Genomic DNA, 72,089 nt, shown 5'->3' with positions numbered 1-72,089 from the left:
GACTGCTGCCAGTACAACACTGGAGTTGATGGAACCCAAGAAAGAGGTGAGTGTGAGAGGCATGGGGGTAACAGGAAAGGAGGGTGCTGGCGAGGTAAGGAAAGTGTCTTTTAGTCGAGCACAGAGTGAAGGATACCCCGCACCAGTAGATGGCCTGCAGGCCCAACAGTTATTGCTGCGCAGTTTAAACTGTTCCTCTCAGCTTGCAGAAACCTGGAGGCCAATTGGAAAATCCCAGATGGCCTCCATTAATTGGTCTTCAAAGGCCCTTATTTACTTTAATCAGCTACCCATCACTTGTGAGCCCTGCTGCCCCCAACCTGCTTCCGGGAAAGTGGCCTGGGTTGAGAAGGAGCCGACCCAGAACGAGAAAACAGTAAAAACTGGGAAATAAGAATACTGGTCCGAACTGGTCTTGTATACCTTAGACTGGAACACCAGTAAAAACTAGGGAATAAGAGAATTGGTCTGAACTGTTTTTTTCCACTTTGTGGGGGGTGGGGGGCGGGTGGAGGGGTGGGAAAGCTGCATGAAGGCCTGCAGCATTAGCCAAGCCTGTGAATCACTCTCCACAATGGTGATCACTGGTCAAGCAGTGAAAACACTCTCTAACAAAGTGCTTCAAACATCAGTCTCTCAATGATAGCTGGAGGTCTTCAGTGTAATTGATCAAAGCCTTCCCAGCTTGTCAATTTCACTAAAGAAATTCTTCCCACTACACACTCCTCAGTGACCCTGACAAGTTGCTGACAGGAGAAGAGGTTTCTTGGCTGCAAAATCCAGGATTCAAGGCTTTACATAACCTGAACAATTATTTTACTTATCCAACAGATCCCGGGGGTTCCCTGCTCACCTACAAAGCCAAACCGAGAAAAGCCAGAAGAGGGAAGGGTCACACTGGGATCCCCACATCAATTGCTGGGGCTTTCCCATCCCATTCTCTGAGGAATTCAGGAGAAACTTCTTTACCCAAACAGTGACAAGAATTTGGAACATGATACCACATGGAGTAAAAAACAAAAAACTGCGGATGCTGGAAATCCAAAACAAAAACAGAATTACCTGGAAAAACTCAGCAGGTCTGGCAGCATTGGCGGAGAAGAAAAGAGTTGACGTTTCGAGTCCAAAAACGTCAACTCTTTTCTTCTCCGCCGATGCTGCCATACCTACTGAGTTTTTCCAGGTAATTCTGTTTTTTGTTTTACCACATGGAGTAGTTGAGGCAAATAGCATAGCTGCATTTAAGAGTAAGTTAGATAAGAAAATAAGGTATGTTGATAGGGTTTGTTGAAGAGGGATGAGGCAGCTCGAGTGAAGCATAAATGCTGCCATAGACCCATTGATGCTGAATGGCCTGTTTCTGTGCTGTTAACTCATTGTGCCCCAATGTATCTTAGGACACTCAATTCTCACATTCCTGTAAATTATTCAAACTTGCGAGCCTTTGGCTTTTCATGCTGATGCTCAATATTTTCTACCTACTACTCACATGTCAATATTTACTGATGAAAATTAGCTCAGGACTCGAACTTCCCACACTGCCATAAAGTTGCCCCAGAACGCTGCTGGGCAAAGATTTTCCATGCAATGGATAGAGAGACTATCTCCCCTCGAACCTCAGTTCAACGTTAAACTAATTTCCTCTTTGTTATTAACATGATTAGTTTCAGAAAAGCTGCAAACTCCCCAAATTCACTCTTTAATCACCTTGAACCTTACAGCTTTGTCCACCTCAGGTTAGTTTCTCTCACAGCTATAATGTAGCAGCTGTTCCTTTACAATGCAATGGCTGCTATGGTTAGCAATGTTTCTTATTGTCCATATTGGCAGTAACGATGGTTGCTGTGTACAGTCTCTGGTCGCTAACAAATTAGTGTCAATACGATTGTAAGATTTCATAGTAGCTGAAGATTGTGTGACCTTGTGGCCTCAATTACACCTTTGTGCAACAGTTAATCACTTTGGTGTGTTTTATTATGTTAAAATTACTACATAAACATTCAATTTTTTGGTTGTAAAATAATCTACGATTTACCAATACTTTTCTGGAGTAATATCTTCCAATAAATACACAGGTCCTATTGTTTTAGAGTATATTTATAAGCACAATAAATGCTGGAGAGGATTCATGCAAACTGTCTGTAGTATAAAGGGTTAACAGATGAGATATGTTAATGCAAGACTTCAATGATGATATATCACTGACATTACTCAGTCATGTGTTAGAGGTTGGAATCATGACTAAGAGCTACGTGCCTACTCTGTAACCTGTTTAGAAGTAGTGCTAACAAACAAATGTTAAGCAGGTACCAGAGTATGTCTATTGTGCGTCAAAGAACCAAGTCCCATACCTAATGCCCAATCTCAGAACACTATCAACACATCATAAGGTCAGAAATGGAGATGTTTGTTGATGATTGCACAAAGTTCAGCATCATTCGCAACTCCTCAAATACTGAAGCAGTCCATTTCCAAATGCAGCAAGACCTGGATAATATCCAGACTTGGGCTGCCAAGTGGCAAGTAACATTCATGCCACATAAGTGCCAGGCACTGACCATCTCCAACAGAATCCAACCATTGCCCCTTGACATTCAATGGCATTACCATCGCTGAATTCCCCACTATCAACATCCTGGGCATTACCATTGACCAGAAATGGAACTAGGCTAGTCATATAAATACTGTGGCTACAAGAGCAGGTCAGAGGCTAGGAATCCTGTGACAAGTAACTCACCTCCTGACTTCCCAAAGCCTGTCCATCATCTACAAGGCACAAGTCAGGAGTGCGATGGAATACTCTTCACTTTCCTGGATGAGTGCAGCTCCAGCAACACTCAAGAAGTTTGACACCACCCAGGACAAAGCTGTCCACTTGATTGACACCCCTTCCACAAACATTCACTCCCTCCATCACCGAGGCACGTAGCAGCAGTGTATACCATCTACAAGATGCACCGCAGAAACTCACCAAGGCTCCTTAGGCAGCACCTTCCAAACCCACAACCACTACCATCTAGAAGGACTAGGGCAGCAGATAGATGGAAACACCATCACCTGGAAGTTCCCCTCTAAGCCACTCACCATCCTAACTTGGAAATATATCGCTGTTCCTTCACTGTCGCTGAGTCAAAATCCTGAAACTCCCTACCTAATAGCACTCTGGCTGTACCTACACCACATGGACTGCAGCAGTTCAAGAAGGCAGCTCCCCATCACCTTCTCAAGGGCAATTAAGGATGGGCAATATATGCTGGCCTAGCTAGCAATGCCCACAGGAATGAATGAAAAAAATATGATGAGTAATGTCCATTCATCAGCTTTTACTGACAAAATTGCAGCCTATGTCCTTCTGCAGCATTTCTTTTTGCATGTTGAATTATCAGCTAACTTGGGGTGGTGTCAGCTTTTTGAAGATTTTTGGTCAGCTTTAGATATTTTCTAGACTAGCGTTGGGTAGTTTGGAGAGTGAACAGGCTCCGTTGGTAATGCTGTCTCTGTCTGTGATGCTGTCTCTGTCTATGACACTGTGTCCCTTTCTGTCTATGACACTATCTCTGTCAGAGTTGTTACCTCTGTTAGTAATGCTGTCTCTGTCTACGATGCTGTCTCTGTCTATAACACTGTCTCTGTCTCTGTCTATGACACTGTCTCTGTCAAAGTTGTTACCTCTGTTGGTAATGCTGTATCTGTCAGAAATATTACCTCTGTTGGTGATGTTGACCCTGTTGATGATGCTGTCTCTGTTGGTGATGCTGACTCTGTTGGTGATGCTGTCTCTGTCGATGAAGCTGTCTCTGTCTGTGACACTGCCTCTGTCAGAAATTTTATCTCTGTTGATGATGCTGTCTCTGTCTGTGACACTGACTCTGTTGGTGATGCTGTCTCTGTCGAGGATGCTGTCTCTGCCTGTGATGTTGTCTCTGTTGATGATGCTGTCTCTGTTTGTGACACTGTCACTGTCAGAAATGTTATCTCTGTTGATGATGCTGTCTGTGTCTGTGATACAGACTCTGTTGGTGATGCTGTCTCTGTTGGTGATGCTGTCTCCGTCGATGATGCTGTCTCTGTCTGTGACACTGTCTCTACTGGTGATGCTGTCTCTATCGATGATGCTGCCTCTGTCTGTGATGCTGTCTCTGTCTGTGACACTGTGTCTGTTGATGATGTTGTCTCTGTTGATGATGCTGCCTCTGTCAAAGATGTTACCTCTGTTGGAGATGTTGTCTCTGTCTGTGAAACTGTCTCTGTCGGTGAGGCTGTCTCTATCTGTCATTCTGCCTTGTTGGTCATACTATCTCCATTGATGATGCTGTATCTATTGGTAATGCTGTCTCTGTTGATGATGCTGTCTCTGTCGGTAATGCTGTCTCTGTTGATGATGCTGTCTCTGTCGGTGATGCTGTTTCTGTTGATGACGCTGTCTCTGTTGATGATGCTGTCTCTGTTGGTGATGCTGTATATATTGGTAATGCTGTCTCTGTTGGTGACACTGTCTCTGTCTGTAATGCTGTCTCTGTTGTTAATTCTGGAATCCATTATTGAGGAGGTAGTAGCAGGACAATTAGAAAATCACAATCAAGCAGAATCAACATGGTTTTATGAAATTGTGTTTGACAAATTTTTAGAGATCTTTGAGAATGTAACAAACAGGGTGGATAAAGGGACACAGTCACATGAATGGACATGTTTAAATAAATTTATAAATTTTTATTTAATAATTTCAGAAGCAAGGAGATGGCTCAGGGAGATTGAAATGCTCTTTTGTGCACATGTGTGAAAAAGCGCTGGCCCCGACTCTTTTTCCTTCCCCCACCTGCACAGGTAGCGCTGAGCGCTACGGGTCCTGTTGAACGCTGGGCAAGCCTTAACTGGCCCACCTGCGTAAAATGGCGGTGTGGAGTCGATCACAGGCGGCGATCAGCTCCATAACCGCCCCACCCCCAGCTCTTGCCAAGCCCGTCCGCCACCTGAAAAATTCAGGCCCATGAATCACAAAACGTTAGCATGCAGGTACAGCAAGTAATTAGAAAGGCAGATGGAATATTGGCCTTTATTGCAAGCGGGGATGGAGTATAAAAATAGGGAAGTCTTGTAACAACTGTGAGACCACACCTAGAGTGCTGCATACCATTTCGGTCTCCTTATTTAAGGAGGGATATATTTGCATTGGAGGCAGTACAATGAATATTGACTAGGTTGATTCCTGGAATGAAGGGGTTGTCTTATGAGGAAAGGTTTGGCCTTCATCACTGAAGTTTAAAAGAATGAGAAGTGATCATATTGAAACATGTAAGAATCTGAGGGGGCTTGACAGGGTTGATGCTGAGATAATGGTTCCCTTCATGGGGGAATCCAGAACTTGAAATAAGGAAACTTCCAGTTAGGTCAGAAGTGAGGAGCAATCTCTTCTCTCAGAGGATTGTTAATCTTTGGAATTCACTATGCCAAAGAGCAGCTGAGGCTGGGTCATTAAATACATGTTGGAGTTAGACAGATGTTTGATCTACATAGGAGTCAAAGGTTAATGGGGCAGGCAGGAGGATGGAGTTAAAGCCACAATCAGGTCAGCTACTCACTGAAGTTTCCTACATTCTCCACTGTGAGATTGAGAGGAAAATTCTATCTTCCCTTAGTATCAACATCAAGCAATCCCAGAAGAACTTAAATTTTTTAGCTGTGCCTTGCAATGAGGATTGATGTGAATATTTCCATTTGTCACACCAACTTTCTGAGTAACTGTGGAAAGTTATTAAACCATAATTTGCCTTCAAAATAATGGCAAGGCTAATGGTACTCACTACTATTTATGCACAAATGGTAGAGCAACTTTAGGCAAAGAGAAGATGAACAGTTAGACTCAAACCTCCAAGTGTTTTTTTGCTGTCCAAATTGTGCCGCACAACCATTATCTTCATGGATATGGCATCTTGCTCCCAAACTCTCAGTTAATCTGCATTGAATGGTTTGAAGTTTTTGCGTTTACGCAGTAGATGTAAACTAAACTTACCACAAAAAGTTACATCCTGTCCATTTCAGTCAAAATACCCCTTTAACAATGTGGTAAGTACTGCTGAAAAAAGAAACATGTCAAAGCTTTCCATCTTGCACTCATCAGGACACTTTGCAAGGATAGCAAATGTAAAGAGAACAACAAATTATACTGTATGAGAAGAGAGTGCTGATTGGTTGACAAGTGGACGCTGAGGCCTTACCATGGAGAATGCACCAATTGATGGTTACTTAGTTAACTGCCAAGCATTGTTTGAAATTTAAACCAGGCATTGGTCAAGGAATTGCCCTAAGGAATGAGTCAGCGAATGGCTGCCACTTATTTTGTTTAGCTGAACCAAGCACAATATGTGTACATGTTCTTTCTGTCTGCAAAGAACAGGGCCCTGTGTATTAATATATGTAGCTTCCAGTACTTGCAAATGTGCCACACTGCGAGCCTGACTGTCAATCCTAAATTGGTTGTCAGAGTAGTTCTTAGCCCACTGAGGAATATGTAACACATGTTGCCTAATTGAAGAACCACTTCTAATGTTGGGCATAGTGTTGATTTTTGAAAGCACAGGCTGGCTGGGTACAGTCTGTAATTTGCCTGTTGCAAACAGCAGCTGGGACATGCTGTTTGTTACAATCGGCCAGTCTTTGGGATATACCACCTACATACCTAGCATCACAATGGTATTGAAATTCATATACCACATGACTCATGTATGATAGATAACATTTCTTTTTGGTTTGATGGCACCATGTTAATGGTAAATGCCTTGACAATCAGGGTCAAGCAGCCTGGATTAAATTTCAAACAATGCTTGCCAGTTGACTGTCAGTAACCATCAATTGGTGCATTCCCCATGGCAATGCCTCAGCGTCCACTTGTCAACCAATCAATCAGTGCTCCCTTCTTATATGGTATAAATTGTTGTTTCCTTTACATTTGGCATTCTTGCGAAATGTCCTGACGAGTGCATGACAAAAAGTTCTGGGTTACCAAATGAGTAAATGTGCTATGTTAATTACTGCCAATTAACTGCTCTATAAATAACAATAATGATTACAAGAATTGAGTCTCTTTCCTTCAGGTGTTCATTGTTATAGGAGATTTTAAATGTAAAATCGTAATTATTACATTTATTCTTTACTTCTCTTTTCTGTCTCTCTATGTTTATCTTAATCCAATCTTTCTTTCCCTCTTTTGTTTCTATTCTTGCACCAGCACCATTCCCTTTGGCCCTTTAAGATGAACTCTTCTGTGATTTAATCTCTCCTGTCTTCCACCCTGTCACAGACCTTCCTTTTGTCCATTTTCCCACTCATCCTTTATTCAAATCCCATTGCTTTTCTAAATTTTCTCGGTTTTGATGAAAGGTCATCGACCTACAAAGTTAAGTCTGTTTCTCTATCCACAGATACTGCCAGACCTGCCAAGTATTTCCAGCATTTTCCACAATAACATTTTTTTGGTGAGAGCTTACTCTGCAATATTGGTTTCCACATTTCCTACATTGTAACAGTCACGATATTTCAAAGGTTCTTCATTGCCTGTAAAATGCTTTGGGATATCCTAAGCTCATGAAAGGTGCTATGGAAACACACATCTTTCTTTTTATAATCACGGAATCATCACATCCGACGCTCATCTTATTTTCATATGATGCTTTAGCATATGCACTCTACAGTAGTAGGTCCTGAAAATTCTCATCAAGAACTGGTTTGTCACAGAGCCAATTTTAGTGACCCACCTGCCATTCTGGATGTGGATCAACACGATCGCACTGTAAAAACATAAAAAGGTCTTGTAATTTGCTCAATTGAATCACTATTTTAAGAGTGATGCATTTACCATGGAAAGGTCAAAGGCAGAAATGTGTGATAATTTACCAAACTGAGACAGTGAAATTGGAACAGCAAATGAAAATGAGTATTTTGATAGCTAGCAATAAATAGAAGCTGATGCTGTCATTCCTTTGCTAATGATGCCATCTAGTGGTGCTGCAGAAAATACAATTAACTGTACTTAATATATCATTTTCGGAAAGGTCGATTTGCTTTAGTATTGGTGTAACACAGATCCTTTCATTTAGCTTTTGCAGTATGTTCAATGTGAAGACAGGTAAACAAAATCTGCTGATAACCATGTTGGTGCTGAGATATGGGTGAGGCAAGCAACCAAACTATTACTGAATTACATCGGTACAGTACAAGCCAAATATAGTGCAGTGGTAGATTTTGAGTGGGCAAGATTTTCCATATTTTATGTTCAGTTTCACTTTGCAACAATACTGTGCTAAATAGGTATAGAAAAGACAGTGGCACAGAAATTGTTCACATCAATTTTTAAGTGGCAAGTATGGTCAGATACTGATTTCTGCATCAGAAAATGGACACTTAATGCTCAGGCCTCATCTAAATAATAACAACAATAAGATAAAAACAAAAAAACTCCGGATGCTGGAAATCAAAAACAAAAACAGAAATACCTGGAAAAATTCAGCAGTCTGGCAGCATCGGCGGAGAAGAGCAAAGTTGACGTTTCAAGTCCTCATGACCCTTCAACAGAACTAAGTGAAAATAGGAGAGGGGTGAAATATAAGCTGGTTTGGCTGGGGGCGGGGAGGGGGGTGGTGTTGGTGGTGGTTGTTGGGACAAGCAAGCAGTGATATGAGGAGATAACCAAAAGCCACCTTCAACACCTCTTTATTCTTTTGTCTGTGACATCTTTCGGTTATCTCTTCGCTGCTTGCATGTTCCAACAACCACCGCACCCTCCCCCCTCCTTAAACCAGCTTATATTTCACCCCTCTCCTATTTTTACTTAGTTCTGTTGAAGGGTCATGAGGACTCGAAACATCAACTTTGCTCTTCTCCGCCGATGCTTCCAGACCTGCTGAGTTTTTCCAGGTATTTCTGTTTTTGTTTTTCTCATCTAAATAATGACAGCGAGCTGCTGATGCTTGCCTTGTCTACACAGGTAGCTCGTCCAGCTGAGGGAGTGAATTTTGGGACAGCTGCTTCTCTGGCAGCGGCCCTTAACTGAGTTCTGGGAAGTGTAGGATATAGGCAGAGGAAGCAGAACAGCAGATGGGGCCGATCGTGGACAGCAGAAGTACTGTGGATCTGGGACTTGTACTGGTGTTGAACGCAGTTCCATATAAATTTTTTTTAAAATGAAACCTGTCATTTTGGCAATAGCCACATGTGTTGACAGCCTCCATTTCCATAAAACCTAAGTGGAGCTGGTTTGAACGCCTGCCCTGCTCAGGGTGGATACATTTCCCTGAGGAGTCCTAACAGAATCACAGAATGTTACGGCGCACAAGGAGGCCATTCGGCCCATCGTGTCTGCACCGGCTGTTTTGAGTGAAAAGCAAAATACTGTGGTTGCTGGAGATCTGAAATAAAGACAGAAAGTGCTGGGAAAAATTCAGAATGTCTGGCAGCACCTACGGGGAGACAAACAGAGTTAGCGTCATATTGGACTCAAAACATTATCTGTTTTAAGTGGCTGTTCCGAACTGCTGAAAAATTACCTGACCTCAGTTTATGGTCAGACGTTTCTCAGGCATCCTTGGGGATCAGGAATTTGACTCCTTTTCTACCTCTATCTTATTTCCTAGAGGCATTGCACCAATATTAGGTTTTGTTCTTCAAAAAACCCAAAATTGTACTAAAATGATGAAAGCATAATATTGATGCAGAACTTGTTGTCTACCAAACCAGTGCATGACATAGTGAATATGTGTGTTTTCAAAGTAAGCTTAACTTATTAACTTTAATTGATATAGTGGATTTAATGTAGAAGAATTTCCCAAAGTACTTCATGGAAGCATAATCAGTGAGACTAAAGGAAACATTAGAAGCATGACTAAACATTTGGCCAAAGTGGTGGGTTTTAATGAGGATCTGACAGGAGAGGAAGGGGGTGGAGAGGCAGAGAAATTTAGGGCTGGATTTTCGTCAAGGAATTTTCCCGACCCCACAATTCCATCTCCATCTGGGAGGTGCCCATCTGCCCCATTTTTGTGTCGGAAAGAGGAGCAGGAGCAGGAAATAGATTTGGCGCATCCAAAGGCAGGCCTGAGGTGGCAACAGAGGCAGGCAGATGGCGAGGCTGGCAGGCTAGAAGGCCCATCTCCATTTATTGGGACATCGGCCCAGTTGTAATCATGGCTGTTAGGCTATCAAAAGCTCACCGCTCAGCCCCCTCACCCTCTCCATGCATGTCATGGCCCCATACCCCGTACACTCTCTTCCTACCCCTCATATCCCCTCCATACGCCATGCCCTCTCCACTTCCTATGCCCTTCCCTACTTCTTCCATTTCCCCATGCCCCTTTCATGCCCCCTCCATGCATCCTCCATACCCATTCTTCCTCAGCCACAGGAAGTAAAAACTGAAATCAAGCTAATTTGATAAAACACATAAACTAAGAACTCATCATAATTTATATATTGTGTGTTGCATAATTTATCATGCTACAATCAGTGTTTAATTAATAGATCCACGTTGATACAGCTAAAATTAAATTAAGAGGTATTTTTGGCTCCTATTTCTTCATTAAATTAAAACCTGAGATATATAGTTAATAAAAATCATTTAAGTTTACTTAGGGATAAAGTAACGTAAGCACAAGGAAAGTTGAATGATCTGTAGCTGGTGAGTGTTTATTTCAGTTTTAAGATTATTTCTTTCAATTTATGTATTTTTTGAAATACATATCACCCCAGTCCAAGGCATGAATTACAATGCAAGTAGTGACATTACCGTTTATATCCTGTCCCATTCATTTTTAACAACAGTGCTATCAAGAAGCAATTGCTTAGCAATAACCTGCTCATTGACGCTCAGTTTGGGTTCAGCCAGGGCCATTCAGCTCCTGACCTCATTACAGCCTTGGTTCAAACATGGACAAAAGAGCTGAACTCCTGAAGTGAAGTGGGAATGACTGCTCTTGACATCAAGGCCGCATTTGAGCGAGCTTTTTCTTTGTTTGTGGGATGTGGGCATCGCTGATTAGGCCAGCATTTATTAATAGTCTAAAATGAGGTATGGCAGAGCATCTCAGCCTTATGGAATGCACATCCTGTTCCAGGTGGAAATTCCAGGATGTTTCTTGTATCCTGGACAACCAGTTATTTCCAGCTTTCTATATCTGATTTTAGGAGGGTGAAGACTCGGATTCAACCCAAATTTCAATCTATAGCGTGAAGTGGCTTGGGGTGTTTTACGATGTTAAAAGAACTACATGACTTGGCCAAAACCCCCAGACTCGTGAGTGGCAGCACCTGCCCAGAACCCCCAGACTCGTGAGTGGCAGCACCTGCCCAGAACCCCCAGACTCGTGAGTGGCAGCACCTGCCCAGAACCCCCAGACTCGTGAGTGGCAGCACCTGCCCAGAACCCCCAGACTTGAATTCTGAATATTCAGTTCAGTTTTGCCTGCTGTTGTCTGATTTAACTGGAATTATAATAATTCCTCACTACAGTTTTAAGTTCTAACTTTCAAGAACTTTTTGTTAGAGTTAACTCCGGTACGTCTGAATTAACTGAATTCGTAATAATTCTTTGTTATACTTTTTAACCTCTCCATGACTTTTTAGTGCATTTTAACTTGACCCTAATAAGGTCAAATTGTCTGAATTCAAAAATTCTTCATTGTAACTTCTTAACTTCTCCAGGACTTTTAATGCATATTAATTTCATTAAGCAAATGTGTTAATATTGAATCATTATTGATCCAACTCTTGGTGTTCTTATGTAGGTCTGGAATCACATGTACACCAGGGCAGGTAAGGACAGCAGATTTCCTTCCCTAAAGGACATTAGTGAACCAGGTGGGTTTTTTACGACAATCAACAATGGTTTCATGGTCATCATTAGGCTTTTAATTCCAGATATTTATTGAATTCAAATTCCACCACCTTCTGTGGTGGGATTCAAACCTGTGTCCCCAGAGCATTACCCTGGGTCTCTCAATTATCAGTTCGATGACAATACCACTATGCCACCAGATTCCAAAGAGAATAGCATCAAGGAGCCCTAGCAAACCTGAAGTCAATGGGAATCAGGGGAAACTCTCTCCGCTGGTTGGAGTCATACCTAGCACAATGGAAGATGGTTGTGGCTGTTGGAGGTCAATCATCTCAGTTCCAGGACATCATTGCAGGAGTGCATGAAGATGCACTGCAGGAATTCACCAAGGCTTCTTCGACAGCACATTCCAAACCCACAATCATTACCTTCTAAAAGGACAAGGGCTACAGGTAGATGGGAACACCACCTGGGAATTCCCCTCCAAGTCACTCACCAACCTGACTTGGAAATATATCGCCGTTCATTCACCGTCGCTGGGTCAAAATCCTGGAACTCTCTTCCTAACAGCACTGTGGGTGTACATACACCACATTGACTGCAGCAGTTCAAGAAAGCAGCTCACCACCACCTTCTCAAGTGCAACTAGAGATGGGCAATAAATGCTGGCCCAGCCAGCAAAGCCCAAATTCCATGAATGAATGTTTTTTAAAAATCATAGTTCCTTCACTGTCGCCAGGACAAAATTCTGGGACTCCCTCCCTAACAGCACTGTAGTTGTACCTACACCAGGTGTACTTCAAAGGCTCAAGAAGGCAGCTCACCACCACCTTCCCAAGGGCAATTAGGGATAGGCAACAAATGCTGGCCTAGCCCACACCCCATGAATGAACAAAAAAAGTACTAGATCAAGGCCAAAAGCACAGCTCGGCCCCAACTGTGGGCCACATTTGTGGTAAATTGCCTCTCTTTGTCCTAGCTATCTTGCTAACTGGGGACATTAATGTTAATCCCAGGTCAATTTAAATTACATGTAGAGGCATTAAATGATGGGGTCGCAAAGTTAAGTGGTCTTGTGGACTCTGTAATTATGCTGTAAAACAAACTGTATTGTGTGCTCCAGTTGCTCGAGGTGGTATCATAACAGTTGTTCTGGAACATTGGATGAACCATTATCACATCATATTGCCTGCAAAGATGTTGTACGGCTATGTGATGATTGTGATAGTTTAAATACATGGACTGTGAAATTCAACTCAGATACCAGGAATAGATTTGATTACCTATCACCATTGTACAAGCCAAATGTACCACCAGCCAAGGGGTATACAAGGAAAATTACACCAGTGAAATTAAACTTAACAGAAGATAGGTGTGCGAATGCAAGTCAGTCCAGAGTGAAGCAACAGAGGCAGCAGAAAACGCTCATTAAGACTCAATGGACAGGATCAGAAGATCACATATAACCAGACTTGCCGAGGCCAGCATTTTCCAATACCAACGAAGACAAAAACCAAAACACAGGAAATACCAAAGCTACTCTTCAAAATTGTTCTAAGTTAAACTCTATCAAGATTGCAAATATAAATTATAATGGTATTTGAGGGAATGTAGCTTAATTGAAGTTACTCATCAGCCAACAAAACTTGATGTCATTACAGAAACTGAATCCAAGTGTGATAGAATCATAGAAAGTTTCCAGCACAAAAAGAGGCCTTTTGGCCCACAATGTCTGTGCTGACCTATAAACAAGCCACTCAGCCGGATCCCACTTTCTAGCATTTGGTCTGAAGCCTTGCACATTGTGATGCTGGAGGTGCATATCCAGCCACCTCTTAAACGAGTTGAGGGTTTCTGCCTCTATTAGCCTTTTAGGCTGTGAGTTCCAGACCCCCGCAACCCTCTGGGTGAAAAAATGTTTTCTCATCACCCCTCCATTTTTTCTACCAATCACTTTAAACCTATGCCCCTAGTCACTCACCTCTCTACTAAAATAAATAGGCCCTTCCTATCCACTCTACCTAAGCCCCTCACAATTTTGTACATCTCATTCAAATTTCCCTTCAGCCTCCTCTGTTCGAAGGAGAACACCCCCAGCCTATTCAATCTTTCCTCATAGCTGTAATTTTCCCATCCTGTAATTTTCCCATCTTTGTAAATCTCCTCTGTGCCCTCTCTAAATCCTTTCTGTAATGAGGTGACCAGAACTGAACACTGTGCTCAAGTTGTGGCCTAACTAATGTTCCATATAGTTCCAGCATAACCTCCCTGCTCTTATATTCCATGCCTCGGCTAATAAATGAAAGGATTCCATACGCCTTCTTAACCACCTTATCAACCGGTTCTGCTGGAATGAAACAATGATACAAAATATCCAATGTACGTTTTGAGTTTTTCCATGGCTTGGCCATGAAGTTTAAATTGATAAAGAAAAGCCATATTCCCAGCGAAACTAGGGAGTGTGAGATGTAATAAAAGTAAAACTAATAAAAAAAATTGTTGCTGCAGAATTCACGAAAACAGAGGACTGAATTTGGGAGCTGGATAATAAACCATTTGAATTAGCAAACTAGGTGAAGTTCCCTCACCATATGATACGTGGTAATAAAAGGAAAAACAAATAAATACTAAAATGAAATCAACTTAAAATGTAAAAGATAAGATAAAACAATTAAGGCCTTGAAAGAGAAAAAGACTAATAAAATGGATAAGCAAGCGATTTTAATTGTCTGTCAAAATCTGTAAAATTTATCATGTCAAAAACATTGTTAATCTTGTAGCTTGACAGACAAAGATTTTCAAATGGTCTATATGCAAAAATCTCATAAGAGAATCATTCTGTTTGAACAATTTCTAGCTCCTAGCACAAAGCCGAAGAATTTAATGTTGCAGTCACTGCTTAAAGTTTTAATCTCATTGGTTAAATATTGATATTTGATTACCTTCTGGTCCCAGACATCTTCCAGTGAGTTACTGTTGTCCTCATATCTAACTGTGACATTGGCGACAACCACATAATCGCCTTTCTGAAAAATTATGTCAAGTTTAAATAAAGATCCATCATCTGTTCAAATATAAGGTTCTAGGTGAATTGCATAACTATGTTTTAATATTACCTTATAGTCACATTTAATGTATTACATCTTGTACAAGGGAAACTCGGAGATGAGTGCACGCAACCTTGCACAGCGCTCGCGAGCATCGCCTGGAGGGCATCCAGGAAGAGGCATCGGACATTTGTAGGGGGCACAGGCAAGTGACTCTTTCCCGGCTGGCTTTCAGTGTGGTGCTGGGGCAAGGGCTGAAGTGTGGTTCAGGCAGGGGCGGTTGGGGGGCAAGGCAGTACAGACAGACAGAGAAAAATACTCAAGCATATGCTGGGGGTGGAGGGAGCAGGGATGAAGGAAGCAGCCACATACTTGGAAAACCTTTTCAAAAGTGAGCATTCTTCCGCAGCTGAGACTGTCCAGCTGCAGCTCCATTGACATGCTTGGAGTTGGGCCTCTGAAGCTTTTTTGCCCACACAAGCAACATAAAAGCATGAAAATACCACCAAATGCTCCAGAACTTTTCACCTCTTGAGCACAGACTGCAAATTAATGTGCATTTTAGGGGGCAGCTGAACAATCAGCTAACTGGGCAAGTTGTAGAAACTCCTTGTGAAAGGAGGGCATGGCTCAGTTACTGGTGGAGGCCCTTGCAATGTCCTTATTAAGGTTTGGACCAGTATCCATCATGGTTCAAGCTAACAGTGCAGCCTTGCAGTGTGGGTTAGGAGAATGCCACACCTGAGCTAAGAGCGCAGCATGCAGTCCAATGGGCAAAGCTGCCACCAATTGGTCAAGTGGAGTGGGACGGAGGGGGGTGGAGTTTCGGCCAACCAATGAGCGCACTACACACTAACCATCCAAGTGGTGGCCAGCGCTTTCCTGCATGTGTGAAGGGGCCTCCAGACTTAACCAAGAGAGGTTCTTAGTGCACTCATGCCAACCCACATGTCTCTCTCTTTGATCATGCAGGAGAAGAACATCAGAATCATGGAATCTGATGATCTAGCGGTTTGCTTCATGGCTTACAGGGAGCAGAGAAGAAGAGAGCGGTGGAGGTGCCTGGCTCGGTAAAGGGAGGAGCACCTCCTTCAAGATGAAGGGGCAGCAGGGCCTGCTGCGCATCAGCTGAAATCCACAGAGATCCGTCACTCATTGGTGCCTCACAAGACCCAGGGTCCATAGGTGGTGCATGTCATTCCTGCATATGACGGAAAACCAGTATCACCAAAGACTGCGCGTGTCTAGGGAACTGGTCGGCTACATATGCCACCTGCTGCAGGATTTGGGGTCACGGGGTCATGGAGGGCATCCACTACTACTGCCGTGGAAGTGACTGTGGTGCTCAATTTTTATGCTAATGGCTCCTTCATGGCTCCACATGACCTGTGCAGGATCTTGCAAGCCTCCACGCACAAGTGTATCCAGGAGGTCATGGACGGCATCTTCACAAAGGCACAGAACTTTGTGCATTTTGCCCAGGATCAGGAAAGCCAGGAAGCAAGAGCACTGGAATTTTCACAGATCTCAGCTTTCCCACAGGTACAGGGTGCCATCAATTGTACTCACGTGGTGCTTAGATCTCCGTGGCAACAAGCAGTCAACTACATCAAATGCAAGGGCTTCCACTCGCTGAATGTTCAGCTGCCGTGTGACCACCACAAATGCATCCTACAGGTCTGTGCACGATTCCCAAGGAGCATCCATAACTTCTACAACCTTAGCAGGTCTCAGATCCCTGACATCTTCCACGGTCTACGGAGGCTGCAGGGTTGGCTCCTCGGGGACAGAGAATGCGGCTAATGACGCCAATGCAGCAGCCTCAGACTACAGCAGAGCGGTGGGACAATGAGGCTCATGCTGCAACCTGGACTTCGGAGTAGCAAACTATAGACATTTTGAAAATGATGTTCTAGTGCCTCTACACGTCTGGTGGAACACTGTAATAATCTCCAGAGGGTGCCGTGCATCATCGTCACTTGCTGCGCGCTCCACAGCCTTGCACTGCAAAAGGGGGAGGACCTGGCTATGGAGGAGATGGAGGATCTGTACGTCTCCTCCAATGAGGAAGATGACAAAGGAGATGAGGGTGAGGAGGTCCTTGAAGGCAAGGATGCTGGCAATAAGGCCATTGCGCTGGTCAGACGAGGCAGGTATGCTTGGGAGATCCTCATAGCCACAAGTTTCATGGAGGATGATGACAAGATGCAGTGAGGCCAGTCCTAACATCCTCACCTTGCATCTGTGAACGTCTGACCCCTGTGTGGCTGATAGCAGTGCAAATACCCTTAGTGCTCAGGCTCATGTCATGGAGATGCAGCAGAGGCCCTAATAGTCGCTAGATTTCAGGAGGATGATGACAACATACAGTGAGGGCACTCCATAGACCTTTGTAAATATCTGACTCTTGTCTGGCTGAGGGCAGCTCGCTTGTGCTCTGTGATCAGGGTCATTTTGTGGAGACGCAGCCATGAAACTTTAAATGCACCTGATCCATTATCAGCTTTCAGCACTGGACCCCTTCAGGAGCACAGTGTTACCACTCACTGCTGAAGAGATGAGGGCCAGCCCCACCTCAAAGGTGCTGAGAGCCCACAGAGAGAATGACAGAACTCTGTGACACCTAACCATGACATTCTGGCAGTAATGACAAGCACCATCGAGGTGCAGGCATCACTGATGTGCCCAGGGCGTGTGAAGCCAGACCATCACTTTGGTCTGAGGTTTACAAACTGAACAGGGAAGAAGCCCTGGACTGAAACACCTGGCTTTAACTTGTGCAGGAACCAGGGTTTCACATCTGAGTGACATGAACACTGCTCGTCATAACAAGGAGAAATAGGCAAGGAGACATTCTTGGGAGTTTATTGACAACAGTGAACATTAAGTACAAGTGATTAACACCCATGCCCAAGCTGTGCAACTAGGGGGGGTCGGGAAGGAGGAGGACCTCCTTGTGAACCTGCTCCTGGGCCTGGCCAAGTTGGCCATTAACAGGTCCAGGCAGTGGGCGATCGACGGGGGAGTCCCGCCCAATTGTTTCTCCCTCTTCAGTGGCTACGTTCGCGGCCGGGTGTCCCTGGAGAGGGAGCACGCGGTGTCTGCCGGCACTCTCGAGGCCTTCCATGCTCGGTGGGCACCATGGGGACTGGGGTGTTTTATTGACCCCCTTAATCACAATTTGGTTTAAAGTTTGTAAGTTTCCTTTAAACTTTGTCCTTAGTTTTACAGCTGACCTGAATTAGGGGCTGTGCTTGATTTATCCTAATTTTGTTAATTTAGTTTAATTGTTTTAACTCACAAGAGTTACACCTTCTTAACTTTCCTAACACTGCCACAACATCTTGGTGCTCCTCCAACATCCACAGCGGAGGCAGAGGCAGTCTGCTGACTGCTATGGTCTGTCTATGATGACCTTGGTGAGCGTCTTTCAGAGGGCTGAGACCTGGAGTTCCCCAGCCTGCATTTAGGCTCCTGCTTTGTAGCAGTGGCACCTTCCTAGGCCTGTGGAGCTGGAACTGCAGGGGTCACAGGAAGAGGGGATACTCCTGGAGTCATCTGGGTGGATGGCCGTGAGGTGCGCACCTGCTGTTCCTCTTCCCTATGGGTGCCCAAGGGCCGCTGACTGACTCCTTGAGGAGAAGGAGAAACTGGAGTGAGATCGAGCTGCCCCACACCCCGTGTTAGCAATGGAATTCAGCCATGCCCTGGACCAAGGTCTCCATGGCAGCCATATCCTACCAGTGTTGACCTCGGTGTGTTGGCATGCTGGTGCTATCACCTCAGACTGAAGGCCGACGAACTCCTCCATCGTACCTTGAATCTGAGGAGTGCACAGACATCCCTTCCTAATGTTCCTGTGCTTGCCTTTGCAGCTCCAGCAACTGAGGTATGACTGAGTCCAGATGCTCCCCTTTTGATTCAGAGGACTCAACAGATTTTTGGCCTCCAGCAGTCCTCCAAGTGCCGGAAACCTGGAAAGTCCCTGCCGCCATCTGCTGTGGATCGGATAATGATGTGCTCACCAGATTGTGACTCAAAGGCTATTCCAGAACTAGGTCCCACCGAGGTGTGTGTCTCTGTGCTGGTGGAGGGTGTGGGTGAGTGCCGTGATGGGTCTTCAATTAGGGTGTCATCAGATTCTTCTTCTGAGGTGTCTTTGGGACTTGAGTCGAGGGCCTGGCTCATGGACCACTCGCTGCTTCCCTCCTATGCCTGCAAAAGCAAGGAGAGATAATTAGTGCATGGCAGGGCACTGCGAAACAGGGAAACTACCTCTCAGCATGGTTTTCTGACGGATGTTGCACTGCTGGGTCCTCATGTGGTTGAGCACCACCGACCTCACCATCAGCACAAGAATGGTCCAGATCATCACCGGCCAGCTGGCTGAGTATATTTTCAAAGTCGGCAAGGACCTTGATGTTAGACATTCCTCCACCAGTCTGTGACTCTCCCTTTTGTTGTGTGCCAGCTTGTCCTGCATGAAGACAGATAGAGAGAGTGTAGGTAGAACACCTGCCTGGCCAGATTATAATGCTGGGCATGTGCAGGTGGTAAGTGATGCTATGGATGGGAAAAGACACCATCTGTAGGGCAGATGAAAGTGTGTGTGAGAGGGTGAATGGTGATGTCCCTTGAACTGGCAATGAGTGAGATCCTTGTAGATGTGTGATGGGTTTTTGAGTGTGAGTTTAGAGTGTTGAGAACAGTGACTTGCCCTGGTGGAATGGATGAGATCATTCATCCTTTTTCAGCACTGGGTAGCTGTCCTCTTTTGCAGGGCATTGGTGCTGACCACCGCTGCCACCACCTCCCATGCAGGATTTGTCACCTTGCTTGCTGGTCTTCACCCAGAGCTGGGGGTAGAGGACTTCACGGGGGCCTCAACTGCATCCAATAGGCATCCAAGGGAGGCATTGCTAAATTTGGGGGGCAGTATGTTTCATCCCTTTGGCAGCCACGACTTTGCAGCAGTGTCCAATGCCTTAGAGAGTGCTAGCTCTGTGCAGGGGCTCCCTTTAAATATGGCGCCCGGATTACTGAAGGCTTGAGGTGACAGCAGGGTGGAAAAATCAGAGGCTGCCCTGCCAGCGATCCAGTGTGTTTCCTGCGAATGCATTATCAATGAGGTGGGACGCATCAGGAGTGGGACAATACGGCGCAAAAACTTGCCATTGCAGCCAGCAGGTATAAAGCCCTTGTTCCCACTCACTAGATTAGAACACCTTCACAAAGATGCAGAAATGTCTAATTATATTAAGATTGTCAATCTGGCCAATTTTGTGAACCAAGTCGATACCGCTGTTTAAAAAGGAAGCTTTATTATTTATTCTCTCAATGATATCAATGATTTAGTCTTCCTATATAATGCAACTGGGATTTGTATTTTCAATTATGGAGACCCAGACCACAGTCTCTAGCTCAAATATAAAATACCTTTGGAAATATCTTTCTATAAATGTAAAATATTCTTAGCTTTTTTTTTAAATAACACTATCCAATCCCAACAAAGAATTCTGGGAAGCCTTCATTAAAACTAAATGATGGTATAAACGGGAAATAAAGTTTGTTTTATTATGTCATAATGCTGTGAAGGCTTGAGGGGAGTCAACATGAAATTGTCAATCCATGATTGATGTTTAACACCCCAAGCATCTTCCCTGGGCCCCACCCATGGGTCAACCCTTCCCCAAGGTACTTCTCAAAGTCACCTGGATTAATATAATTGAGATCATTGCCCTTTTGTTTCCATGGACTTTTGTTATTAAAATAAAATGTTTTGTTCTTAGATATCATAAAGAAGCCAGCTGTTTTTATTATATTAATTTCCAGTCCAATTTTCTCACAAAATTTCTCAAGGATTGACAAGTTCTTACTCATTCCAACATACAAGTCACTCAACAGAACGATGTCATCGGTGAAGGTGAATGAGGTCACAGAAAGTGCCTTGGAGTCGCTACTTAATTGCAAACCCACAGTTTTGTTCCAGAGTATTTATAAGAGTATCCATAGTAATGTTAAAAAGGATCAGAGACAAAGAATCACCTTGTCCGACTCCCTTCATAAGTAAAACTGGGTTTGTTTCTCCTTTGTCCATCTCAAATAAGTTGATAGTTCTCTATATAAATTACCAATAATATTAATAATTTTGCTATTTTAACCTAGCCGCTGTAGGCTTTCAAGGATAAATCAAGGACTGATTGAGTCAAAGGCTTTGAATAGGTCAATGAACAGTACTGCCAAGTCACCTTTTCACATCCTTAAGGCAATTTTGCAAGATTGTTATATTTTCATTACATCCTGACGAGCCTATTATGAATCTTTTTTTAAATCAATTTTTTAAATTGAACTAGCCAATCTTTTTGTGATAATTTTAGTAAACAATCTTAAAATTATAGAATTGATTGTAATTGGTGTCCAATTTTCTATATTCTTGAGTGCCTTTGAATCCTCTGATTTTGGTATTAAGCTGTTCTACATAATTTGATATTTTGTGGTATTATTCTAGATCGCAACCAAATTGTGAACATTTTTCGAAGTAGGGCAGGATTTTCAGTATTTGAACATTTCAATTTTTTAACAGTAATTTTATTAGGCCCAGTGGAGTGTCCTTTTTAAATTGATCGATTATTGTCTTAATTTCTTCTTCATCAATTGCATTAAATAATTGGGAATTGTCTGTCTTTTTGGTGCTTTTAGCAACTTTATCTAGATGCGCCATATCATTAATCATTGATAATCGTTGACAATCTTAAGGGGCACTTAGTTTGACTAGGACTACCCATTAATCACCTAGCCAGACCTTTCTTATTTGTTTTATAAACAGTTTGAATTTCTTTAATTTATGTATCTTTGCAGCGAATCTTTTCCTAGCTCCAGTATTTTTGAAGAGCAGATTCTTATTAATAAGATCTATTGTATTTGATTGTTTATTATTTACTTTACCTATTTTTAAACCTGAAAAGACAACCTTATCAAGATGATTGTGTCTTATTAACTTAATAGGATTTTTTGAGGAAGTAAAAAGGAGGATTGACGAGGGTAGTGGATTGGATGGTGTCTACATGGATTTCAGTATGGCATTTGATAAGGTCCCACATGACAGACTAGTCAGAACATTGAGATTCCACTGGATACAGGGGAAGGTGGAGAGTTGGATCCAAAATTGGCTCAGCAACAGGAAACAAAGGGTAATAGTCAATGGATTATTTGCGAATGGAAGGTGGTTTTCAGTGGTGTTCCACAGGGCTCAGTGTCGGGGCCCTTGTTGTTTGTTGTGTATATTATTGTTTTGGACTTGAGTGTGGGAGACATGATCGGGAAATATGCAGATGACACAAAATTGGCTGTGTAGTTGGTAGAGAAAAGGATAGCTGTTGACTCCAAAATGATATCAATGGCTTGGTTGAGTGGGTGGAAATGTGGCAAATGGAATTCAATTCAGAAAAGTGTGAGGTAATGCATTTGGGGAGGGCAAAAAAGGTAAGGAAATACTCAATAAATGAAAGGATACTGAGAGGGGTTGAAGAAGTGACCTTGGGAGTGCATTTCCATAGGAACCTGAAGGTGGCAAGACAGGTGGATAAGATGATAAAGAAAGCATATGGAATGCTCTCCTTTACTGGACAAGGTATCAAATGCAAAAACTGGAAATATATAAAACGCTGGTTAGGGTTGGGGGGGGGGGGCACAGGTTTAAGGTGATTGGTAGAAGGATTAGAGGGGTGATGAGGAAAAACTTGTTCATCCAGAGGATGGTGAGTGTCTGGAATTATTTGCCTGAATTGGCAGTTGAGGCTGAAATGCTCAACTCATTTTAAAGGTACCTGGGTCTGCACCTGAAGTGTTGTAACCTGCAAGGCTACAGACCAGGTGCTGGAAAGTGGTATTAAAATGAGTGGCTAGTTTCTTTTCTGTTCTCTTTTTTGGCCGGTACAGACGCAATGGGCATCTTTCTGTGGCATAACTTTTCTATGGTTCTAAATATCTGTTCCATCATATATCTAATTTGTTCGTTATTAATACCCTTTTTATCACTATCAGTTAGCATGTCAGTTATACTCACAAATGTTAGAACATCAACTTTGTTGTTGTCTTGTCTTTGTACCCTATTTAAATTCAATTCATCATCTGTTCTTCGAGGGACCATTGTATCCATTCCATCTCCAGATGAAGAAGTGATAACTTCTGATAAATTAGCATTGACTTCTAAATTCTCAGACAAATTAAAGTTATTCCTAAACATATTCATTTCAGCTCTACGCCATTTATTGGAAACATGGTTGTTGGTTTTAGTTGCTAATATTTTGGATATCTACATTAATATTCTTATAGAGGTGAAGCGATTACATAGTGGTAGTGGACAAGTAATCCAAAGATCCAGAGTAATAATCAAATGCCACCATGGCAGATGGTGGAATTTGCATTCAATAAAAATCTGGAATCAAAAGTCTAATGATGACCAAGAAATCATCGTCGAGTGTTGTAAAAACCCATCTGGTTCACTAACGTCCTTTAGGGAAGCAAATTTACTGATGCCTGGTTGGGCCAACAAGTGACTCCAGACACACAGCAATGTGGTTGGCTCTTAGATGCCCTCTGAAATGGCCTAGCAAGCCCCTCAGTTGTATCAAACTGCTACAAAATCTCAAAAAAGGAATTAAACTGGACCGACCACCTGGCATTGGCCTAGGCACTGGAAACAACAAAAGCAATCTCAGCCCTGTTGACCCTGCAAAGTCCTCCTTACTAACACCTGGGGGCTAGTACCAAAATTGAGAGAGCTGTCTCACACACTAGTAAAGTAACAGCCTGACATTGTCATCCTCACGGAAACATATTTTACAGATCATGTCCCAGGTACCACCATCAGCATCCTTGGATATGTCCTATTCCATCGACAGGAAAGACCCAGCAGAGGTGGCGGGACAGTGGTATACAGTCAGGAGGGAGTTGCTGTGGGATTCCTCAACATCAACTCCGGACCCCATAAAGTCTCATGCTGTCAGGTCAAACATGGGCAAGGAAACCTCCTGATGATTACCACATACCACCCTCCCTCAGCAGATGAATCAGTGATCCTCCATGTTGAACACATCTGGAGGAAGCACTGAGGGTGGCAAAGATGCAGAATGTACTCTGGTTGGAAGACTTCAAAGTCCATCACCAAGAGTGGCTAGGTAGCACCACTACTGACCGAGCTGGTCAAGTCCTAAATGACATAGCTGCTGGACTGGTCTGTGGCAGGTGGTGAGGGAATCAACAAGACGGAAAAACATATTTGACCTTGTCCTCACCAACCTGCCTGCAGCAGTTGCATCTGTCCATGACAGTATCAGTAGGAGTGACCACCGCACAGTCCTTGTGGGGATGAAGTCCCACCTTCACATTGAGGATACCCTCCATCGTGTTGTGTGGGACTACCACCGTGCTAAATGGGACAGATTTCGAACAGATCTAGCAACTCAAGACTTGTCATCCATGAGGCTCTGTAGGCCATCAGCAATAGCAGAATTGTAATCAACCACAATCTGTAACATCATGACCCAGCATATCACCCACTCTACCGTTAGCACAAAGCCAATGGATCAGCACTGTTTCAATGAAAAGTGCAGGAGGGCATGCCAGGAGCAGCACCAGGCATATCTAAAAATAAGGTGTCAACCTGGTGAAGCTACAACACAGGACTACTTGCATGCCAAACTGCAAAGCAGCAAGTGATAGACAGGGCCAAACAATCCCACAACTCATGAATCAGGTCTAAGTTCTGCAGTTCTACCACATCCTGTTGTGAATGGTGGTTGGCAATTAAACAACTCACTGGAGGAGGAAGCTCCATCCTCAATGATGAAGGAGCCCAGCACATCAGCGCAAAAATAAGGCTGAAGCATTTGCTAAAATTTTCAGCCAGAAATGCCAAGTGGATGATCCATTCCGGCCTCCTCCGGAGGTCCCCAGCATCACAGGTGCCAGCCTTCAGCCAATTCGATCTACTCCACATGATATCAAGAAACAGCTGAAGGCACTGGACACTGCAAAGCCTATGGACCCTGGCAATATTTCAGCAATAGTACTGAAGACTTATGCTCCAGAACTTGCCATGCCCCTAGCTAATCTGTTTCAGTTCAGCTACAACACTGGCATCTAACTGGCAATGTGGAAAATTGCACGGGTATGTCCTGTATACAAGAATCAGGACAAATCCAACCCCACCAATTACCGCCCCATCAGTCTACTCTCGATCATCAGTAAAGTGATGTAAGGGGTCATCAACAAAACTATCAAGCAGCACTTGCTTTACAATAACCTGCTCCCTGATGCCCAGTTTGGGTTCCGCCAGGGCCATTTAGCTACTGACCTCATTATAGCCTTGGCTCAAACATGGACAAAAGAGTTGAACTCCCGAGGTGAGGTGAGAGTGACTGCCCTTGACATGAAGGCCACATTTGAACGAGTCACAAGCCCTAGCAAAACTGGAGTCAATGGGAATCAGTGGGAAAATTCTCCGCTGGCTGGAATCATACCTAGCACAAAGGAAGATGATTGTGGTTGTTGGAGGTCAGTCTTTTCAGCTCTAGGACATCACTGCAGGAGTTCCTCAGGATAGTGTCCTCGGCCCAATCATCTTCAGCTGCTTCGTCAATGACCTTCCTTACATCATAAGGTCAGAGTGAGGATGTTCACTGATGATTTCACTACGTTCAGCACCATTCGTGACTCCTCAGATACCAAAGAGTCCATTTCCAAGTGCAGCAAGACCTGAACAATATCCAGGCTTGGGCTGACAAGTGGCAAGTAACATTCACATCAGACATGTGCCAGGCAATGACCATCTACCACCAGACAGAATCTAACCATCGCCCCTTGATGTTCAATGGCCTTAACATCACTGAATCCCTAATATCAACATCCTGGGGGTTACCATTGACAAGAAACTGAACGGGACTAGCCGTATAAATACTGTGGCTAGAAGGGCAGGTCAGAGGCTAGGAATCCTGTGGCAAGTAACTCACCTCCTGACTCCCCAAAGCCTGTCCACCATCTACAAGTCACAAGTCAGGCGTGTGATGGAATACTCCCCACATGCCTGGATAAATGCAACTCTAACAACACTCAAGAAGCTTGACAACATCCAGGACAAAGCAGCCTGCTTGATTGGCACCTCATCCACAAACATTCACTCCCTCCTCCACCGACGCACAGTAGCATCAGTGTGTACCATCTACAAGGTGCACTGCAGGAATTCACCAAGGCTCCTTCGACAGCACCTTTCAAACCAAATGACCATTACCATCTAGAAGAAAAGAGCAGCAAATAGATGGGAACACCACCACTTCAAGTTCCCCTCGAAGTCACGCACCATCCTGACTTGGAAATATAGTGTTGCTCCTTCACTGTCGCTGTGTCAAAATCCTGGGCCTGAATCTTCTGGTTGAAATGCAGGGGGTGGGCCCTGTTCACTGACACGTAAAATGACATGCGGTGACGTCAGGCATGTGTCCCGATGTCTCCGCGTGTCTTTCCAATCTTCAGTTCGGCGGGCATGCACTGGAATCGGCTACACGCCTGCTGAACTGTCAAAGGCCTATTTAGGCCATTTAACAGACAGTTAAACTATTTTTTCTGGACTGCCCATCCAACCTTAAGGTTGATGTGCAGGCAAAGAGCCAAGGCAGCCTTTGAATTTATCATGAAACTTCATCCGTGGGCGGGATGAGGTTTCATGAAGGGTTTATAAATCAAATAACATTTTTTATTAAAATTCTTTGACATGTCCCAGCTCATGTGACACTGTCATGAGGGGGACATGTCTGAAACATTTTTTTTCTTCACTTAAATTTTTCATAATCAAACTAATCTCTCTGAAGCACAGGGAGTGCTCAGCACTTCCGGTTGTGCATCACATTGGGTGGGCCTTAATTGGCCCACCCAAGTAAAAAGGCAGCATGCAGCCAATCGTGGGCAGTGATCAGCTGCATGCCCACCTGTGCCTTCTCCTGCTCAGCGCCCCCGATGGGGAGAAAATTCTTCCCCGGAACTCCTTTCCTAACAGCACTGTGAGTGTACCTACACCACATGGACTGCAGCAGTTCAAGAAGGCAGCTCACCACCACCTTCTCAAGGGCAACTAGAGATGGGCAATAAATGCTGGCCCAGCCAGCAAAGCCCACATCCTGTGAACAAATTTTAAAAAACATCTAGAATATTCTTTTTCTAAATAAAGAAGCTGCAACACATCTTCCTTAGACCAAATTGAACTTTCATTTGTGACTGACTGAGGTCAATCCAGCGCAGCTATTCTTTTCAGATTTTGTAATCTGAGGTGCACATATGGACTCTATACTGACTTAGTCCCCGTTGGTTATTAAAGCTCATCTCACACCTGGAACAATTAAAGACCATGATGGCTCTGTCCTCTACTATGCTCCCATTATATATCACATAGTGTCATGTGATAGGATGGTATTCACCAGTCTTTTCACACTTGCTGCAGATAACCAAAATCTTAGAAATTCTATGTTTGTTATTAAAATGTCTCCTAAATTTATAGAATTTAAAACTTCATCACAAATTTGACATTTAATTTGATTGCAGGGATAGTAAATCTTAATAGTGTTATTAAAATTATTAGTATATAAGGCAATAGCACGTTGATCCTGAATGATCTTAACATTAACATTGACAGCTTCTTGATTAACAGGGGCATCGATAGGAATGCCATTGACATTGTTGGAATTAAAATGGCAAAGTGATTTAAAATTTGTATTATAAAATATCAAATTAACAACATTTGATAAAATCTTTGCTTTGGGTAAAAGCCTAGTCTTAAAGGGAGTCCACAGATGTATCTCATTTTCACAATCTTGAGCAACTTCTGCATTCATCTCATTAGGTAACAAATAAATATTATCTTCCATAGACAAAACCCCATTTATTAACAAAATAGAATCAGTAAGTGATCTTATAAAGCCTCATCAGTTTGTGTATGTGTGGATTAGCTGATGTTGCAGTATTGATGGGTATGACAACCGGGCCCTGATTTAAACAATAGGAACATTTGACATAATTAGTCATCGGGAGTATCACACCAATATGGGGATGTTCTTCCACTGGTTATCATCCCAGCTGGAACAGATGAGTCGAACAGAACTATCCATAATTAAAATTTATCAAACCCTTCCACCTGTGAAGCAATGGCTTTCGTTAACCAGCCAACCAGGATGATTTCACCTATCAAGCCGTATTCACCATCATGCCGGGATCCAACCAGCTGAAACAGAAACAGGGCCAATCCTATATTAGCCATGACCTGTTAACCATTCGTAGATTGTGACACAACGTTTCCAGAGGTACCACGTGGAGGTACAACCCACTATGGGTAAGAAATCATAACACCCATAATGATTAGCCCCTCAGGATTTCTTCAGGGATGTGTGGACATTCACTTCAAGGTCCCTCACTTCCTCTACATCTCTCAGTGTCCTCCCATTTATTGTGTAATCCTTTGGCTTGCTTGACCTCCCCAAATGCATCACCTCATTCTCTGGGTTGAATTCCATTTGCCACCTTTCTGCCCACCTGACCAGTCCATTAATATCTCCTTGCACTCAACAGCAATCCTCCTCGCTATCAACTGAGCGGTCAATTTTTGTATCATTTGCTAACTTCTTGATCATTCCCCTTACGTTTACATCCAAATCATTAATACATACCACAAAAAGCAACAGACCTAGTACTGAGTCCTACTGAACTCCATTGGAAAGAGCCTTCCAGTCACAAAAACATTCATCAACAATTATCTTTTGTTTCCTGCCACTGAGCCAATTTTGTATCCAGCTTGCTACATTCCCCTGGAGCCCATGGGCTTTTTTTTTAACTAGCCTGCCATATGGGACCTTGTCAAAAGCCTTGCTAAAATTCACGTAGACCACATCATTTGCACTAGCCTCATCAATCCTCCTTATTACTGCCTCAAAAAATTCAAATTGTCAGACATGACCGTCCCTTAACAAATCCATGCTAACTGTCCTCGATTAATCCATGCCTTTCTAAGTGACAGTTTATCCTGTCCCTCAGAATTGATTCCAATAATTTGCCCACTACCGAGGTCAGACTGACTAGCCTGTAATTATTCATCTATCCCTCGCTCCTTTTTTAAACAAAGGTACAACGTTAGCAGACCACTAATGCTCCGGCACCTTACCTGTATCCAGTGAAGATTGGAAAATGATTTCCTCCCTGGCTTCTTTTAATGCCTGGGGTATATTTCATCCAGCCCTGGTGACTTATTCACTTTGACAAACACAGAAGAAATATTTCCAGAAGATTTCACAGTATGTCATAAAGATAGATCTACTAAAGGTGGAGGAGTCTTTATAGCAGTCAGGAACTCAATTCCCAGTCTCACAAGACATGATTTGTCCTCAACAGATGAGGAGTTAATATGATGCCAATTGGCCCCCCACAACGGGGAGATGTTTTTGTTGGAGCTTACTATCAAAAACCCAGCAGCCTCAAGGATTCATTCAATGACCGAGATGCTAGCCTAAAAATATTTTATAATACAACATTGTCACCCTTCATCATATTAAATGAAGATTTTAACGTTCCATATCTTCCTTGGAATCAAGACAACCCCCAATGTGCAATAAACACTTCAGGAAAACTGCAGCATTTAAGTTTTCACCAATATTACATTGCATTGTTCAACAATCTATAACATAGAAACATAGAAAATAGAAGCAGGAGTAGGTCATTCAGCCCTTTGATCCTGCTCCACCATTCAATATGATAATGGCTGATTCTCTGTCTCAGCGCCATATTCCCGCTCTTTTCCCATACCCCTTGATGTCTTTACAGTCCAGAAATCTATTTATTTCCTTCTTAAATATATTCAGTGACTTGGCCTCTACAGACTTCTGTGGCAGAGAATTCCACAGGTTCACCATCAGCTGAGTGAAGAAGTTTCTCCTCATCTCAGTCCTAAATGGTCTACCCCATATCCTGAGACTGTGGCCCCCACACCCCCCAGTCGGAGGAAACATCATCCTTGCATCCAGTCTGTCCAGCCCTGTCGGATTTTTATACATTACCATAAGATCTCCTCTCATTCTTATGAACTCTAGTGAATACAGGCCTAGTCGACTCAATCTCTCCTCATGTGACACTCCTGCCATCCCAGGAATCAGTCTGTTGAACCTTTGCTGCACTCCCTCTATAGCAAGTTTATGTTTTTTTAGGTACTGCACATAATACTCCAGATGTGGTCTCACCAAGGCCCTATACGGCTGCAGTAAGCCATCCTTACTTCTGTACTCAAGTCCTCTCACGATGAAGGCCAACATACCATTTGCCTTCTTAACTGCTTGCTGCACCTGCATGCTTGTTTTCAGTGACTGGTGTACAAGGACACATAGGTCCCTTTGTACATCACCATTTCCCAATCTATCGTCATTTAAATAATACCCTGCCATTCTGTTTTTCCTACCAAAGTGGATAACTTCACACTTACCCACATTATACTGCATCTACCATGTATTTGCCCACTCACTCAACTGTCTAAATCACCTTGAAATCTCTTAACAGCCTCCTCACCACTCACATTCCCACCAAGTTTCGGTCATCAGCTAACTTGGAAATATTACATTTGGTTTCCTCATCCAAATCATTGATATATATTGTGAATAGCTGGGGCCCAAGCACTGATCAGTGCAAAAATGCAGGAGGACTACCTGTCGATTAGCTACGAGCTAACATGTCTCCAATTTACAAGAACCCTCTACCAATCCAGCAAACTACCGACCTATTTCACTTACTAGTGTTTGCTGTAAATTATTAGAACACACCATTGGTAGTCAGCCAATGAGACATCTTGAAGGGCAGAATACCCTTATTGACACACTTTTTACTTTTTACTTATACTTTGTAATTTTCGTAAAGCCAAATCAATAGAATCACAGCTCATCCTTGACAATGGCATCACCACAATTATTTTAGATTTTTCCAATGCTTTCATTCCTGTACCTCATGCAAAGCTACTGGACAAACTGGATCATTATGGACTCGGAGGAAATTAAGTAATAGAGAAGAACATTTCTTACCAAATAGCACCGTGAATGGAGAAGGGTCAAACTGGAAACCAGTCTTAAGCGGCGTGCCCAACATTTGTTATCCCTGTGTTTATAAATGACATGCAGGATGGATTAAAGCCAGATTAGACTCTTTGCAGGTGACTGCCTAGTCTACAGGATGATTACTGAAGCAGCAGATGAGGCTAGCCTTCAAGCAGATCTGGCTTGGCCTAAATAGCCAAGTGGTTATGGTACTGGGTTTACAACCCTAAGATCAAGAGTTCAAATCTCACAATGGTAAACTATGAAACAATGGAACTTCATCTGAATAGGAACAGATGGAAACATGTTTGTACTCAAAAGAGATTTCAAGCAGATCTGAATAATCTCATTACATGGGCTAATGTGTGGGGAATGAAATTCAACATAGAGAAATGTAACAACATGTGAATCAGCAATATTCAACATTCATCAGTACCCAACTACACACTGCATGAGTCCCACCTTGAAGTTAAAGAATTCCTTTACTTAGGAAGCCACATCTGAAATAATTTAAAGTGGATACAATGTAAATAAGCAGCCTCCAAAATATTTGTGTTCATGAAATGGAACATACATCACTCTTTAACTACATTTAAGGTAATGCTGTACCACACAGTGTAGCTGCTTGGGATTCATTGACTGCTAAAAACATTACCCTCCTTGAGAAAGTTCAATTTTGGGCAGCTTGTTTCGTTACAAATAATTATTTGCGAGATTCTAGTGCCTTCCAGTTGGTCACATTGCCAGGCTGGTACAGTCTCCAGAACTGAAGAGAAGCCCAAATGTTGACATGCCTCTATAAAATTTTGCATGAACAATTAAATATTTCTAAGCAGTACATTAAGCCCGAAAGTGACCGAGCTTGACAGGTTCATAACCAAACACTTCCACATCCCAACGTGCTTCATAACAAAAACAAAAATACCTGGAAAAACTCAGCAGGTCTGACAGCATCTGCGGAGAGAAATGCAGTTAACGTTTCAAATCCAAATGAATCTTCATCAGAAGAGGAGTCATAAGGACTCGAAACATTAACTGTATTCCTCTCCGCAAATGCTGTCAGACCTGCTGAATTTTTCCAGGTATTTTTGTTTTTGTTCTAGATTTCCAGCATCCACAGTATTTTGCTTTTATCTTAATGCTTTATAACCCTTTTCCCCCAAGAGCAATAACGACAGGAACAATCTTCCACAAGCTTTAATCTCCATGTCCTCTAAGGATTATGAACATACAAACAAGGAGCATGAATGGCCACTCAGTCCCCTGAGCTTGCTCCGTCATTTAATGAGATCATGGCTAATCTGATAGTAACCTGAAATCTGCGTCCTGCCTACCCCCGATAACCTATCGCCCCCTTGCTTCCCAAAAATCTATCCACCTCTACCTTAAAGATATTCAAAGGCTCTGCTTCCACCATCTTTTCAGGAAGAGAGTCCCAAAGACTCGCGAACCTCAGTGAAAAAATTTCACCTCATCTCCATTTTAAATGGGCAACTCCTTATTCTGAAACAGTGACCCCTAGTTCTAGATTCTCCCACAACAGGAAACATCCTCTCCACAACCTGTCAAAACCCCTCAGGAACTTACATTTCAATCAAGTTGCCTCTTACTCTTCTAAACTCCGGCAGATACAAGCCTAGTCTGTCCAAACTTTCCTCATAAGACAACACACACATTCCAGGTATTTGTCTGGTAAACCTTCTCTGAACTGCTTCCAATACATTTACATCATGTTATCTGGGAACTGGGCTGACCGATCCTTTGCCCCCTTCACCACCAGGGCTAACTGCCTGAAGGTGCTGGGGATATGGTTTGGAGGGACCGGGGCATGCGTTAGAAACTGGAATGAGTGAGTGTCTATAGTGCAAAGAAAACTGGGCATGTGGGAGCGACGCTCCCTGTCCATTGCGGGTAAGAACCTGGTCATCAGGTGTGAGGCACTCTTGCTGTTGCAGTATATGGCAGGTCTGGCCCATTCCAGACTCCTGTGCGATGGTGATCACCCAAGCCATCATTCGCTTTATCTGGAGATCGAAAATGGATCATGTCCGCAGGCCTCTAGATAAAGGGGGAGAAAAACGTGCCCAACATTGCCCTCATACTGATGGCCACCTTTGCGTGCAGCTGCATCAAGCTGTGCGTAGACCCTCGGTACGCAAACACCAAGTGTCACTACGTGATGAGGTTCTACCTGTCCCCTGTGTTGCGAAGGATGGGTCTGGCCACCCTACCGCGGAACGCTCCAAGTAGTTGGACCGTGCCATACCACCTGTCCCTCGTGGAAAAATTTATGCAGAGAAACACCTTTGACCACAAGTCCATCAGGCAGTGGTTGGCACGTAATGTCTTAGAGGCCCTGCGGGAAAAGGGGAGGGTGGATCCTGTGGGATGGTCCCCAAGCAGACTGTCAAAGTGATTTGGCAGAATGCCTCATCGCCAGAACTTTCCAACAAGCACCAAGATGTAGCTTGGCTGCTGGTGAGAAAGGCTCTCTCCGTCAGATCCTTCCAACATGCCAGATGTCTCACCCCCTCTTCACGTTACCTTCGAGATGGCTGTGGTGGGGACGAGACTGTTGTTCACCTCCTTATGGATTGTGCCTTTGCAAAGAAGGTCTGGAGAGAGATGCAGTGGTTTCTGTCGAGGTTTATCCCGAGCAATTCTGTGACACAGGACTCTGTGCTCTACGGGTCACACACCGAGAAAAACATGAACTGCAGCTGGAGGATCATCAACTCGGTGAAAGATGCTCTTTGGTCTGCCCAAAACTTGTTGGTCTTTCAGCACAAAGAGTTGTCTCCGACCGTGTTGCAGACCGACACATTCCAAAGTCCAGAACTACATGCTGAGGGACGTATTAAAGCTTGGGGCAGCCGCCGCAAAGGCGCAATGAGGAAAGGTCGCTGTCTAAGACCTTTCTACCAATGTGCACCGAAGGGTTGGGAACTGTTGAGAGCCCCTCAGTCTGTACCGCTCAAAATGAATGTACGCATTGAATACTAATTGTATTATAATTGTATTGAAGCACCTCAGAGTGCAACATGTTGTCTGTTGATAACTCCAATACCGTTGTCTGATTGCCTGTAATGACCATATTGAAATGATTGTAATATTCATTGATTGTATTGGTGCACCTTGCGATCCATGTGTAAAAGTTGAATCTGATTGTACTTTTTATGATGGTAATTTTGAAATGTTTTGTAATGTTCTTCCAGATATTTTATGAATAAAGTATATTTTAAAAAAAAGGCTCTGACATTTAGTAAATCATGTTGTGATTTAAGGATTTGGTCTGGATCAAAATCCATCTGGTTTAAATATTGCAATGAAATAATTAATCTTGTAGCCTGAACTCTTGGTAGAATAATGCAATGTGAATTGCAATTATACACTGTATAATGTTTCTGACATTATAAAATTGGTTGGCTCCGTGTTCGTTTTACTGTTAACCAGGCCACGGAACACCTGAAATAAAGCAGAAAGTGCTGGAAAAACTCAGCAGTTGTGACAGCATCCGTGGAGAGAGAAACAGAGTTAACACTTCGAGTCCAATATGACGTCTTTGTTTTTGTTCAAAAGTGGATGAATGCATTTTTTTTAAAAGTACATATATATATAGATTCGTTTCATTTTGACATTTATCGCATTCTTTGTTGATCAGCATCTTAATCCCAACATTTCCAGCCTCAAATGGTAGGGGATGAAAACTTGCAAAATGCTAATGATGCTCTGCAAATGTGCAAAATGTTTCCTCCTCCACGATTAATCGCGACCGCGCATGCTCAGTAGTTCGCCAGCGCGTGGCCCGGAATCACGTGCACTAGGCATCACGTGCTCCTTAAACTGAGGCTGCGCCCCTTGCGCGGCCGCCATGTTGACTGGCCTCGGCCGCTTAATGGTGCGGTTCGCTGGCAGCAGGGTGTCAAGTGTCTGTGTGAAGTGGCGGCGGCAGCAGCACGGCGGGCCCGGAGCTACCTCACCAGGAGGAGGACCGCCCGGGAGAGGAGACTGTCTACAGCGGGAAAAGGTGACCGAGCGCGGCGCTGGAGGCCCTTGAAATGGGCACAAGCCAGCGAAGAGAGGTCCGGAGTGGAGTGGCCGGGGAATGGGCCATAGAGGCCGGGCGGTGTCGTGCCCCCCGCCCCCCAACCATGGGCAGCAGTTGAATCGCTCACTGACGGCTCGTCCTCACTCTAATAAAAATCAAATCACTCTTCAGCGTACATTCCCCCCCCCGCCCCGGCCACTGTTTAAGCTGCTGTTGATTTTGACAACTTTACCAAACTGTCTCACACAACAGTTACTGCAGGAACAAAAACAAAAATAGGTGGAAAAACTCAGCAGGTCTGACAGCATCTGCGGAGAGGAACACAGTTAACGTTTCGAATCCCTATGACACCTCATCAGAACTAAGGAAATATAGAAATGAGGAAATATAAGCTGGTTGGGGGGGGGTGGGGTGTGGTGTGGGACAGGTAGAGCTGGATTCTACACAGTTCACCTCAAGTTACTGCAGGAACATGGCACAGGATGATCAAACTGCAGACTGACCCCTTTTGCAGGAAACCTGCATGCCGTGTATTCATTCTCATAAAGCATACATTTTATGTAAAAATAAGCAATTGTTGCTCTGTGCTGCTGCTGCTCTGCAGGCTTAAGATGTGGTACTATCTGTTGTGATTAATCATCCATCCCTGTTTAAATGATAAAAAATGTAAGCTATTCTATAACAACATATGGACTCATTGAGTCATATGGACTCAAAACGTTAACTCTGTCTTTCTCTCCACAGATGCTGTCAGACCTGCTGAGTTTTTCCACCATTTTTTTGTTTTTAAGCTATTCTATACATGCTCCTAATGATAAAATCAGCCTCTTCCGTTATTCCTCTTCGACATAGGTGATACAATGGAATTGGACTGTAGTGTATTTATCCTGCAGAGTAGCAAAATGGTGGTATTGCAGCAATAAAATTAAATAGTTTAAGACAAATTATGTATGTAATTATACATGCTGAATTAAAGGATCAGAATAGTGGGAATTTTAGCAGCACCAAATAAGTTAATTTGCCGATAAATAAAGTATTGGAAGTATGCAACAGATCCATAGCAAAGAAAAAAAGGCAGGTTAATCCTTTGGGCAAAGTCAGAACTAGTAGTTCTTCATTAACTAGTTCAGCTTCATCGTCACTGCCAAGTGCCTTTACAGGTGCTATAGCATTTTTTACTAAACTCATTTTCTTCATAAGTGTAAAAGACTATCACAAAATCTGAAAAGACCCATCAAGGTAATATCCATTCTGTGGTAACAAAATTATCATTAAATATACCCTGTACTATTATACTTTTTACATGTAAAACTAGGAGCCAATTAGTTTGCAGAAGACAAAAACAAGATGCTGGAAAAACTCAACAGGTCTAACAGCATCTGTGGAGAGAAAGATAGAGTTAACGTTCTGAGTCCACATGACTTCTTTATATGGACTCGAAACGTTAACTCTGTCTTTCTCTCCACAGATGCTGTTAGACCTGCTGAGTTTTTCCAGCATTTTCTGTTTTTGTTTCAGATTTCCAGCATCTGCAGTATTTTGCTTTTATCTTAGTTTGCAGGAGAGATTGGCTCTGTCTTTTAAGATAACTTTTCCCCCTCCCTTTCATACACATAACCAAAGTTGTGATCATCTTTTGCAGGATAAATATGACCTGTCTGAATTTCCTGTAGAAAATATTAGGAATTTCAGCATCATAGCGCATGTAGACCATGGGAAAAGTACACTAGCAGATAGACTCCTGGAGATAACAGGTAAATATTTGCACAACAAATAGATGTTTACTCTTTAATCTTGAAATTTGTTACATAACCTTTTTAAAAAGAATTCAACTTTGCAACTATGAAAATGAATTAGACAGTTTACAGTATGTGGCATTTCAGTTGTTGCTATTTCTCCTTTTATTTTAAATAGTTTGCTTTAGTCACTAAAGTTTAGTGTATTGCTTCCTGGTGTATTGCAGCCAGTTACAATTATGTCTCCTAAGTGAAGAACAGTGATGCATAATTGCATGAGCGATGTCTGATTTCATTGCAGAGGCAGATTTTGTACCAAGAATATCATGGCTCAAATCAGAGCAGTTGTATGTTGGGGCTAACTATCCCTGTGCTGACGAATATAAAATAATAGAACAGGGCTAAAATTGGAGCACCAGATTTGGAAGGAAATGTAAAGGAAACAAACATCTTTCGAGATCAGATTGAAAGAAATGAGCGTCACTTTGAGGGCTTGTTACTTTGTTTAAATGTTTGCTTTTTTAATGTTTAGTACTACACTAAATGTGTATAGCATTTTACATACACCTGATTGAAAAAATATATCTTAAATATTTTAAGTAATACATTTTCAGGGGCAATTGTCAAAACTGAACGCAACAAGCAAGTACTAGATAAACTTCAAGTGGAGCGAGAACGAGGTATCACTGTGAAAGCACAGACAGCAACTCTCTTTTACCATCATGCAGGAAGGACTTATCTATTAAACCTCATTGATACACCAGTAAGTTCAAAATATTTCTCTTTAATGTTATCAATGCTTTTTTGAGGGCAACAGGTTCAGTAACAGCTCAAGCAAGCCCATCTGGAGTCACCTTTGTGACTGTGATTGCCCTGGGCATTGCAGGTTTCCAGAAATCCCCATTTACCCTGTCAGAATAAATAGACCTGGAAACATGCAAGAGTAAATGGACCTGGGGACCTGCAAGAGTAAGTGGACCTGGTAACTTGCAGCTGAAAGTAGCTTCAAGCCAATGATGCTCCACTGCCAAACCCAGTTTTAGGGCAACGTATTTGACTGAGCTGTCATTGGGTGGCTCTTTGTATTTTGGCTGTTATTTGACATACCTCATATTGTTATAAAAATACATTTACAGTTACATACTGGGTTGTGTTTACTATATCTAGAAAAATACATTTTGCCGTTGTATTTAAATTATTAAATTTCTTCTTTGTAAAATATATCTTTACACATTCGGAAGACTTTCAACTCTGCCTTTCCTTACAGGGTCATGTGGATTTCAGCTATGAAGTTTCTCGATCATTGTCTGCTTGTCAGGGTGTACTGCTGATAGTGGATGCCAATGAGGTAAATTGGTCACATTGCGCTTGTATATTTTGTCTGGTTTTGGTCATCACTATTGCACTCTTTTTGGTACAGTGTAAACACAAGATATCTGCTACATTAGCATTTTAGACTGAAATGTGACTGTTAGTTTTCTCTGTTCTGGGTATTGATTAAAAAGCATTAAAGCAAATGAGTTTGTAGAATCTGTGACTTTGTTCAGATGTGTTATTCTGTGAAATACTTGTTGTTCGGTTCATATTTTGTCTGTCGGTACTTCTGTCAGGTTTGTAGAATGTATTGTTCAATAAATTTTCTGTTTCATCTGTCCTCCCTGTCCCCCCCCCCCCCCCCCCCCACCCCCCCCCCCACCCCCTCCCCCCCCAGGGTATTCAAGCCCAGACTGTGGCAAACTTCTTTCTTGCCTTTGAATCCCAGCTAATGATAATTCCAGTGATAAACAAGGTAAGTAGACACTCTCATTTATTTATTTCTGGCTGTTTCTAGATATTTTCTTTAAGTTGAATGCTTTTCTCTTTTTAAGAGGAATACACTGGAAAGATGCAAACAATGGTCTTTCTTTTAACCTCGGCTCAAAGAACTGAATAAAAGAACAACAACTAATCTACATAGCATCTTTAATGTAATGAAATGTTCCAAGGCGCTTCATGGGAACATTATAAAACAGTGTGACACCGAACCACATAAGGAAATATTTGGCCAGATGGCCAAAGGCTTAGTTAAAGACATAGGTTTTAAATAATGCTTTAAAGGTGGAAAGTGAAGTGGAGAGGTGTAGGGAGGGAATACTTGAGCTTAGGTCCTAGGCAACTGAATGCATGGCCACCAATGGTGGAGCAATTAAGATCAGGAATTCTCAAGTGGCCAGAATTAGATGAGCCCAGATATCTTGGAGGGTTCTGGGCTGGTGGAGATTATAGCGAGGGACAAATTTACAGAGGTATTTGAAAACCAGGATTTAAAATCAAGACTAAAACGAAACAAAATAATTCATATACAAATCATTCACTTTAATAAAAAACTTGTGAATTTATCTCTGTAGATTGACCTCAAGCATGCTGAACCTGACAGAGTTGCAAAACAGATTGAAAAGATCTTTGATATTCCTACAGAGGAATGCATTCAGGTATGAAACTTTTCAGTTGTCAAGTTGGCCAATGATTTCCCCTAGTGAGTGACTGCAGATACTATCCACAACGTTAAATTACCATGCTTAATGTTCATAATAATAGCCACTGTAAACTTGTTAATTGTACTATTAAAACAGTAGTTTGCTTAGTATACCAAAATTTCGTTTTATTAACCCTGCAGTTTAACACAGCTGTGACATATACTCAGTAGCAATGTAGAGGTTAACCTACAACACTGAAAGATCAGGATTTGTTTGCTCAGAAAACTTTGTCTTGATCCAGTTTGTAAGAAAACTAACAAAACTGGTATTATTTTACATCTTGATCCAATTAACTGTATTTAAAGAAAAGTTGATTATTATCACGATGTGGAGCATGTAGCTTCGAATTTACACTTAGTGCTTTCTTCTATATTTGCTAGATTTCAGCCAAACTAGGAACAAACGTAGACCAAGTTTTGGAAAAAGTTGTTGAAAAAATTCCTCCGTAAGTATCTTTGACTTAAATGTTTCTGAGCACTTTTCTTGTACTAAGGGTTTAAATTGAAAACAAGATTCTATTATAAGCAGCAGGATTATTTTCAAAATGGCTGCTTCCAAGTATCGTCAGTAAGTCAGGATTAATTTTAATTCCATGATTATAATAAAAGCAAAATACTATGGAAATCTGAAATAAAAACAGGAAATGCTGGAAAATCTCCACAGGTCTGGCAACATCTGTGGAAAGAGAAATAGAATTAACGTTTCGAGTCTGTATGATCTGTCTTCAGAGCCAAAACATACAACTCTCAAACTTTGGTCATTAAACAACCTTTCAAATTAATTAAAATGATTGTCTAATCACCTTCCTTTGACATTCAACAGCATAGTCTTGGTTGAAACCCCCCACTGTTAACGTTCTGAGGTGTGACCATTGACCAGAAACTTAACTGGACCAGCCACATAAATACTGTGGCTACAAGAGCAGGTCAGAGGCTGCGAATTCTGTAATGAATGACTTGCCTGCCGACTCTCTTAAGCCTTTTCCTCATCTACAAGGCACAAGGCAGGAGTGTGATGGAAATACTCCCTACCTACCTAGATGAGTGTAGCTCCAACAACACCCAAGAAGCTTGACACCATCCAGGACAAAACAACCTGCTTGATTAGCATCCCATCCACCATACTGTTAACTTGTATTTAACAGCACCTTCAATGTGATAAAACATCCCAAGGTACTTCAGAGAGGCATTATAAAAAAAATTACGACACCAAGCTACGCAAGGGGATATTAGGGCAGATGTTCAGAGAGTTGCCAGTGAGAAGAATGGAGTCGATGGTGAGGGAACGGTGTTTCTGGCGGGGACCAAAGACAATGACTTCAGTCTTCCCAACATTTAATTGGAATAAAATTCTGTTCCTCTGATATCAGAGAAGCAATCTAACACTTTAGAGATAGTGGTGAGATTGATTGAGAGAGAGAAAGCTACTGAGATAAAGCTGGGTGTTGTCAGTGCACATGTGGAAACTGACATTGTGGCTATGGATGATGCTGCTGAGGAACAGCATGTAAAGGAGAGGGACCAAGAAACAAACCTTAGGGGATACCAAAGGTAACTGAGTGGGAATGGGAAACAAAGCCATTGATCCACTGGCTCCATGTGGCTGCAGTAAACTTACCAAGGCTTCTTCAACAGCACCTCCCAAACTCACGACCTCTACCACCTAGAAGGTCAAGGGCAGCAGATGCACAGGAAACACCACCACCTGCAAGTTCACTTCCAAGTCACACACCATCCTAATTTGGTAACATATCACCATTCCTTCAGTTTCTTCAGCTGGGTCAAAATCCTGGAACTCCCTACCTAACACTCTGGGAGTACCTTCACCACATGGGCTGCAGCAGTTCAAGAAATTGGCTCATCACTTCTCAAGGGTAGTTAGTGATGGGCAATAAGTGCTGGCCTTGGTAGACCACACACCCCATGAATGTATAAATAAAATAACTGACATAACGGATGCAGTGTGATAGGACATTGTCCCCCTACCTCCGGGACCTGGCTTTAGCAAGACTGCTTTAACTTTTTTTTATTCATTCATGGGATGTGGGCATCGCTGGATAGGCCAGCATTTATTGCCCATCCCTAACTGCCTTTGAGAAGCTGAGCTCCTCCTTGAACCACTGCAGTCCATGTAATAGAAGTTCTCTGCTGATTGGAAAGCGCAATATTAAATGTTAACCAAATAAAACAAATCTTGACCTTAATTATTCAGTTTTAATATTTGTAATATTAAAATATCCAGTTGATTGAGCATCAGCAATACATTACAACAGTGACTATTTGCTAATATGGTTACAGTATTGTCTATCTGTTTTCCAAATATGAAACTGAAGTACCTGTTCTTAGCTTCATTATATTATAGCTAAGTAGATGTCTGCAAGACTGTACACCTATATGTGGCTACCATTGACCTCCACTCCTACTGATGTATTTTGACTTCAGTATGTACTGTAGCAACTTACTTTGTTTACTTCAACAGCAGTAGATTTTCTCTGTATTCTTCCAATTGGATATAAAATTCTCTTTCCTGCTAAATATTTGATTCCCCTGTTCACCACCACCCTACCACAGCCTTTGGCAACTTTTGCAATCAAAAAGAAAAGATATTGTGGGTACACCATCAACCCCAAATTCTGTTCCTCCACGCACAATCAACTTATCATTGCAAGGAGGTGAATGTCTTACAATTCCCTACCTAATATCCTTAGACTATCATGCAAGACTGCTGTAATTCAAGAAGGCCAATTTCTCTGGATTAATCGAGAAAGCAATAAATGCAGCCTCACAACCAATAAAGGAGTTCTTTTAAAAATTAAGTATGCAGAGATCCACTTCTAGCCACTAAACTTTAAATGTTTTTGAGAGTGAATTTGAAGGCCTTTGGCTCATTGCTGATGTGCAGTTTTCTTGGCAGTCTTTATCAATGGTGCTTTTCCATTGCCTTCCACTCACAGAGGCAGAGTGAGGAGTGGGTTCCAAGACTACCTCAGGCCGAAAGGGAATTGTGCTTTTGGAGTTATTCTGAACCACACACTAGCCAACTGAGCTAACTGGAGCAATATGCAATTATATATCAAGCTTATTTGGTCTGAGGTGGCCCACTGCAAGGGAACCTGACATTGTAGTGTTCCAGGGTCTGATTGGGATCTGAATGTGCAGTTATACTATCAGTTTTGTGTCTCTGCAAAGTAAAGTGCTACTTTGTAAAGACGACTTTTATTTTTCTCTCTATTCTTTCACGGCATGTGGGCATCGGTGGCAAGGCCAGCATTTGTTGCCCATCCCTAATTGCACTTGAACTGACCTTGCTTGGTCATTTCAGAGGGTGGTTAAGAGTCAACCAGATTGATGTGGGTCTGGAGTCACTTGTAGGCCAAACCATGTAAAGATGGCAGATTTCCTTCCCTAAAGGGGCATTAGTGAACCAGATGGGTTTTTACAACAATCGATGATAGTTTCATGGTCCCTATCACTGAGACTAGCTTTATATTCCAGATTTATTAACTGAATTCAAATTCCGCCAGCTGCCATGGTAGGATTTGAACCCATGTCCCCAGAGAATCCTATCTGTCATTTGAAGACTCAGGCAAATTCTCTGGTCTTGTAACAATAAGTAATAGCTGGCTGCTAGTTTCAGGCAGATGTTTTGGGTTACAAATATCAGAACTGTTTCCACATCGTATTTCAATTTTATTTTGACTACATAAATTCTGATATTAACAACTGAATTAGAATTAACTAAATGATAGCATTGCAATGTATTTTTATTTCAGGCCACGTGCACACCTTTCAGATCCACTGCGAGCTTTGGTATTCGACTCCACTTATGACCACTACAGAGGAGTCATAGCCAGTATTGCACTTTTTGATGGATGGGTGCAAAAGGGGGACAAAATAATGTCCTCATATACAAAGAAGATGTATGAAGTTAATGAAGTTGGAATCCTGAGGCCTGACCAATATCCAGTGGAAAAACTGTAAGGAGTCACTGCTGTGTCTCAGTGTCATGTTCACAAATATTAGAGCAATAATGGTTTGCGTAGATGCTACTCAGCCGAATCAAAATTCAGTTCATAAGGAAAACGCAACAATTCGGACTCAACTTCTATACAAGTTAACCAAATTCTGCATTTCACTGTCTCCCATTGAGTAATCTGTTGAGCTGTAGAGTATGTCCCAATTTTAGATGGTGGTTCATTACTCCTCAGGGACTTTTTTTCCCTCTTTTATAACTGAGCATATTGAAAATGTCCTAGCGGATTTTAAGAGTTAGATTCGTTGGACTACTTTGGTACAGAATAGAATTTGAATGCTTTTGAAAAGACAGACATTTCAGTATGGGAGAAAAGGGTCCTATGGTATAAATTGTTGTGATCGTTTGAAATTTGTCATTCTTGGGTTAGTCCTGAGTTGAAGACGAAAAGCTTTGACAACATGTCTCTCTTTTCAGCAATATTCAAGTTCTATACTACTAAGCAAACTACTACTTAAATCTAAAATAAATTTGCCATGAAAAGCAAGTCCCTGCTATAAATAGATTATGCACCACCCTGACTGAGTCACTTGGCAGTGCTAAGTTTTTGGGATCTGCATGGTTTACAAAACAGCTGCAAAATTAAGCCTCACTTTTATAAATTTCTTTAGCTTTTCATACTTTCTCTTCAAGAACGAGAATGGTTATTAGTGGCTTCTAAACTACATTTTTAATTGTCACCGAAGGCTGTGGAGGCCAGGTCATTGAGTGTATTTAAGACCAAGATAGATAGGTTCTTGATTGGTAAGGGGATCAAAGGTTACGGGGAGAAGGTGGGAGAATGCGGTTGAAAAACTTATCAGCCATGATTGAATGGCAGAGCAGACTTGATGGGCCAAATGGCCTAATTTCTGCTCCTCTGTCTTATGGTCTTAATAAATAAATAGGCTAAGGTGTGTTACAGTCCAATTACAAATTGCATTATAATCATATAATTTGATAGTCAAATGATACAAACCTGTTAGTGCAATAGTTCAGTTTTGTTTTAGTTTGTTGATTACTTGGAATGGAGAGGTTCCAGAATACCAATTGTACATTTTGACTGTAACCGCATTTTATTGTGTAGATATGCTGGACAAGTGGGTTATCTAGTGGCTGGAATGAAGGAAGTGAAGGAGGCACAGATTGGAGACACTTTTCATTTACAGAAACAGTCTGTGGAACCACTAGCAGGGTTCAAACCTGCTAAACCAATGGTCTTTGCAGGTAAGGAAACTTTGATGGGATGGTAAGAAGTCCGTTTCCAGATCACAAAGTATGTTTTACAGCACTGACATCTTTCAAAGACGTAGTGTTGTCAGCTGAAGTGACATTTATTATAAAAATTAACTGATCATCTGTCAGTTTTATTTTCTGTTAAATTATCCAAGTTGTTTGAGTGCAGTGTTCTGTTCTGTGTCCTCACTGACATAATGGTTTGATATCAAAGGAATGTACCCTGTTGACCAATCTGAATATACCAACTTAAGGAAAGCAGTGGAGAAGCTAACGCTGAATGACTCCAGTGTGACAGTTCATCGGGACAGCAGCCCAGCCCTGGGAGCTGGCTGGAGGTGAGCGACAAGATTATGCATTGTGATAACTGTTGGCATTCATGTTTTTTAATACAATATCTTTCTCCTCTTAGTTTTATCTTTCCTCATTAAAGGCGCAAATGCTTTTCTGATCTCCAGTATTTATTTTGGCAGCATTGCATTTTAGGAAATGAGTAATTAACTTTGAAACATCAAAACTAAGCGATATTGTTGCGCTATAATCCAATAATTCTTTTTAGGAATAGTGTTGATTTTTACCCCTCCATCTCCCACTGATTGGACGGCCATTTTATTTCTTCTGAAGTTGTGACAGTTCATTTATGATTACCAATCAGTGATATTCCTCTTGATAAATGATAAAGTGAGCATGCGCCCAGCAAACATCATCTATTGTATCAAAGAAGACTTTGTATTAAATTTCATTAAGGTTACATATATTAAATAGAGATTATTAAATTTTGAAACACTTTCTAAAATTTACGTACATACAGAATCCTATTCCTATCTTAGATATTGGAATTTAAGAACCCACCTTGAAACCCACATCATTGGTAAAGCTTCTGACCTTCCTAGTTACTATCCTTTTAGGCTTGGTGTCAACATTTCTGTGAAGCGCCTTGGGATGTTTATTCCAAGTTAGATGTGCTTTACGAAATGTACATTGCTGTTATCCTGGTAATACAGAGATTACAAGCCAGTTTTTCTCTACTGAGGCAGGTAGCTTGTGTCGTGGAATTTCCCAACCCAGCATAAAGTGCCCCTTTATGTGCTATTTTCACTCCAGAGAAGGGGTGGGGGGGGGGGGGGGGGCAGCATAGAGGCTGGCCCACAGTCCCCAGAAGCACATTGGAAGGGGACATGGGAGGTGGCTGACTGCTGAGGCAGGCTGATTAAAAAGCCCACCTCTATTCTCTGGGACAAAAACAAAAATACCTGGAAAAACTCAGCAGGTCTGACAGCATCTGCGGAGAGGAATACAGATAACGTTTCGAGTCCGAATGACTCTACATCAGAACTAAGGAAAAATAGAAAAGAGGTAAACTATAAGCTGGTTTAAGGGGATGTTGGGACAGGTAGAGCTGGATAGAGGGCCAGTAATAGGTGGAGATTGCCAAAAGATGTCAAAGACAAAAGGACAAAGAGGTGTTTATGATGGTGATATTAGCTAAAAAATGTGCTAATGGTGTTATTAAGGGTAGAAAGCAGGACGAGCAAGAAAAATATTTATAAATTATTGGAAAAGGGGGTGGGGATGGAGGAGAGGTCAAGATCTAAAGTTGTTGAACTCAGTATTCAGTCCGGAAGGCTGTAAAGTGCCTAGTTAGAAGATGAAGTGCTGTTCCTCCAGTTTGCGTTGAGCTTCACTGGAACGTTGCAGCAGGCCAAGGACAGACATGTGGACATGAGAGCAGGATGGTGTGTTGAAATGGCAAGCGACAGGGAGGTCTGGGTCATGCTTGTGGACAAACCGAAGGTGTTCCGCAAAGTGGTCACCCAGTCTGCGTTTGGTTTCTCCAATGTAGAGGAAACCGCATTGAGAGCAGCGAATGCAGTAGACTAAATTGAGGGAAGCAGAAGTGAAATGCTGCTTCACTTGAAAGGAGTGTTTAGGCCCTTAGACAGTGAGGAGTGGGGAAGTAAAGGGGCAGTGTTACACCTTCTGCGGTTGCATGGGAGGGTGCTGTGGGAAGGGGTTGAGGTGTAGGGGGTGATGGAGGAGTGGACAAGGGTGTCCAGGAGGGAACGATCATACGGAATGCTGCCGGTGGGGGTGAAGGGCAGATGTGTTTGGTGGTGGCATCATGTTGGAGTTGGCAGAAATGGCAGAGGATGATCCTTTGAATGCGGAGGCTGGTGGGGTGATAAGTGAGGACAAGGGGGACCCTATCATGATTTTGGGAGGGAGATGAAGTTGTGAGGGCGGATGCGCGGGAGATGAGCCAGACATTGTTGAGGGCCCTGTCAACCACCGTGAGTGAAAAACCTCAGTTAAGGAAGAAGGAAGACATGTCAGAGGAACTGTTTTTGAAGGTGGCATCATCAGAACAGATGCGACGGAGGCGAAGGAACAGAGAGAATGGTATGGAGTCCTTATTTATTTTGCTTTTATCTATTCTCTGGGACTTCATCCCAGCTGTTTGGTTACATTTTAGGCCCTCACCCTTCATACCTCCTCACCCCTACTAATGTCATTTCCATGCCCCACCAGCGCCCCAATGATCTCTCATACCCTCCATGCCAACTCATAGCCCTTCCATGCCTATTTACCCTCTATATACCATGTATAGAACCAATGAACCATATGGTAACAATGGTATGTGTGAAACTGCTTAGGAAAAAACACCCATTCATAATTCTTAGAAAAAAATGGTGTTCTTACAACCCTTTAAAAGTGTTAATAAAATAGAATATTAAAGTATCAATAATGGAAGCTCCTATGATGGTGGAAGCAGAGTCTTTGAATATTTTTAAGGCAGAGGTGGATCAATTCTTGGTAAGGTTATTGGGGATAGGTGGGATATAGGTTTCAGGTTACTATCAGATCAGCCATGACCTTATTAAATGGCAGAACAAGCTGGAGGGGCTGAATGGTCTACTCCTGCTCTATGTATGTAACCTTCTTCAAATAAACATTGAAACATTGACAAAAGATATCACAAAATAAAAACTTACTATAACCTCATAGAGCTGTCAGTCAAACAAAGTCAACACTTCTCTGCAAACATGCTCACTCTCATAATCCTCTTACGAGAGTCTGGGTTCTCAGCCAAGCCTCAATATGCTGAGTATTTGTAGAATTTTCTCTTATTTCCAATTTCCAGCATCCACAGTATTTTTTATATCAATATATTTCTATTTTTCTTGTATCTTTTTTTGTGTTTTTCTATTCTTGTCAATTATCTCAATATAAAACGTGGTAGCTATAATAGAACAACTTATGTCACACACAAGTGCAGCATGAATGAAATTGGATAGATACTAAATTAACAGTGAGGAGCTCTCAAATGTTTGCCTTTTAGGGAGACAATACCAGAAAGAATTATGGGCAAATGTACTTAGATCTCATCTACATAGAATCCTGCCATTTCAGTTGTGTATGTAGCTAAAATTTACACTGAAAAAATACAGGGATTCATAGGTATGCTTTTTTGTATTTAATCATCTCCACTTTAAGAGAAACCTTAATGCATGCATTCTGTAAACACATTTTCATAGAATTTCAAATAGTTTTATGTTACGTCACAGAGTTGTATTGTTTGTAAGAGAAAATCAATTTTACAACAACTTTGAGGATAAGCGAATGTTTCTTATTGCCAGGTTGGGTTTTCTAGGACTTCTGCACATGGAAGTATTTAATCAGCGCTTGGAACAAGAGTATAATGCATCAGTCATTCTTACTGCTCCTACTGTTCCATACAAGGCGATTCTGTCATCCAGCAAGTTAATCAAGGTGAAGTACTTAATTTTCAGACCTAATATTTTGAAATCTGATTCCATTGAACAGCTTTCTATGAATAGATCACTTTTTAATGCAATTTTAGAGTTGAAATCAGTCTGTACAATATACTTACTTTGATTATTTTAGGAATACGGAGAAGAAGAAATTACAATTTTAAATCCATGCCATTTTCCTGATAGATTACAAGTTAAAGAGTATTTGGAGCCAGTAGTCACTGGCACTATCCTCAGCCCTGATGATTACATTGGAAAAATAATATCTCTGTGTCAGGTACATTTAATCTATAAGAAAGCAATTGTCTACTGGTAATATTTTTACTTAATCATATATTGCAAAGGGACCACATTTTTCAGAACTATGAATCGCTACAATAGATCCTCAAAAACCCTGACTTGAACAGACAAGCTGTGATGAGATTCATCAATACAAAATAAAAGAATTGAGCTTGTTTGACCATTGGTGAGACCCCGGCCTCTCTGATCTATTTGTTCTATGACAAACTGATCACCATTTGTATGGTCAATCCCTAATAATGTTGTCAGCTCTGAGATCAGCAGTGTGATTAACCGGTTCCTATCTCTGCTCACATTCCTGGTTGACCTTCCTGCTCTTTTGCTGCTGTCCCAAGCTTGACTCCCTCTTAGATAAGCCTACAGTTTTCCTCTGTGCCTCTCTTGGCATCCTCCAAAGGGTTGGATCAAGGCACTTAGCACTGGCTCATTACAAGCAGCATTACCATTATCCCATCTTACTCTCTCACCAAACTTTCCACTCACCGTGTTCACTAGGGGCTAATCTTGCCGATCTCCTTCCCAACCATCAAACCTCTCCTCTGCTGACCCTGTGGATTCGGGCAACATGTCTGTTCACTTGTGAACAAGGCCCTTGCCAGCCATAAACTAATTGTGACTGATTGCGTTCACACTATGACCTTCCAGAATTACCAAGCTCTCTACCAATGTCAAATAGATGAGCGAGACTTTGTCTTTGGCCTTCATAGCCCCAGCACAGTGTAATCCTGGGGGAGAGGTGTTGGTTTAGAAGAAAAACATGGGACAAGGCACTTCAACCTTTGCTACTTAATCTATGTTTTTTACCTAAAGTATATCCCAGATATCACCAGTTTATAATGTGTTACAATAGTATTTATTACAGTTTATATTTCAATGACAGAAGTTGCTGTAAAACAACAAGTACAAATTAAGTCAGATAATATGTTAACTGTTGGTGACTCAGCATTCCATAACTATAGGCTCGACTGGAGCGTTAATGCTAACATATACTGGTTGAGCTGAATGGCTTGATTCTGTACTGTATCTTCTAAGTAATAATCCTGTTATGGTATTGCAGCTCCCAGAGGAAATATTCCCCTGTAATCTACTACACAAAATATAATGTTTCTGGCACTCTTTTCATATAATACTTCTGTATTTGAAACCCAAATTAATTTGCTGCTTTGACCTGCATTGTAATGTTGCATGTACTAAGAATAAACCGTTGCTTTATTTTTATTCCCATTGTTCCCATCCACTTGAACTTTTCTTTATCCTTTCCTCCTGACTTTGTACGTGATGTTTTATGGTTTAAAATCTGTTGCTCAGTAGTTTTAATTAATGAGCAAAATTAAGTTGCTGCTGCTTAAAATAAATGTTATTTGGAGGTATTTCTAATTCATACCTATTAACTGAGTTTCAAACTTTAGGGATTCCTTATTGAGTACTGATTTGTCTTAGAGTCGGAGAGGAGTTCAGAGGAATATGGTTTACATCGATGATCACAGGCTTATGATGCAATACCTTTTTCCATTAAATGAAATTGTGGTGGACTTCTACGACAGTCTAAAATCTCTTTCTTCAGGATATGCCAGGTAGGAACATCTAGATTTAACTTGATAACAAAACTGAATTTTTAAAAATTCCTTCCCAACCATCACACCTCTCCTCTGCTGACCCTGTGGATTCGGGCAACATGTCTGTTCACTTGTGAACAAGGCCCTTGCCAGCCATAAACTAATTGTGACTGATTGCATTCACACTATAATAAACAAGTAAATTCTGAGTAGCATGAAAAGTCATGTCACAAAGCAGATGGGCAGCATTAAAGGATAAGTAGATTGGAGGAAGGACCATAAATGATCTGGAGTTAGGAATCACAAGCACAGTGGCTAAACTTGTAGTTGATAAAAAGTTGATGAAGATGATAAGAGTCCAAAGCTGATCAAGATTAACAACAGTTGGATTTGAATATACTTGGGAATTGGACAGAGAGGTTTGGCAGATGAAAGTCAGAAAGCACTTGACATGGAAATAAAAAATGCAGGAAGAGTTTATTAGCTAAATGGAAAAAAAATAATGTACATGGAAAATTAAAGAAATTTGGGGTCATGATTGACGGTCAGTTGAAGCCATTATAACAATTCTCAGCAGCAGTGAGTAAAGTAAATAAATTGTTGGGATGTTTCATACTAGCAGAATTCAGCCCAAATCATGAGGTAATCAGGACACTTTATAAATTATTGGTGCAACCACACTTGGAATCTATGTACAATTCTGTTCTCTATAGTGTGAAAAAAATATTATAGCTAGGCAAAGAATAAAGTAATCAGAATAATTGAGGGGATGGGGGGGATTAGGACATAAGTAGGCCTGTAGACCCTCTAACCAATAACACGTTCAGTTAGATAAGGGCTGATCTATATTTTAACTTCACCTACCTACCTTGGTTCTGTAATCCTTAACACCTAACAAAAATCGATGAATCTCAGTTTTGAAATTTTCAATTTGCCTAGCCTGATTAATTTTAAAAGGGCTAGAGTTCCAGATTTCTACCACCTTCTGTATAAGGAAGTGCTTCCTGATAACCTAGCTCTAATTTTAACTTTATGACCATTGTCCTGAACTCTCCCTTACCAGACGATATGGTTTCTCTCTGTATACCCTATCAACTCCTTTGATCATCTTAAACAACTCACTTAGATCACCAGTCACTCTTATATGCAAAGAAGTATAATCCTAGCCTGTCCTCATTATTTAACCCTTTTACCTCCATATACTTTTAGTGAAACTGTTGCATTCACTGCAACAGCAATATATCTTTCCTGTGGCCCAGTGCCCAGAACTGAATGCAATACTTCACATGAGGTCAAGTCAGACCTCTGTACAGCTCTTTTTTTAAATAATTCATGGGATGTGGACACCACTGGCCAGGCCAGCATTTACTCCTGCAGCGATGTCCTGGAACTCAGATGATTGATCTCCAACAACCACTACCATCTTCCTTTGTAGGTATGACTCCAACCATTGGAGAGTGTTCCCCCGATTCCCATTGACTCTAGTTTTGCTGGGGCCCCTTGATGCCTCACTCGGTCAAATTGCTGCCTTGATGTCAAGGGCAGTCACTCTCACCTCACCTCTGGAGTTCAGCTCTTTAATCCATGTTTGAACCAAAGCTGTAATGAGGCCAGGAGCTGAGTGGCTGTGGCGGAAGCCAATTGGAGGTTCAGTGAGCAGGTTATTGCTAAGCAAGTGCCACTTGCTTGCAATGTTGATGACCCTTCCTACATTTTACTGATGATTGAGAGTAAACTGATGGGGCAGTAATAGGCTAGGATGGATTTGTCCTTTTTGTGTACAGGACATACCTGGGTAATTTTTCACATAGCTGGGTAGGTGCCAGTGTAGTAGCTGTATTCAACTAGCTTGGCTAGAGTTGTGTGACAAGTTCTGGCACACAGGTCTTCAGTACTATTGCCAGAATATTGTGAGGGCCGATAGCCTTTGCAGTTTCCAGTGCCTTCAACTGTTTCTTGATATCACGTGGAGTGAATTGAATTCGCTGAAGACTAGAATCTGTGGTGCTGGGGACCTCCAGAGGAGGCCAAGATAGATCATCCACTTGGCACCTCTGGCTGAAGATTGTTGCAAATGCTTCAGCCATATCTTTTGCACTGATGTGCTGGACTCCTTCATCATTGAGAATGGGGATATTTGTGTAGCCTCCTCCTCCAGTGAGTTGTTTAATTGTCCACCACCATTCATGACAAGATGTGGCAGGACTATAGAACTTAGATCTGATCTGTTGGATGTGGAATTGCTTAGCTCTGTCAATCATTTGCTGCTTCTGCAGTTTGATATGCAAGTAGTCCTGTGTTGTAGCTTCACTAAGTTGACACCTCGTTTTTAGGTATGCCTGGTGCTGCTCCTGTCATGCCCTCCTGCACTCTTCATTGGAGCAGGGTTGATCCCCTGGCTTGACGGTAATGGTTGAGTGGGGGATATGCCGGGCCATGAGGTTACAGATTACGGTTGAGTACAGTTCTGCTGCTGCTGATGGCCCACAGCGCCTCATGGATGCCCAGTCTTGAACTGCTAGACCTGTTTGAAATGTATCCGATTTAGCACGGTGGTAGTGCCAGACAACGTGCTGGAGGGTATCCTCAATGCGAAGGCGGACTTGTCTCCACAAGGACTGTGCTGTGACCACTTCTACTGGTAGTTTTGTGCACACATGCATCTGCGCAGGCACGATGGTGAGGATGAGGTCAAGTATTTCCCTCTTGTTGGTTCCTTCATCATCTGTCGCTTACCCAATCTAGCAGCTATGCCTTTTAAGTCTTGGCAAGCTCGGTCTTTAGTGGTGCTACTGAGCCATTATTGGTGGTGGTCATTGAAGTCCCCTGCCCAAAGTACATTCTGTGCCCTTCAGTGCTTCCTCCAAGTGGTTTTCAACATGGAGGAGCACTGATTCATCAGCTGAGGTTGGGGGGCTACATGGTAATCAGCAGGAGATTTCCTTGCCCATGTTTGACCTGGTGCCACGAGACTTCCAGAGTCAATGTTGAGGACTCCTAGGGCAATTCCCTCCCGACCTTAGGGATGGTGATGGTGGTGTCAAGGACATTGTCTGTAAAGTATGATTCTGTGAGAATGTCTATGTCAGGATATTGCTGGACTAATTGCTGGAGCTGTGAGACAGCTCTCCCAATTTTAGCATTAGCCCCCAGATGTTAGTAAGAAGGACTTTGCAGCATTGACAGGGCTGAGTTTGCCGTTTTCCTTTGTGGTGCCTTGATCAATGCCACGTGGTCCATTGGTTTCATTCCTTTTAGAGTTTTTAGCAGTTTAATACAAATGAGTGGCTTGCTGGGCCATTTCGGAGGGCATTAAGTGTCAACCATATTGCTGTGGATCTGAAGTCACATGTAGGCCAGACCAGGTAAGCACAGCAGATTTCCTTCTCATTAGTGAACCAGATGGGTTTTTACAACAGTGGTTTTATAGTCATTATCAAAATCGTGAGATTCAAACCTGGGTCCTCAGAGCATTACCCTGGGTCTCTAGATTACTAGTCCAGTGACAATACCACTCTGCCACCACCTCCCTTAAGATAACTTTCATCCATTTGTATTCCTCTTGAGATAAAGGGCAACATTGAATTAACTTTTTAAATTATCATTTGTATATATTCACCAGCTTTTACCGATTTCTGTACTTGGACTCAAAATCTTTCTCCTCATCCACAGTTCTTAACATTTTTCCATTTATCCTGTATTTTGATCTGTTTTTCTTGGGTCCACAGTCCTGCACACTTTTTGACATTAAATACAATCTGCCACAGTTTTGCCCACTGACTTAATTTATCAGTGCCCCTTTACAACTTTCTGCTCCCATCTATGTTATTTATTGTGCCACCTAATTTAATGTTGTCAGCAAATAACTGCTTCTTATGTGGGATCTTGTTGAATACCTTCTGGTAATCCATATCGATTGCATCCACAGGCACTGCCTTACTTAACACATTGTTACCTCCTCAAAAGATGTAACTAGTTTGTTAGATATGACTCAACCATTACAAATCCATGGTGATCCTCTCTTACATTTTGGACAAATATAAATTGATCAAAAGAATCAGATTATAAGGATCAATTATGTTAATTGGGCATATTCTCACTGGAAAAGAGAATGTTGAGATGTGATATGATTACAGTTTTTAGGATTCTAAAGAGGTGAGAGAATGTAGACCATGACAAGCTATTGCATCTTTTTCAGCGCAGCAGAGGTTACAGCCTGCCGTTGAAAGGCAATAAATTCAAAATTTATAGAAATAATCTCCCAGTGAATGAGGTGGTCAATATATGGAACAGACTCACAAGGGAAAAAAAATGGAGGCAATTAGTATTAATTCATTCAAATGCAAATTAGATGTATTTCAGAAAATAGCATCTCGGGATGCAATTTGGGGCACGGTACATGTAGCACGCTTGGAAAAAGGTGTCTTTGGACCCGTACCCAAAGCTCTTCAGCACTGGGGTTTTCCTCATGATTTCTGTGTCTGTTATAGAATAATTGATCGAGTTTGATTGCTATGATTAGTGAACAACTCATTGCATCATATGAGTACCATGTTAATAGCAGGCAGACAAATGTAAAGTAGCATTTACAATAAATTTGACCTCACTTTAACTTAAGCAATGTACTGTGGATGCTAGAAATCCAAAAGAAAAATGAAAGGGACAGTCAGCTACCTTCAGTAAAATGTGTCTGCACCCCACTTACGGTTTGTATAAAATTGATGTATGTCTCAAATATTTATTTTCAAACTGGACATAAATATGATTAAATTGATCCCAGGATTTATTTAAGTAATTTTCTTGCATGTTATTTGTTCCTGTAGTTTTGACTATGAAGATGCAGGATACCAAGTGGCTGACCTGATTAAAATGGATATTTACCTCAATGGAAAGTTAGTGGAGGAACTTGCAACAATTGTGCACAGGTTAGTCATCAATTTGATGCAGTACTTTTCATGTTTTTCTGCAGACCTACTATTTGCTTCTATGTGTTTTTCCCAATTATTACTGGTCTGAATGTTTTACTGATTCAGATGGCGATGAAATGGACCAAGTACCTTTCAAAAAACTTGAAATTATGATGCACTCTTTCAAAACCTTCCCCTTAGTAAAACTAATAAATTGCATTGGCATTCAACTTGAGTGTTAATTTGTTGAGTATTTTATAAACCTCTTGCATCAGCAGAAGTATCTTTGAGAGTTTAAAACTTCTGAACTTAAACCTAAACCCTGATTTTACTATAATTGCAGAAGTGTGATCAAGCTGGCACCTGACACAGAGTAATTTATATTGGCAGCTCAGAGGGTAGACTCCAAATTTTCTGATAGGCATCTTTCCCCACTAATTTGAATAAACCTTAATGGCAAATGCAAAGCTTGCCTACAGATTTTGGTCTGTAGCATGCATGTAAAATTGATGCTGCCACAGCTCTTAAATTTAAAGCTCATGATTATCAGGTAAGTTATGGCTGTCACAGAGGAGTGAACCAAATGTTCAGAGTGAGACAGCAGACACCTGTCAGTAACATTGTCCTCTTAAATGCAGAATAGTTGGAGGTGTACTGCAGAAGGTACACCTTAAGAGGTAAACCAATTACGGTTTAAGCCCAATCTCCAGTAAAAGCACAGGCACAAAAAGTGGCTTTACTGAAAGGTGACCTTCAGTCCAAAATAGGGAGAGTGGTTGTCGGGTTTATACAATTACCCAGAATGTGTTGGACTTTGCGGCACATAAAAACAAAGTTGCTAGTATTAGGAGGAAATCAAAAGCATGTTTGCTTCTTACTTTTGTACACACTTATGAGGTGCATACAGGATGGATCAAGTTCCACACACCCACACCTCTCCACAAGGTACCATTTCAAAATTGCAACTACTGCCCATTTGCACTTATTCTTTCATTGTGCAAATGTTGGACAGCATACCTATAGGTTGAGATGCTGGCCTTATAACAGCACACAGTGGCTCAGGCTTCCATGCTGAGGCAACCTCTTGTTATGGGGTCAACAGCCCTGGAGTTATCTCAAAAGTTTAGTCATCTTTCAAAAATGTGGGCACTGTGGATAGCTGCCTAATGAAGAATTCATGGTTGCTTTCTGGAGAAAGGCCACTGATGTGTATGAAAAAATGTTTCCGTGGTCAGATACTACCTCAACATTAATTTAGTGCAAACCCTTTGTTAACTAAGCCATGGATTGTTATGGATGCCATCTTGGAAACCTTTTGCTCCAGGAATCTAGACCCCTGTGAAAGCTCTGTGCCCTGTTCAACAAATGCCTGTATTCGTTCAGTCATAATTTTTTCTGGGAAGAGCTACCCCTGTTTCATTTCTTGACTGGAGATTATTGTGACAGCCTGTCTTGTAAAGTGCGGCAGATGAAGACAAGATATCCTTTGACATGTCTTGGTATATGTGGAAAGGTCTGGGGTGGCAGTGGCATAGTGGTATGCCAGAGACTCAGAGTAATGCTCTGGAGACCTGGGCTCGAATCCCTCCTCGGCAGATGGTGAAATTTGAATCCAAGAAAAATCTGGAATTAAAAGATGATGACGATCAGGAAACAATTGCCAACTGTCATAAAACCCTATCTTTAGGGAAGGAAATCTGCCGCCCTTACCTGGTCTGGCCTACATGTGACTCCAAGCCCACAGCAATGTGGTTGACTCTTGAATTCTCCCTGAATAAGGTCACTTAGAGATGAGCAATAAATGCTGGCCTAGGCAGCATCACTGACATCCCATGAACAAATGAAAAGAAAAAGTGGGGATCCAGGGTGGTGAATGGTACAGGGATTCCTCTATGTTTGCTGGCCCTTCATGAACTCCCCTTTGGCATATAAATGTCATGTACGAAAGGTGATAAAATGCCATCAGGCTCTTGCATGTTCTCTGCATTTGTTACTGGACTTATTCTTGCATCCCCATCCTTCCCCGTTTCTGCACTTCTTTGGAGGGGCGAAAAAGTGAACCATACATTAGAGAGGAAATGTCACCACTAACTGAAACATCCAGCTTTCTTTAAGAATGGCTACTTCAGCAGGGAAGTTCCAGGATTTTCCATGCTTCCACTTCATACTTTCCATACTTCTATTTTGTGGGCAAAACCTCCCCGAATTCATGAGATTCGGCGTTGAACTTTATTTTATAATTATAGTGGACCAGATTTTGCTGAACAAATAACAAATGATCTATACCGTTATTAATGAGCAAATCAGTCAGCAACTTGTAGTGAGGAAGCGATAGCCCAGTGAATTGTGAGTTGCCACGAGTTGCTGTTCGATTGGTGCCATTCCACTGTTAAGATTCGTGAAAACTGTATCTCGCGCTTTACCAACCCCCTCCTCAGGATTTTCATAAAGTTGGTGCATTGGGACATTAGTTACCCATGAAACTCACCAGACAAAGTTACGTAAAGTAATTAACAACAGAAATATCATTTTAGCAATGTGATAATTGTCAATGAATGCCAATAAACTTCTCTTTCCCAGAAAGTGAACAATTATAATTATAGAGTCTCATTCCTCTAAATTGGGAAATAGATTAGGAGATTTCAGAACTGTTCTTTTTTTCTTACTTATTCTTTCTGTTTCTTTTTCTCTCAATCCAATCTTTCTCCTTCTCTCTTTAGTTTTCTTCTGGTACCTGATTTGACACTAAATTCATCTACTCTAATTTGTCCTCTTTCCTAGTTCTTCCTCAATTTATTTCTCAATCCTTATGTCTCATTAGTTGAAGAGATAGACCGTTTGTCCCTCCTTTCACCAAGATCCCAGGTTTGTTTGTCTCGCTGTGAAATGCTAACTTGCACTTCCAGCATCTTTGTGGGCAAAAACTTTAAAACCTAAATGTGATGATTAAGTTGAACTAATGGGGAGCATCACGAGATGCTCCAATCCAGCAAAATCTGACCAGTGTTTTCATTCTCTCCCCAAATTGTGTACTGCTAAATGTGGTGCTCTTTTGCAGAAGGTATATACTTGATTTTGCTGTTAGTAAAACACACTGCAAAATTAGCCCTCAGAGTAGATCATAAGACCATAAGACATAGGAGAAAAAATTAGACCATTCGGCCCATTGAGTCTGCTCCGCCATTCAATCATGGCTGATAAGTTTCTCTACCCCATTCTTCCGCCTTCTCCCCGTAACCTTTGATTCCCTTACCAATCAATATATCTCGGTTTAAATACACTCAATTACCTGGCCTCCACAGCCTTCTGTGGCAATGAATTCCATAGATTCACCACTCTCTGGCTCATCATCTCTGTTCTAAAAGGTCTTCCTTTTACTCTGAGGCTGTGCCCTCGGGTCCTAGTCTCTCCTGCTAATGGAAACATCTTCCCCACATCCATTCTATCCAGGCCTTTCAGTATTCTGTAAGTTTTAATCAGATCTTCCTTCATCCTTCTAAACTCCATCGAGTATAGACCCAGAGCCCTCAAACGTTCCTCATATGTTAAGCCTTTTATTCCTGGGACCGTTCTCATGAACCTCCTCTGGACCCTCTCCAAGGCCAGCACATCCTTCCTGAGATACGGGGCCCAAAATTGCTCACAATATTCTAAATGTGGTCTGACCAGAGCCTTATAAAGCCTCAGCAGCACATCCCTGCTTTTATATTCTAGTCCTCTCGAAATAAATGCCAACATTGTATTTGCCTTCCTAACTACTGCGTCAACCTGCAAGTTAACCTTAAGAGAATCCTGGACTAGGACTCCCGAGTCCCTTTGCATTCCAGATTTCTGAATTCTCTCCCCATTTAGAAAATAATCTATGCCTCTATTCTTCCTACCAAAGTGCATGACCTCACGTTTCCCCACGTTGTATTCCATCTGCCACTTCTTTGCCCATTCTCCTAACCTGTCCAAATCCTTCTGCAGCCTCCCCGCCTCCTCAATACTACCTGTCCCTCCACTTATCTTTGTATCATCTGCAAACTTAGCCAGGATGCCCTCAGTTCCTTCATCTAGATCATTAATGTATAAAGTGAAAAGTTGTGGTCCCAACACTGATCCCTGCGGAACTCCACTGGTCACCGGCCGCCATCCTGAGAAAGACCCCCTTATCCCCACTCTCTGCTTCCTGCCAGACAGCCAATCTTCTATCCATGCTGGTACCTTGCCTCTAATACCATGGGCTCTTATCTTACTGAGCAGCCTCCTGTATGGCACCTTGTCAAAGACCTTCTGGAAGTCCAAGTAGATAACATCCTTTGTCTAACCTACTCGTTACCTCCTCAAAGAATTCTAACAGATTTGTCAGGCATGACCTCCCCTGGATGAAACCATGCTGACTTTGCCCGATTTTACCATGCACTTTTAAGTGTTCTGAAATAGCATCCTTAATAATGGACTCTAAAATCTTACCAACGATTGAGGTCAGGCTAAACTGCCTGTAATTTCCCGTCTTTTGCCTCACCCCCTTCTTAAACAAAGGGGTTACATTAGCGATATTCCAGTCCTCTGGGACCCTCCCTGACTCCAGTGATTCCTGAAAGATCGCCACTAACGCCTCCACTATCTCTTCAGCTATCTCCTTCAGAACTCTGGAGTGTAATCCATCTGGTCCTGTGATTTATCCACCTTCAGACCTTTCAGTTTTCCTAACATCTTCTCCTTGGTAATGGCCACCATACTCACCTCTGCCCCCCAACTCTCTTGAACTTTGGGGATGTCACTCATGTCTTCCACTGTGAAGACTGACGCAAAGTACCTATTCAGTTCCTCCGCCATTTCTTTGTTCCCCACTACTACTTCTCCAGCACATTTTCCAGCGGCCGAATCTCCACTTTTGCCTCTCTCTTACCCTTTATATATCTAAAAAAAACTCTTGCAATCTTCTTTTATATTAATGGCTAGTTTACCCTCATATTTAATCTTCTCCCTCCTTATTTCTTTTTTAGTTGTCCTCTGTTGGTCTTTGTAGGCTTCCCAATCCCCTGGTTTCCCACTGCTCTTCGCCACATTGTATGCTTTCTCTTTAGCTTTTATGTTGTCCCTGAGTTCCCTTGTCAGCCATGGTTGCCTCGTCCTTCCTTTAGTAGGCTGTAAGATCAATTAAATGTGTAAAGATTGCAGTGTATCCAGCATTGATTTATACTTGTCAGTAATTTATTTATTCAATAAAATCTTTTAAAGAATTAATTCATTGCTTACTTGCAGGGAGAAGGCTTATTCTACTGGTAAAGCAATAGCAGAACGTTTAAAAGACACAATACCTCAGCAACTTTTTGAGATTGCCATCCAGGCAGCGATAGGCAACAAGATCATAGCAAGAGAAACGTGAGTATCAGTTTAATTTACCAGAATTTAGCTTTGTATGACCTTATTATCTCATCATGACTCTGTGGAGCAGTAGCGCTTTGCCTCTAAGAAATGGAGAATGAGAACTTACACTTTACAAAGCATCTTACACAACCTCAGAATATCTCAAAGTGCTTTACAGCCAGCGTATTATTTTTGAAGCACGTTTACTATTTTACTTACATAACAGTATAGTTCACTGCAATAATACACCAAAAGCATAATGAAACTAGCTGTTTTGAAATCAGCTTTCCAAATTGGGTGTCTGATCTGGTAAATAAAATTTATTTTTATAAATATTGGTGTTTGTTTTGGATGAGCCTCTGTTGAAGGCTTTGCTGCTGAAGTAGTTTTATACTGGATTGATACTACTTTTTTCTCTTGTGCAAAGTATTATATCTTTCAGTGTTAGGCTATGATGATTAAGCAATACAAAGCAGTAATTGATTTTCTAACAATAGATGCAGAAATTGAAATATTCCCCGTAATGTATCTTGGATGACTAAACTTGTAAGCTAATGTGAGTGAAACAATTATTGATGAATGACTGGTCATATAATGCTGTACACCTTCAGGTTAAACTTCACAATCAATCTTACGTTATCTGATCTGTCACTGGCTCAGATTCACAAGCCAAATTAAGGATACCTTTGCGACACAGTTGTTAATTGAGTAACTATGTAGGAGTGATCTGCAGCTTTTAACTCAATATCAGAGTTCTGTCAACATTCACATAGAATACAAAATTTTCACCCTCAAAAATACCACGAAGAAGTTATTGTTTAATTTTTTTTATGGCAGGCTCCCAAGTATTTACCAGATTTTGCAGTCAGCAGCAAAGTGATGGCACTCACCACTCACACTGAAAAATGCTGCCCACCAAGATATAACGATCTCTATAGCATGGATTTCACTTTTCCCAACATTAATTTCATTCTGGCGTCAGTTATAGTGAATCGCTAGCATCCACAACAGTGATTTTGTCAAGCAGGCTAAGCAGCCAAACACATTGGAGAATTCCCACAGCCAACAAGCTAGCAAGTAATAAGCATGTTCTATCATTCACATTTTACAATTTTCCAGAAAGCAAAATAAAGGTTGAAACATACACATGGAAATAAGATAGAAGCTTAAATATAAACTTTGAAAAAAGTATTTATTTAATTATATTAAAATCTGTTGAATTTTTTATCATTGAATTGAGAAATTTGACATTCCACAAGTATAAAATTTGTTTCTCAGGGCAAGTAAGGGTGTTGAGCAGTAGCTTAGTGCACCCATTAAATACCTCATTCAACAAGGCAGAACCTTTTCAAGGATTTTTTTAGCAGTAAGCATAAAAAAGTGCAAGTTCACATTGAATAGTAATTTCTAATTGATTTCCATTTTCAACAGCACACCTGGAAGTGGGGAAAGACCGACAGTGATTTCTAGATTTCTGTGTTTTACTGCATCTGTCCGGACATCAGTAGCTGATATCAGTTTCACAGAGTAATGATGGCAAGCACTGACAGAAATCTGTTTCTATATGTAGAACATTTGTACTAATTTTCTTTTCTTTTCAGTATTAAAGCAGTGAGGAAAAATGTATTGGCAAAATGTGTAAGTATAGTTTTTTCAAAATATTACATTTTTTTTTCCTAGCAAGAAAATTAGCCTTTTTATGATTATCTGTCACAAACACAGGTTACCAATACAAAGCTAAATTAGATTCAAAATTTTAAGTGTCTACTTAAACTGAATTTGAACTTGTTTAAAGTTGACTTATAAGAATTCGAAAAAGACACTTGAGTGATTCTAATAAGTGCATCTCAAAACGCTTCACATCCACTGAAGTTCATTTACTGTTTTACATCGATGTATGCAATACTGAAAAACCAATTCTGTGATGATGTGATCCAAGACTGTGTCATGAACATATCACATTGAATTAGGCAAACAGATCCAAATGTCTAGATCACAAGGTGCAACTTCAGCGACCTGAATTATTTATTTTTTTGTTATTCAGAATATAAGGAGCTTCATTAGACTTTTCAGTTGTCAGTATTCTGAAGTAAGTTGTTCCATCCATTGCAACACTCAGCCCCCAACCTCCAAAGTGGTGGCCTGGCTACAAAAGCCATTATTTTAGTTTAAATTTACAAATTTGGAGAGAGGGCACCTCCATTTTGAAGCTTACATTCATTGCAGCCAGTTGCTCCTTTCAAGTTGATAGACCACTGGCCCTCCAGCTTCAGGAGCCTGCCTGCTGTCCTTAACTGGACCGCAAGCTATAGTCTATCCATGGATTGGCCGTGTTGGGAAAAATCACAGTGAGTGACTGTTACTCCACCAGGTGCGGGCTCCTGACCGACATTTCAGCCTGACAGCGGGGTTCAGAAGCCCACAGTGAAAATCCTGCCCCTCACAAATCAAAAAAAAATGTTTTTTTGGTATTGCTGACCACACGGTAATTTTCAGATGACTACTAACCTATTAGAGCATCTAGACTGTTAGCGTAAATATTGCAGTACAAAGGAAGTACCAGATATGGCACACTTATTTAATCTGTAATTTATCTGTTTATAGAGCTTAGGTAGCATTTATTAATGCTTAGCTAAAAGTTTAAAAGAAAATGGCATTGAATAATAGAAATTATTTGACAGTAGAAGAATAAAATTATACTGTATTCACATTTTTTAAATAATAAATTGACTTGTCTACTGGAATTTTTGTTTGATGGCTGCAGTTCATTAACAAATCCACAAGGGGACACTTGTGCTGTTTTAATAATTCCGAGACAACCTATTTGACTTCAATTGAAGGACAAATGAATTGGGCACAAGCCCTTATTATATAATCATTTTGAGAATGTGGGCGTTTCTAAAATTACTTTAAGTCCTCGTGATCAACTGTAAGTTTTGTTTTCCTGTGAAACATTAATTTGTATTTCAAAGGTATTTTAATCACAGGTGATTGGAGGGATATTTTTCCCTTCAATATATATTCAGATAGAAATATTCTCTTAGAGCATAAGACATAGGAACAGAAGTAGGCCATTCAGCCCATTGAGTCTGCTACGCCATTCAGTGAGATCATGGCTGATCTGATAATTCTCAATTCTACTTTCCTGCCTGTTCCCCATAACCCTTGACTCCTTTACTGATTGAACATCTGTCTATCTCAGCCTTGAATATACTTAACAACCCAGCCTCTACAGCCCTCTGTGGTACAGAATTCCACAGATTCACTACCCTCTGAGAGAAGAAATTCCTCCTCATCTCTGTCTTAATTGGGTGACCTCTCATTTTTGAGATTATGCCCTCTGTCCAGCTATTCACAATATATATTAATGATTTAGATGAGGGAACTAAGTGTAATATTTCCAAATTTGCAGATGACACAAAGTTGAGTGGAAGGGTGAGCTGGGAGGAGGATGCAGAGATGCTTCAGAGTGATTTGGACAAGCTGAGTGATTGGGCAAATGCATGGCAGATGCAGTATAATGTGGATAAATGTGAGGTTATCCACTTTGGTAGCAAAAACAGGAAGGCAGATTATTATCTGAATGGCTATAAATTGAGAGAGGGGAATGTATAATGAGACCTGGGTGTCCTCATATACCAGTTGCTGAAGGTAAGCATGCAGGTGCAGCAGGCGGTAAAGAAGGCAAATGATATGTTGGCCTTCATAGCGAGAGGATGCTAGTACAGGAGCAGGGATGTCTTGCTGCAATTATACAGGGCCTTGGTGAGACCACACCTGGAATATTGTATGCAGTTTTGGTCTCCTTATCTGAGGAAGGATGTTCTTGCTATAGAAGGAGTGCAGCGAAGGTTTACCAGACTGATTCCTGTGATGGCAGGACTGACATATGAGGAGAGATTGAGTCGGTTAGGATTATATTCGCTGGAGTTCAGAAGAATGAGGGGGGATCTCATAGAAACCTATAAAATTCTAACAGGACTAGACAGGGTAGATGCAGGAAGGATGTTCCTGATGGTGGGGGAGTCCAGAACCAGGGGTCACAGTCTGAGGATTTAGGACTGAGATGAGAAATTTCTTCACCCAGAGAGGAGTGAGCCTGCGGAATTCGCTACCACAGAAAGTAGTTCAGGCCAAAACATTGCATGTTTTCAAGAAGGAGTTAGATATAGCTCTTGGGGCGAAAGGGATCAAAAGATATGGGGAGAAAGCGGGAGGAGGTTGTTGAGTTGGATGATCAGCCATGTTCATGATGAATGGCGGAGCAGGCTCGAAGAGCCGAATGGCTTACTCCTGCCCCCATTTTCTGTGTTTCTGTGGTCCTAGACTCTCCCACAAGGGGAAAGAACCTCACAGCATCTACCTTGTCAAGCCCCCTAAGAACCTTATATATTTCAATAAATTCGCTTCTCATTCTTCTAAACTCCAATGAGTACAGGCCCAACCTACTCAACCTCCCCTCATAAGAAAATCCCTCCATACCTGGGTTCAAGCTAGTGAACCTTCTGTGGACAGCCTTCAGTGCCAATACATCCTTCCTTAGATAAGGGGACCAAAACTGTTCACAGTATTCTAGGTGTGGTCCAACTAGTGCTTTGTATAATTTTGGCATGACTTCCCTATTTTTATACTCCATTCCCTTTGAAATAAAGGCCAACATTCAATTTTCCTCCCTTATTACCTGTTGTATGCTGGCTTTTGGTGATTCATGCATGAGGACCCCCAAATCTCTCTGTGCTGCAGCCATCTGCAGTCTCTTTCCATTTGAGTAACATTTAGCTCCACTATTCTTCCTGCCAAAGTGCATAACCTCACATTTCCCCCCATTATATTCCATCTGTGAAGTTTTTGCTCACTCACTTAACCTGTCTCTATCCCTCTGTAGACTCCTTGCATCATCCTCACCACTTGACTTCCCACCTGATTTTGTGTCATCCACAAACTTGGCGATAGTACATTCACTTCGCTCCTCCAAGTCATTAATATATATTGTAAATAATTGTGGTCCTAGCACTGACCTCTGTGGCAATTAACTAGTTACAGGTTGCAGTCCTCCCAATTCTCTTTCTTAGCCAATCCTCTATCCATGCTAATCTACTACACCTAACACCATGGGCTTTAATCTTATTAAGTAGCCTTATGTGCGGTACCTTCTCAAACGACTTATGGAAATCCAAATATATTAGATGTACTGGTTCCCCTTTATCTATCCTCCTTGTTACCTCCTCAAAGAATTCCAATAAATTTGTCAGGCATGATTTCCCCTTCGTGAAGCCATGTTGACTCTGCTTGATTATACTATGTATTTATAAATGCTATCACACCCTTTATAATAGACCCTAACATTTTCCCAGTGACAGATGTTAAGCTAACTGGACTACTTGTTTATTCTCTCCCTCTGTTTGGCAGTTTTCCAATCCTCTGAGGCTTTTTCAAATTCTAAGGGGAGAATTTTCTCCCCATCGGGAGGGTTGTGCGGGAGCAGATGCAGGTGTGCACATAGCCGATTGCTGCCATTTTACAAGGGTGGGCCAATTAAGGCCCACCCAGGGTGACGCACACCTGGAAGCGCTGTGTGCTCCCTGTGCGGGCGGGAGAAGTAAGTTGAGTTGGGGCATGCACGCTGAAGAGCATAGAGCTACCTCAGGGAGATTAGTTTAAGTTTTAAAAATTTTATTTAAGGAAAAAAAAATTTTGAGGACATGTCCCCTCATGTGAAACTGTCAGGTGAGCTGGGACATGCCTATGAATTTTATTAAATTTTTTTTCAAACCTTTAAAAAGCTTCATGAAACCTCATCCTGCCCATGGGTGAGGTTCCATGATAAATGTGAAGGCCCCCTGGGCTCTTCGCCTGCCTGCCAACCTTAAGATTGAATGGGCAGCTCAGTTTATTGCTTTAATTGATAGTTAACTGGCCTTAATAGGCCTTTGACAGTTTGGCGGGTGTGCAGCCGAACTGAAAATCTGAATGACACACGGTGACGTCGGTACACACACCTAACGTCATCACATCATTTTACGCCTCAGCGAGCGGGCGCCGCCCCTACTTACCACGCCAAAGATTCTGCCCTAAGGATTCTTGGAAGATTACTACCAGTGCATCCACTATAACTGTAGCTACTTCCTTTAATATCCTAGGATGCAACCCATCAGGTCCAGGGGACTTATCGACCTTTAGCCCCATTAGTTTCCTAGTATTTTTTCTCGTGATAGTTATTGTATGTATTGCCTCCCCCATTTTGCCCCTTGATTATTTAGTATTTTTGGAATGCAATTAGTGTTTTCTACCGTGAAGACTGATGCAAAGTATTTATTCGACATTCCCTGCTTCCCCATTATTATTTCCCCAGCCTCATTCTTTAAGCGACCTGTGGTCACTATGCCTCTCTCTTCCTTTTTTAATATTTAAAGAAGCTCTTACTGTCTGTTTTTATATTACTTGCTAGTGTACCCTCAAAGTTTATTTTCTCCCTTATTTTTGGTAATCTTTTATTGGTTTCTAAAACTTTCCCAATCCTCTGGCTTACCACTAATCTTTGTCACATTGTATGTTTTTTCTTTCAGTTTGATACTATCCTTAACTTCCTCGGTTAACCATGGTTGGTTTATTCCCTTCCTAGAATCATTCTTCCTCACTGGGATATATCTTTGTTATGAATCATGAACTATTTTCTTAAAAGTCTGCCATTGTTTCATCAACCATCTTTTCTGCTAAACTCCTTTCCCAGTCTATTCCAGCCAACCCTGCCCTCATTCCTTTGTAATTACCCTTATTTAAGTTTAGCACAGTTGCTTCCAGCCCAGGTTTCTCACTCTCAAACTGAATGCTAGATTCTACCATGCCATGGTCACTGTTTCCTAGGGGATCTTTTGCTCCAAGACCATTCATTAAACCTGCCTCATTACATAATACCAGATCCAAAATAGCCTGATCCCTGGTTGGATCCACAACATATTGTTCTAGGAAACTGTACGGAATACACGCTTATGAATTCTTGCTCGTGGCTACCCCTGTCAATTTGACTTTCCCAACCTACATGAAGATTAAAGTCACCCATGATTAGTGTCCTGCCTTTTTTACATCTCCTGATTTATTTTCTGCCTTACAGCATAGCTACTGTTAGAGGGCCTATAAACTACTCCCGCCAGTGTCGTCTTCCCCTTGTCGTTTCTTACCTCCACCCTTATGGATTTTACATCTTCTGATCCAAGATCATTTCTTGCCATTGTACTTATTCCATCTCGTACTAACAAAGCTACCCCACCACCGTTTCCTTTCTGTCTGTCCTTTCAAAAAGTCACATGCCCCTGAATATTTAGTTCCCAGCTTTGATCTCCTTGTAACCATAGCCAGGATTTCCCAGGCAGGGGGTGGGGCCTGCTCGCCGAGGCGTAAAATGACGCAGGATGACGTCGGGCGCAACTCTCGACGTCATCCCACCTCATTTCAATTTTCAGGTCAGCGGGGGCTCAGCTGATTCAGCTGTGCACCCGCCGACCTGTCAATGGCCAATTGAGGCCATTGACAAAGTAAAAGTAATTAATGGGCTTGCCCATCCAAACTTAAGCAGGCAGGCTGGGATGAGGCTTCATGTAGGTTTTAGAATTTTTAATAAAATTGTCAATGAAAGTGATGGACATGTCCCAACTCATGTGACAGTGTCACATGAGGGGACATATCAGGGAAATTTATTTCTTCTGTTTTTAAATTTTTTTCAGACAGGAGCTGATCTCCTGAGGCAGCACTTAGCATCAGGGAGATGAGTGCATTCTTACATCACATGCGCAAAAGAGTGCACTCTCAGCTCAGGGAATCCTCCCCCGTCCGCACAGGGGGCTTCCTGGCGGACGTTACACTGGGCGGGCCTTATTTGGCCCGCCCACGTTAAATGGCGGCACACCACCAATCGGAGGTATGCGTCCACGCGCCTGCTCCTAAACTCCGTCCCCCAACAGGGGGAAAATTCTGCCCCATGTCTCCGTAATGGCTATAAGATCATACCCATTAACCTTATTTGTGCAATTAATTCAATTATTTTGTTCCGCATACTACGTATATTTAAGTAAAGAGCCATTAATTTTTGCCTTTTCACCATTTTTCCTCATTTGACTCTATTTGCTGCTTTTTGAATATGTTTGTACACTCTGTCCCTTCCTGTCACACTCTGGGTATCATTACCTAAACAGCTGCCCTGCAATACCATCATATCCTTTTGCTTTGTATGCCTGCATATCCCATCTCCAGAACCGCCGCGGTCCCCTCCTGCCTCATCCTCCTCCTCCCCACCCACGGCCCCCCCCCCGCCCCACCACCACCACCCTCTATTTAGTTTAAAGCTCTCTCTACAGCCCTAGTTATTCAATTCGCCAGGACACTGATCCCAGCATGGTTCAAGTGAAGCTCATCCCACAGGAACAGCTCCCTTCCACCCCAGTACAGGTGCCAGTGCCCCATGAACTGAAGCCCATTCCTCCCACACCAATCTTTGAGCCAAGCATTAATTCTTTGGCTTTATTTACCTTGAGGATATGAACAGCATTTATGTTCAAGGACATTTAAAACTACTACTGCCTTGGGTACTTTTCTATGTTAAAGATGCCCTATAAATGTAAGATGTTTTTGGAAGATTTAGACAGATTTTTCAAAGTATTGTGGGTACTTGCATTATATTTATAAATAATAGCTGGAAGTGTTTTTTCTTTGATTCCAACTTTTCTCATTGTAGTCATAAGTACAGAATACACGAGTGTTTATTCTGCCCCAAGTTTTGACCATAAATGTGATAAAATGCCTTTTAGGTTCACTACCATTTCTAAACTTTAAGTTTCTTGCAAATTATAAAAGAACAATATGATGTATTGCATAGTTAAAGTTTAAAATGAAAGAAGTGGTAGTGTGTTGAATTGGTGTGTAACCCTAAATATCACAGGTACTTGGACAGTTGTTAATGTCTCTCCATCCTCCCTTGTTACTTAATTTTAATTGTTTCAAGCAGCTGGAACAGGCACAATGGCGAATGATTTCTTTGCTTCACCACTTCTGATGAAATCACATTTATAAGTATAAAGAACACGCTACCAATAGCTTGCAGGATTGTTTAAAAGCTATTTTCATTATTTTCAGTACGGTGGGGACATAACTCGCAAAATGAAGCTTCTGAAGAGGCAAGCTGAAGGAAAGAGAAGAATGAGGAAAATTGGCAATGTGGAAATACCAAAGGATGCTTTCATAAATGTACTCAAGAGACAAAAGGACAAATAGAGTAAAATGTAAATAGAAAATCCATTCCTTTTACTTTAACCTGGTTATTTATCTCATTGCTGTATGTGAGATGTCACATGTAGAAAGCTAATATCATCAGTCACTACACTTAAAAGAAAAACGATTTTGGAATATTTTGACATGCTATGGTGTATATAAATGCAAGTAATATCACTGTGTGATATTTCTAGAAAAATGCAGTCTCCATGATAACTATCTGTGGACAGTGTAACTGGAAGTGATGTCCCACTAGATTATGCATTTACTAACTTGCAGTACCAGCTCTTGATTTGACTCATTACTGGAAGCCTCTAATGTTAATGGCCATTGGGCTCAGTGAATTATTTTAAATCATTGTCCACAAAACCAATGTTGTAAAATTATATTGTATGACTCAATCTTAATTACCTGAGGGTGACTTTTTCAAAAATATTTATTTTTGCTGTAATGTATCTGTCAAATGAATTAAATTCAAATAGCGATGTATTGTTTCAATAAACAATTGTAACCTGTACTGCAATTCTATTGAATTTGAAATCTACTCTGTGAGTGTATCTGTATGGTCAACTGGTCTAAATAATGATTAGCTAAACAAAATAAACTGGGCTGTTTTCCAATAAATAGGAGTGGTGCTATCACCTGTTTTATTTCTCCCCTCTTGAACACAGCATCAGCAGCAAGATTCATTTATACCAGATGTTGACTTTGACCTTCACAGAATCCTATTGAAGCATAATGAAGTAGGCCTACCATCTGATGTTTTCTATTGTGGAGCTTTGGAAAAATAGAAATGAGAACTATTTCCAGAATGATTGCTGAGTTCAACATCTTAGATGCACTAAAGCTTAAGCTCCTTCTTTGTGGTAACTAAAAGAAAAAGAAAGACAGACTTTTGTTTATATAGCATTTTTAACGACCACTGGACGTTTCAAAGTGCTTTACAGCCAATGAAGTATTTTTGATGTGTAGTTACTGTTGTTATATAGGAAACATGGCAGCCTTGTTGCACACAGTAAACTCCCATAAGCTGTTAATTGAAGGATACGTTTGGCCAGTGCACAATGGAATAGAATCATAAAATAGTGGTAGTGCAGGAGGAGGCTATTTGGCTTCTTGTATCGTTGCCAACTCTGCAAGAAGAACTCACCTAATCCCACTCTTCTGCCCCTTCCCCATAGCCCTGTAAACACATTCTTTTCAGATAATTATCCAATTCTTTTGAAAGTCACAACTGAATCTGCCTCCACCACACTCAAAGCCACTGCATTCCAGGTCCTAGCTATTTGCGTGTAAAAAAAAAAAAATTCATGCCACCATTGCTTCTTCTGTCAACCACTTTAAATCAGTGCCCTCTGGTTCTCAATCATTCTGCTAATGGGAATACTTTCTCCCTATCCTGTCCAGACTCTTCATGATTTTGAACACTTCTAAAAAATCTATTCTTGTCCAAGGAGAACAGCTCCAGCTTCCCCAATTTATCTATGTAACCGAGGCAATCCATCCTTGGAAACATTCTCGTGAATCTTTTCTGCACCTTCTCTAATGCCTTCACATCCTAAGTGTGGTGCCCAGAACTGGACACAATACTTCAGCTGAGGAAACCAATGATTTTTTTTACAGGTTAGTCATAATTTACTTATTTTTCTACTTTTTGCCCTTACTTAAAGCTCAGGATCCCGTTTGTTCTATTAACCGCTTTCTCAACATGCCCTGACATCTTCAGTGATTTGTGCAAATATACTACCAGGTCCCTGTGCTCCTGCACTCTCTTAAGAATTGCATCCTTTATGTTGCCTCTTCTTTCTTCCTTTGCACTTTTCTGCATTAAATTTCATCTACTGTTTGCCCATTCCATCAGTCTATGTCCTCTTGAAGTTTGTCGCTATCCTCTCACAGTTCACAATATTTCCAAGTTTTGTGTAATCTGCAAATTTTGAAATTATGCCCTGTACACCTAAGTCTAGAGGTCAGATTTTCACAGAGTTGGGAAGACTCCACATACATTTAAAAATAGCAGGTGGGCCCAGATGCATAAGTCCTGTCCCCGTTTCTGACATCAAGTTTTTGTCTGTAGGGAAAGGAGCAGGGCATGATGTAAACAAGTAGGAAATCCAAACTCAGTAGGGCCATGTGAACTCAGTGCTGTGTTCAAACAGACCCCAATTTGGCTGTTGCAAGGACCTTAACCCTCAAGTGGGAATCAGAATTTGTGAAGTAGACATAGGCGGACTTGAGGGGAGATCAGATCTGTATAACTATCATGATTGGAGTTTTTTTAGATGCCCACTCTTTAAACTTAAGAAGGCTGCAGCTGTCAGATTTTTTAAAAAAACCTACTTGACTGACAAGATTTAGGTTAGAAAAAAATGTAGTATCTAGTGCAGTTTCAACAGAGCTCTTTGTTAAC

General features: G+C 41.7%; 1 protein-coding gene across 1 annotated transcript; it reads left to right on the top strand.

The window, feature by feature from the left end:
- The first annotated feature begins 34,819 nt into the window (after nucleotides 1-34,819).
- guf1 (GTP binding elongation factor GUF1) lies at nucleotides 34,820-70,196 on the top strand. The gene is made up of 17 exons (XM_041196739.1): nucleotides 34,820-35,007; nucleotides 36,671-36,782; nucleotides 37,379-37,527; nucleotides 38,032-38,112; nucleotides 38,476-38,553; nucleotides 39,152-39,235; nucleotides 39,661-39,725; nucleotides 43,053-43,256; nucleotides 44,379-44,518; nucleotides 44,742-44,865; nucleotides 48,166-48,298; nucleotides 48,434-48,577; nucleotides 50,041-50,174; nucleotides 54,980-55,081; nucleotides 60,314-60,433; nucleotides 62,020-62,056; nucleotides 69,545-70,196. The coding sequence occupies exons 1-17, from the start codon at nucleotides 34,852-34,854 to the stop codon at nucleotides 69,680-69,682; spliced, it is 2,001 nt and encodes a 666-aa protein (XP_041052673.1). The 5' UTR covers nucleotides 34,820-34,851; the 3' UTR covers nucleotides 69,683-70,196.
- Nucleotides 70,197-72,089: the final 1,893 nt, after the last annotated feature.

Source organism: Carcharodon carcharias, chromosome 1, assembly GCF_017639515.1.
Source record: "Carcharodon carcharias isolate sCarCar2 chromosome 1, sCarCar2.pri, whole genome shotgun sequence".
Classification (NCBI taxonomy): domain Eukaryota; kingdom Metazoa; phylum Chordata; class Chondrichthyes; order Lamniformes; family Lamnidae; genus Carcharodon; species Carcharodon carcharias.
The sequence above is the reverse complement of the archived record's forward strand: the minus strand, read 5'-3'. Positions and strand labels throughout refer to the sequence as shown.

Bases quoted from the DNA above. Each gene is read 5' to 3' on its own strand.
- guf1 (XM_041196739.1), top strand. From the start codon at position 34,852: ATGTTGACTGGCCTCGGCCGCTTAATGGTGCGGTTCGCTGGCAGCAGG. The intron at 38,554-39,151 runs GTAAGTAGACAC...TTATCTCTGTAG, and splicing joins TAATTCCAGTGATAAACAAG to ATTGACCTCAAGCATGCTGA. The intron at 44,519-44,741 runs GTAAGGAAACTT...TTGATATCAAAG, and splicing joins TAAACCAATGGTCTTTGCAG to GAATGTACCCTGTTGACCAA.